We start from the raw sequence: 70858 nt of genomic DNA, 5'->3' as shown, positions 1-70858 counted from the left end.
TAGTTCCTCTAGTTCCTTTTTAGTTCCTCTTCACTTTCTGCCATAAGGGTGGTGTCATCTGCATATCTGAGGTTATTGATATTTCTCCCGGCAATCTTGATTCCAGCTTGTGCTTCTTCCAGTCCAGTGTTTCTCATGATGTACTCTGCATATAAGTTAAATAAGCAGGGTGACAATATACAGCCTTGATGTACTCCTTTTCCTGTTTGGAACCAGTCTGCTGTTCCATGTCCAGTTCTAACTGTTGCTTCCTGACCTGCATATAGGTTTCTCAGGAGGCAGGTCAGGTGGTCTGGTATTCCCATCTCTTGAAGAATTTTCCACAGTTTATTGTGATCCACACAGTCAAAGGCTTTGGCATAGTCAATAAAGCAGAAATAGATGCTTTTCTGGAACTCTCTTGCTTTTTCCATGATCCAGCAGATATTGGCAATTTGATCTCTAGTTCCTTTGCTTCCTCTCCTTTTCTAAAACTAGCTTGAACATCTGGAAGTTCACGGTTCACGTATTGCTGAAGCCTGGCTTGGAGAATTTTGAGCATTACTTCACTAGCGTGTGAGATGAGTGCAATTGTGCGGTAGTTTGAGCATTCTTTGGCATTGCCTTTCTTTGGGATTGGAATGAAAACTGCCCTTTTCCAGTCCTGTGGCCACTGCTGAGTTTTCCAAATTTGCTGGCATATTGAGTGCAGCACTTTCACAGCATTATCTTTCAGGATTTGGAATAGCTCAACTGGAATTCCATCACCTCCACTAGCTTTGTTCATAGTGATGCTTTCTAAGGCCCACTTGCCTTCACATTCCAGGATGTCTGGCTCTAGGTGAGTGATCACACCATCGTGATTATCTGGGTCATGAAGATCTTTTCTGTACAGTTCTTCTGTGTATTCTTGCCACCTCATCTTAATATCTTCTGCTTCTGTTAGGTCCATACCATTTCTGTCCTTTATCGAGCCCATCTTTGCATGAAATGTTCCCTTGGTATCTCTGATTTTCTTGAAGAGATCTCTAGGCTTTCCCATTCTGTTGTTTTCCTCTATTTCTTTGCATTGCTCGCTGAGGAAGGCTTTGTTATCTCTCCTTGCTATTCTTTGGAACTCTGCATTCAGATGCTTATATCTTTCGTTTTCTCCTTTGCTTTTCGCTTTTCTTTTCACAGTTATTTGTAAGGCCTCCCCAGACAGCCATTTTGCTTTTTTGCATTTCTTTTCCATGGGGATGGTCTTGATCCCTGTCTCCTGTACAATGTCACGAACCTCAGTCCATAGTTCATCAGGCACTCTATCTATGAGATCTAGCCCCTTAAATCTATTTCTCACTTCCACTGTATATCATAAGAGATTTGATTTAGGTCATACCTGAATGGTCTAGTGGTTTTCCCTACTTTCTTCAATTTAAGTCTGAATTTGGCAATAAGGGGTTCATGATCTGAGCCACAGTCAGCTCCCGGTCTTGGTTTTGCTAACTGTATAGAGCTTCTCCATCTTTGGAGATGTTATGGCTGCTGCTGCTGCTGCTGAGTCGCTTCAGTCGTGTCTGACTCTGTGCGACCCCGTAGACAGTAGCCCACCAGGCTCCCCTGTCCCTGGGATTCTCCAGGCAAGAACACTGGAGTGGGTTGCCATTTCCTTCTCCAATGTATGAAAGTGAGAAGTGAAAGTGAAGTCGCTCAGTCGTGTCTGACTCTTCGCGACCCCATGGACTGCAGCCCACCAGGCTCCTCCATCCATGGGATTTTCCAGCAAGAGTACTGGAGTGGGGTGCCATTGCCTTCTCTGACCTTATGGATACTGGAGCATAAATCCTGTAAACTTATGAGCTTCTGGAGACACTGTTGCCACTCTTCTTTATGCCCCCGGGCTTGAAACCCTGGGCGATTGCTTTTGGTCACACCTGAGTCTTCCTTGGACCACTTCACATTCTGGGAATTCCCATTGTTCTAGGAAACTTCAATTTAACAATCACTCTAAGGTTTAATTAACTGGTCTGTTGGCTTTTCTGATCCCTGGGTTTATTTTTCCTCCTTTACTTCTTGTGGGGTTGCAGGGTCACTTTCTCTATTTTTATTCCTTAGTTTTCTCTGCAGCCACAGAGTTCTAATCCAGGGCCAGCAAAGAAAGAGCTGGTGTCCAGGGTCTTTTGAGCCTGAGCCACTGCCTGTACTGCTTGCTTGGCCCTTGCAGTAAACCTTTCTCTGCTCTGAATCCTGACCTTTCAGTTTGTTTGACCTAGCGAGGCCAAACATGAACCTCCAGGTTCATGCACACAAACCTGGGTTTGGCAGCATAGGCACTTGTTCTGGGCTCCTGGAATCCAGCAGAGCCTGGAGGCGATTGAGGGTAGAAATGTGCTTGCTTCTCTCTGCTTTGGCACTTTCTGTGTTTTCAACAGACTTTCAACCAGTGTTCATATTTTAATCTCACATCCCCACAAGAACACGGCCCTACCAATTTCTTAGTCTTTTGATTGCTCTGCAATATAAATGAAGTTGTTTATCAACTTTCCCCACTCTGAATTTAGGACTAAGCTTTCTCCCATCTGCTAATTGTCTCATGATTTTCCCATTTGTTTTCCAATTTAAGTTTAGTGGGCTGTTGTCTCTTTTCCCATATTCTTGAGTGTTTAAGTCTTTTCAACAAGATTTTTACCATTATTTTAATGACTTTTCAAGAGATGGCAGAGGTTAACTACTAGCCTTCTAACTTTAACCAAAAATCAAGACTTAAATGATATAGGTCCCCATTTGAAGGAGGAGGGTGGGGTGAAGGAAAGGTGGGGCCACTGATACCCTTAGGAGCCTAAAAATCTATCTAGATCCACAAACTATTTAGCAGTTGCCTGAGTTGAAACCTCAGTTCCCACTAGTTAGCCTAAGGGATCACCCAGGGGGACTTCTGATCACTGTTCTCTCAAGGAATGCATTCAAATGCAAGCATTTTGAAGTAAATCATTTAATCTCTCTAATCTCTGTACCTTCCAATCTCTCCACAGTTTTTTTGCCTCTAGGAATCAGGGTCAAAGAAGGAAAGTGAAAGTGAAAGTGAAGTCACTCAGTAGTGTCCTACTCTTTTCGACCCCGTGGACTGTTGCCCACCAGGCTCCTCTGTCCATGGGATTCTCCAGGCAAGAATACTGGAGTGGGTTGCCATTTCCTTCTCTAGGGGATCTTCCCGATCCAGGGATTGAACCCAGGTCTCCTGCATTGCAGGCAGATGCTTTACCCTCTGAGCCACCAGGTAAGCCTAAGGCAACCCAAATTGGTGACTGCAGACATGAAATTAAAAGATGCTTGCTCCTTGGAAGAAAAGCTATGACCAATCTAGATAACCTATTAAAAAGCAGAGATATTACTTTACCGACAAAAGTCTGTCTAGTCAAAGCTATGGTTTTTCCAGTAGTCATGTATGGATGTGAGAGTTGGACCATAAAGAAAGCTGAGCGTCGAAGAATTGATGCTTTTGAACTGTGGTGTTGGAGAAGACTCTTGAGAGTTCCTTGGACTGCAAGGAGATCAAACCAGTCCATCCTAAAGGAAATCAGTCCTGAATATTCATTGGAAAGAGTCGGACATGACTGAGCCACTGAACTGAACTGATTGATTGGAAGGACTGATGCTGAAGCTCTAATACTTTGGCCACCTGACATGAAGAACTAATTCATTGGAAAAGACCTTGATGTTGGGAAAGATTCAAGGCAGGAGAAGGGGACAACAGAGGATAAGATGACTGGTTGGCATCACCAACTCAATGGACATGAGTTTGAGCAAGATCCAGGAGATGGTGGACAGAAGCCTGGTGTGCTGCAGTCCATGGGGTTGCAAAGAGTTGGACATGACTGAGCGGCTGAAGGACAACAAGAAAAATGTAGTAAGTACTCCTCAATCTGTACTTTGTTGAGAGTCTATCCCCTCAGTGATTCCTACTGTCTACAAGTATCCCTCTATCTTATCAAATACCTTTGGGCAGATTAATCTAAACTTATGTAAGAATGCACTCCCCGACTCTACTTTTTAACCTCAGCATCTCATTTTTTAGTTCATTTGATAGATTTTCCTTTCAGTGAGTCTAACAGGTTGAGCAGCTAATCCTGAATCAGAGCAAGAAAAACAGGAAGCATTCCACTGAAGGCCCCAGAGTTTCTGCTTTTCCCCTTCTTGGGCTGGACAGGGAGTTCAGTCCAAGCAGTTTTTGTTTGTTGCTTTTAATGTCTTTATTTCGGGCTGCGCTGGATCTTCCTTGCTGTGGGAGGGCTTTTCTCTGTCGTGGCGAGTGGGGTTTGCTCGCTAGTCGTGGTGCACCGGCTTCTCATTGCCATGGCTTCTCTCGTAGTGGAGCACGGGCTCCAGGCAAGCCGGGGACATTCCCAGACCAGGGATTAACTCATGTTCCCTGCATGTGCAGATGGATTATTAACCACTGGACCACCAGGGAAGTCCCCAGAGCAGTTTTGAGGTGTATTTAGAGTTAAATCTATTAGAATCATCTTTTTTTTTTTTTTTTTTTCCCAAACTTGTACAGTGAACAAAAAGATGGCTAAACACAGGGTCTGGGTTTTTTCATCAACTGAACTGAAGAGACATCAGGTTATAGAGAAAGATAGGTCATATTAAATGAAGGCTATTAAAGTTCAACAACGATTTAAGAGAACAAATTCTATTTTCTACTGCAAACATATTCTGTAGATTAAGGAAACACTGCAAAGTGTTTGTTTTGCAATAGAAGGGTGTTTAAATGTGAATGATCAGCTCAGGAAAAATAGTTAAGTAGCAGTGGACATATTAGGACAATTTTTGGTATTTCTTATTGAATGTAACAAGAGACAGAGCCTTATAAATTACAATTAAGTAAGACTTTTCCTCCGATGCTCTGGTCTGCTTATTCATAATATCACCAGACTGTACATATTTCTAGTTCTTGCCTTGTTACTGAAGAGGATGATGGTCAGCCTAATACTCTGAAAATTTCAAGTATTTAACATAATAGGTTTCTTGACTGCATCCCCTCTTCCAAAGCTTATTCAATGACACTACAGCCTATATAATTTCTTTTCTTTGGATCAACTGTAAGTATAAAAATTTAAAGTTACTTTTCAAAAGGATTTTGAAGGAAAAGAAAAATAGAAGCTTCTAGCAAGCAAAGGGCACAATGCCTTGACCACCTTCTCATTTCAGACTCAAAGGCCTTCCCAAACAGCTAGTGTAACTAGGTCAGGGAACACCAGCTAGTTATGCATCGCCTCAGCCTCTCTATGGGAGTCAGGAAGATGGCAGAGTGGTCCCCCTTTTTTTAAAGTCTTATTAATATAATAAAAAAGGCTTTCATCAGAAACAACTAATGATTAATATTTATCTGGCTAGTCACTGATTTTAGCTGGCCTTTCATTCAGAAATCAAAACTGGAAACCAAGATCTAATTTCCCTCTGCCATGGTCTGGCTAATGACTACAGATTTCATAGGTCTACAATCCATCTGAAACAGTGTATACCAAACAGAAAAGTTCAGATGAACTATATTGATTCATAGTATTTATTTTTATTTTTTAGGTAATTATTTTATTTAATATTCATTCATTTGGCCACATCAGGTCTTAGCGGTGGCATGTGGGATCTAGTTCCCTGACCAGGGATTGAACCTGGGGACCCCCTCCATTGGGAGTACAGAGTCTTAACCACTGGATTGCCAGGTAAGTCCCCACAGGTAATTATTTTAATCAGTATTAGAAAATACAACAAATTAAACCTGTGATTTAACTCAAGAAAAGTAAATATAAGTTGACTTATATAAAAAATAGGTAAATAATTCAGATGTTAGTCAAGTATGGTAAAAATTATGAAGCCTGAATAGTTGAAGAATGGCTGGAATTATTCCAAGGAAATGAAGTCTTTAAACTGCCACTTCACTTCTACGTCTACTGCACCCCAGCTTCAGATGCACAGATTGGACCTTAGGACCACCACTATCCAGCCCATGCTCTAGGCCCACTTTTAAATGTGGGCAAATTCACCATACAAAATTCACAAACATCAGCAGAAGTAACAATGCCAAAGCAGTGGTGGTATTGGATGGAGCAGTGAACAGGAGGAAAATGCTGAGCTTTGTTCCTTAATGTAGTAGGGTTAGGAGAAATTTTATTTTTAAAATGCCCTTTATTGTTTTTAAATTATTGCTTGTGCAACCAAAAAAGTAAGATAAAAAATTGCAAGTAGAACTCAGTTTGTTTTACAGTCCAGGTAGTTTAAAACAGGTTCTTATTAAAAGCACTCTTATGTAATGACTTACCTGGTTGTCTGGTGGCTAAGACTCCATGCTTTTAATGCACGGGGCCTGGCTTAGATCCCTGGTCAGGGAAGTAGATCCCACAGGTGCAAGTAAAGATCCTACATACTGCAGCTGTGCAGCAACTAAGACCTGGTGCAAATAAATAAAAATAAGTATTTTTTTAAAAAGCACCTTTATGTAAATCATCATTTTAGTAGATAAATGCAGGCCTACAAATCCAGAGGACAGAAATGGTCATATAAGCTAAAGGGGACAGACATCAGGATATATCCTTTTTGAATATGAATAGCAGGAGTAGTTTTAATCTTTAAAAGGAATTTTAAAGAGTAATTTAAACAGCATATCAACATTACAAATCACTATATAAAATAGATAATATTCTTTGATATTTGTAGTTCTACTATTTATTCTTATAGTTTTCACTCATTCATTCAAAAATACTTAAGTGCTTACTATATGTATAAGGAATTACTGCCAGCAGTGAAAAACAAACAAACACTTTCCATCACTGGTCATTGGTTTGTTTAAGCTAAGAATAAAAGAAGCAAAAAATAATAATAATAATTTTGCCATTTTTGGACTAAAATGCACAACTTCTTAGAAACTTTTCAACTTTATTCTAATAATGTCTTTACTGTCTCCTCTTGGTTCTTGTTTTATACACTATTCAACAAAGCTGATTGGTCATTGTGGCAGGCAGAATAATGTCTCCCATATATGTCTACATCCTAATCCCCCAAACCTGTGACTATGTTATCTTACATCGCAAAAGGGACTGTTCAGGTGTGATTAAGTTAAAGGTCCCAAGGTGGAGGGATTATTCTGGATTATCCAGGTGGACCCACTGGAACCACAAGTCCTTATATGAGGAAAGGAAGAAGGTCAGAATTAGAACAGATGTGACAATAATGGAAGCAGAGGGATGTGGCCAGGAGCCAAGGAATATGGGCAGCCTCTAAAAGGTGGAAAAGGAAAAAACAGATTTTTCCCTAAGACCTTCAAAAGGACCAGAGACAGCTCTGCTGACAACTTGATTTTAGGACTGCCAGGGAATTCTCACTGAGTTTACTTTTTGAAGAGTCACCATAAGTGGCAATGTACAAGGGTTTCAGTTTCTCCCAAGCCTTGCCAGCACTTGTTCTTTTCTGTGCTGTTGCTGTTTTTTTAAATCATGGCTATTCTAATGGCTGTGAAGTGTCATCTCCTGTGCTTTTGATTGCATTTCTCTAGTGATCAGCGATAATGAGCATTTTTTCACATGGTTATTAGATCTTAAATCTTTTGTTTTAGCTGGCTTTCTCTGACACTGCTCTGGCACCACCTCTCTATTGCCAGGAGGAGGTGAAAGTCCACGTTCCCTACTAGCCTCAGGGGACAGCTGAGGGAGGTGCCCCTTGTTACTGTTGGGCGGGGCTGGGAATTCCAGCTCCCGGGTGCTCTCCACCAGCACGGTGACAAGTGGCCTTGTTGCCACTGAGATGGCGAGCTTCCTGATGTTCTGAATTGCCACCACCCCAGTGAGGAGAAAACAGTGCCTTGGTTATTGCCTGCTGGGTACGGAAGTGTAGGCTTCCCTGAGATCTCTGTGACACCACGGTGGTGATGGGAATACCAAGGTGCCCCATGAGTCTTGTGGGGGTGGAATCATAGGCTTCCCCCTTGGCTTTTGCTGGTGTGGTTGTGAGTAGGACCACAGTTTAGTTTCTTCTCTGGTGTTTGGCTGGAATAGATTATTGTCTGAAGCTTTTCTGTCTTCCCAGGATGCCCCTTTTCTTCAGCTTCTGGCTAGAAGGAGCAGACTTTTGCTGGACCTTGTTTTTGATCTGTTGCCTGTTAGCTTATCTGGGTTGCCGACTTCTTCATTTCCAACTGGGAATCTATGACGCAAGAGGAAAACCCAGGGAACTTACCACGAAGTCCATCTCCAAGTTCCTAGTTTCTCTACCTCTCAGTGTTCTTGGGTTTGCTGTATACATAACATGCAGGGGTTTGAGTTGTACTAAGTGGGGGAAATAGGAAAAGCGTGTCTATTCTCTCTTCCTAGAAGAGACTAACTAATGTCCATGGCATATAACTTATTAACCAATCTAATTTTGGCAGGCATTTAAGTTGTCTCAAAATAATGAGGAAAGGAATGTGCACTGAGGGGAGTGGGGGTGGGGACGGGAAGACAGGTGGGCAAGAGGGACAGAGTTTTGGGTTCTTGTGCTATTACATGCCCAGCCTAAAACTCTTAACTGGAATTGTTGGGTCAAAGGATGTATGCAATCTAATTCTTCATACTGCTAAAATAGTCTCAAAAATATTACACTTAACTCCCAACAACATAAGAGTATGTTTTCTCACCAAGTATTATAAAGTTTTGTAATCTTTAATCACCTGATGGAAAATTGTTCTCTTGTTTGTATGTGCTATTTTACTTTCTCAATTGGATCCAAAGCAAGAATTGTGCCCCCTTTAATTTTCTTGGTGTCTGCAAGGACCCAGCACTATACCATACTAGTTATTTATTTGTTGTTAATGCTTTTAGCTGGGAGAAATATCAATAACCTCAGATATGCAGATGATCCCACCCTTATGGCAGAACGCAAAGAAGAATTAAAGGGTCTCTTGATGAAAATGAAAGAGGAGAGTGAAAAAGCTGGTTTAAACTTAACATTCAGAAAACTAAGATCAGGGCATCCAGTCCCATCACTTCGTGGCAAATAGACTGGAAACAATGGAAACAATGACAGACTATTTTCTTGGACTCCAAAATCACTGAAGATGGTTATGGCAGCCATGAAATTAAAAGACGCTTGCTCCTTGGAAGAAAAGCTATGACCAACCTAAACAGCATATGAAAGAGCAGAGACACTACTTTGCCAACAAAGGTCCATCTAGTCAAAGCTATGGTTTTTCCAGTAGTCATATATGAATATGAGAGTTGGACCATAAAGAAAGCTGAGTGCCAAAGAACTGATGCTTTTGAACTGTGGTGTTGGAGAAGACTCTTGAGAGTCCCTTGGACTGCAAGGAGATCCAACCAGTCCATCCTAAAGGAAATCGGTCCTGAATATTCATTGGAAGGACTGATGCTGAAGCTGGAACTCCAGTACTTTGGCCACCTGATGCAAAGAACTGACTCATTTGAAAAGACCCTGATGCTAGGAAAGACTGAGGCAGGAGGAGAAGGGGATGACAGAGGATGAGATGGTTGGATGGTATCACCGACTCAATGGACATGAGTTTGAGTAAGCTCTGGGAGTTGATGATGGACAGGGAAGCCCGGCATGCTGCAGTCCATGGGGTCACAGAGTCGGACACAACTGAGTGACTGAACTGAACTGAACTGAATGCTTTTAGCAGTTTAAATAAAGGTTTTGAGCTGATAATACAGAACTCTGACCAAGTTTTATTTCTTCAAATAAAACATAAATTTTCAAAAATTTTTAAAGGCAGGTTTCTGTCAAAGTGTTGTCTATCATTGTTTAGTTGTTGTGCCTGACTCTTGCAACCCCATGGACTGAGCCTGCTAGGCTCCTCTGTCCATGCGGTTTTTCCAGGAAAGAATACTGGAGTAGGCTGCCATTTCTTCCCCCTGGGGGTCTTCCTGACTTAGGGATCAAAGCCACATTTCCTGCTTGGCAGGAGGATTCGTTACTACTGAGTCACCTGGGAAACCGTGTTGTCTATAGACTAACCTGAATCAATATCGCACAGGGGTAATGTGTAATTCTAACACCTCCTAACCTGAAGGATTGGGGAAGATGCTTTGCCACCTATATGTAATATTCTTGGCAAAAATATTGAAGACGAATCTATAATGAGGGAATGATCAGAGAAATTCAAAGTGAGGGACATTCTAAAACAAAGAAACAAAACAAACTGGTCTGGAATCTTCAAAGATGTCAGTGTTATGACAGACAAGAAAAACACCCAAACCAGATTTACGAGGTCATAAGACACACAAGCACACAGTACACACACACACAATGTATCGGATCAGATCAGATCAGTCGCTCAGTCATGTCTGACTCTTTGCGACCCCATGAATCGCAGCATGCCAGGCCTCCCTGTCCATCACCAACTCCTGGAGTTCACTCAGACTCACGTCCATCAAGTTGGTGATGCCATCCAGTCATCTCATCCTCTGTCATCCCCTTCTCCTCCTGCCCCCAATCCCTCCCAGCATCAGAGTCTTTTCCAATGAGTCAACTCTTCCCATGAGGTGGCCAAAGTACTGGAGTTTCAGCTTTAGCATCATTCCTCCCAAAGAAATCCCAGGAATGATCTCCTTCAGAATGGACTGGTTGGATCTCCTTGCAGTCCAAGGGACTCTCAAGAGTCTTCTCCAACACCACAATTCAAAAGCATCAATTCTTTGGTGCTCAGCCTTCTTCACAGTCCAACTCTCACATCCATACATGACCACAGGAAAAACCATAGCCTTGACTAGACGAACCTTTGTTGGCAAAGTAATGTCTCTGCTTTTGAATATGCTATCTAGGTTGGTCATAACTTTCCTTTCAAGGAGTAAGTGTCTTTTAATTTCATGGCTGCAGTCACCATCTGCAGTGATTTTGGAGCCCAGAAAAATAAAGTCTGACACTGTTTCCACTGTTTCTCCATCTATTTGTCATGAAGTGATGGGACTGGATGCCATGATCTTCGTTTTCTGAATGTTGAACTTTAAGCCAACTTTTTCACTCTCCACTTTCACTTTCATCAAGAGGCTTTTTAGTTCCTCTTCACTTTCTGCCATAAGGGTGGTGTCATCTGCATATCTGAGGTTATTGAGATTTCTCCTGGCAATCTTGATTCCAGCTTGTGTTTCTTCCAGTTCAGCCTTTCTCATGATGTACTCTGCATATAAGTTAAATAAACAGGGTGACAATATACAGCCTTGACGAACTCCTTTTCCTGTTTGGAACCAGTCTGTTGTTCCATGTCCAGTTCTAACTGTTGCTTCCTGACCTGCATACAAATTTCTCAAGAGGCAGATCAGGTGGTCTGGTATTCCCATCTCTTTCAGAATTTTCCACAGTTTATTGTGATCCACACAGTCAAAGGCTTTGGCATAGTCAATAAAGCAGAAATAGATGCTTTTCTGGAACTCTCTTGCTTTTTCCATGATCCAGCGGATGTTGGCAATTTGATCTCTGGTTCCTCTGCCTTTTCTAAAACCAGCTTGAACATCAGGAAGTTCACGGTTCACGTATTGCTGAAGCCTGGCTTGGAGAATTTTGAGCATTACTTCACTAGCGTGTGAGATGAGTGCAATTGTGTGGTAGTTTGAGCATTCTTTGGCATTGCCTTTCTTTGGGATTGGAATGAAAACTGACCTTTTCCAGTCCTGTGGCCACTGCTGAGTTTTCCAAATTTGCTGGCATATTGAGTGCAGCATTTTCACAGCATCATCTTTCGGGATTTGGAATAGCTCAACTGGAATTCCATCACCTCCACTAGCTTTGTTCATAGTGATGCGTTCTAAGGCCCACTTGACTTCACATTCCAGGATGTCTGGCTCTAGGTCAGTGATCACACCTTCGTGATTATATATGTAATAGAATTTCTGATGAGAAAATCCTAGATTTTTGTTTTTAAGGTCACAAAGTAAATTGCTGGGACATTTGAGAAATGTTGAATATAGATAGTTTTATAATTATTACATCAATAGTAAATTTGGAAGTATAATGATACTTCTGTGCTTTTATGAAAAGAGTATCATTGTTTTTAGGATGTAGTGCTGAAGCATTAGAACTGAAGAGTCACTACTATGTCTGTGACTTTCAGAAGTTAAGAAAAAGTCATGGATAAATATGAGAGAAAACAAATGTAGTGAACTGTTAACAATAGGTGTGTCAAACATTTGGCATTTGTTGCATTTGCTTGCAACTTTTCTTTAGGTTTAGCATTTTCCAAAATAAAAAGCTGGCCCCACCTCAGATTAGATCTACTGGATCTGGGTTGGGAGGGTGGAGTCCCACGTAATCTGCATTTCAGATAGCTCTTCCTATTGATTTTTACATCAACACAACAACACAAGAGAAGACTCTTCCAACAACACAAGAGAAGACTCTATACATGGACATCACCAGATGGTCAACACCGATTTCAGATTGATTATATTCTTTGCAGCCAAAGATGGAGAAGCTCTATACAGTCAGCAAAAACAAGACCAGGAGCTGACTGTGGCTCAGACCATGAACTCCTTATTGCCAAATTCAGACTTAAATTGAAGAAAGTAGGGAAAACCACTAGACCATTCAGGTATGACCTAAATCAAATCCCTTATGATTATACAGTGGAAGTGAGAAATAGATTTAAGGGACTAGATCTGATAGAGTACCTGATGAACTATGGAATGAGGTTCATGACATTGTACAGGAGACAAGGATCAAGACCATCCCCATGGAAAAGAAATGCAAAAAAGCAAAATGGCTGTCTGGGGAGGCCTTACAAATAGCTGTGAAAAGAAGAGAAGCCAAAAGCAAAGGAGAAAAGGAAAGATATAAACATCTGAATGCAGAGTTCCAAAGAATAGCAAGAAGAGATAAGAAAGCCTTCCTCAGCGATCAATGCAAAGGAATAGAGGAAAACAACAGAATGGGAAAGACTAGGGATGTCTTCAAGAAAATCAGAGATACCAAAGGAACATTTCATGCAAAGATGGGCTCGATAAAGGACAGAAATGGTATGGACCTAACAGAAGCAGAAGATATTAAGAAGAGATGGCAAGATACACAGAAGAACTGTACCAAAAAGATCTTCATGACCCAGATAATCACGATGGTGTGATCACTAACCTAGAGCCAGACATCCTGGAATGTGAAGTCAAGTGGGCCTTAGAACGCATCACTATGAACAAAGCTAGTGGAGGTGATGGAATTCCAGTTGAGCTATTCCAAATCCTGAAAGATGATGCTGTGAAAATGCTGCACTCAATATGCCAGCAAATTTGGAGAACTCAGCAGTGGCCACAGGACTGGAAAAGGTCAGTTTTCATTCCAATCCCAAAGAAAGGCAATGCCAAAGAATGCTCAAACTACCGCACAATTGCACTCATCTCACACGCTAGTGAAGTAATGCTCAAAATTCTCCAAGCCAGGCTTCAGCAATATGTGAACCGTGAACTTCCTGATGTTCAAGCTGGTTTTAGAAAAGGCAGAGGAACCAGAGATTCAAATTGCCAACATCCGCTGGATCATGGAAAAAGCAAGAGAGTTCCAGAAAAGCATCTATTTCTGCTTTATTGACTATGCCAAAGCCTTTGACTGTGTGGATCACAATAAACTGTGGAAAATTCTGAAAGAGATGGGAATACCAGACCACTTGACCTGCCTGTTAAGTGAGTGCCACTGTCCAAATTGCTTCCGTGGACATTCCGCCATTCAAGCAGAATCTAGTCTCTTAATTTCCTCCAGTAACCGAATAATAAAGAGGCACTGTTCCTGTCCAGTTCAAGGCAATTCTTTCTAAACACTTATAGATGGATGTATTATCTTGTGTGTTTACTAAATAATACACAACATTAATAAGTAATAAATGAATTAAAGATCCAAAGTGAAAGTTATTCAGTTATGCCTGATTCTTTGTGACCCCCTGGATAGCCTGCCTGGCCCCTCTGTCCATGGACTTATCCAGGCAAGAATACTGGAGTGGGTAGCCATTCCCTTCTCCAAGGGATCTTACTGACCCAGGGATCAAACCCAACTCTCCTGTATTGTAGGCAGATGCTTTACCACCTGAGCCACCAGAGAAGCCAGTCCAAAAGATCCAAACACACCTTAACAAATTTTTGTGTATCAATAGTTTACCAAGACATTGCTTTAAATGCATAGCTGTTACTTAAAAATCAACTGAGGCCTTAAACCAATGTTAGATTGGCAAGAAGGCACACAATGTAGGTGTTGTTGAATGTCGTTGAATCATGAGAATACTTGGTCCTTTCTATAGGGTGACATCACCCGACATAAAACATATTCTTTTAATGTTTTGTTACTGTTTTTTCATGTTATACTGACAAACCCATACTAATTCCTTGATTCCTCTGCTGAACATTGACTTAAAATTGCTAGATAGATTTACAATTGTGGCTCACAAAGGGATAGAAGCCCAGTTTTAGTATATTTGCAGTACAAATAGCCTCCTACGTTCCAGCTTAGCAAAGAAGCAGTTTGTAGTTGACTTAGAGACGGCCATCTAATTTTAGATCTCGGGTAAGTAAAAAAGTTTAACAGTATGTTCTGTGTTGATATGCAAAACTTTGTTAAAGTGTCTTTTGTGTCTTTATCTCATTTTTTATTTATTAATGTTATTGAGTAAGCACTTGAAAATGTAGTAAACACAGCATTTATTTGAAATAGATTTTAGACTTGCAGGGTACGTGGGTCTGGATTTTTGTTGAATTTTATTTATTTATTTATTTATTATTTTTTTGTTGTTGTTGAATTTTAGATTAAGGAGCTTTCTTACCTTGAAACCCCTTGAGCAACTGTGACCTAAAACCAGAGTTTTAGTCCTTGATTATTTCCTGTTAAGATACTCTGGAAATCCTCCACAGCATTTAACAGTAGTGCTAAACCTAAGGAAATCACTCAACAATTAGGTGTTAATTGTTGACTGATTTCCCCCATGGTTGACTGATTCATGGTAAAGACTCAAGTGAGACTTAACTGTTGGCCACATTTCTAATTAAGTATTTTCTTCAGTTTCCTGGATCCCAGATTTTTAGTAGGTTTTGGATGAGCCAACAAGGACCTCTGACCTCCATTCTCAGAAAATGTCTGGCATTATTTCAAATCTGGATTTGAACATTATAAAGGGATGGATTGGGAGCGAAATCCCTGGACGGAGGGCCAAGTACACTTTGTCATCTGGGTATAACTTTTGGTCAGAATTTCCAGCATGATAACTTTATAAAAAATAATTGTTTTAAGGAAAAAAAAAAAGGGTATTTAGAACCAACTATGTTGAATATAATACACAAAGGTACAAAGTTGAGTCATTTTTTTCCTAGTTATCATACTTTAGGCCTTCCTTCTGAATTAATGAGAAAATATTTTCTTGAGTATTCGTGCTATCTTGCGGTATGAGTGGGACTGTATTTTAAAGTTAGATGACTAAACATACTATTCTCTTTGTTTTTATTAACGAGTCTGGCTTAGGGCTACAGTTGGAAAACCTCTAGAGCTTTACGAATCATGGAGCTTAATTAAACAGCAAGGATTATATTGCTCTCAGTTTCAATAAATCAACATTCATTATATACAAGCAGTTACAATTCAAAAAACCTTTAGGGGAAATTACATTTGTGTTGAACAGCCCCACAGGAAAAAAAAAAAAAAGACCAGAACCAAAACCTATGTATTTCCAAAGCAGCATGGAGCTGTATCTGCCGAGGAAGTATCCATTTAAATTCTGGCGTTTCAAGGAATATTACCCCTATATTTGCAAAAGTTTACAATGATTTTATCTGCCATTTCTCACGCCTGTTAAAATATTATAAGCATTGTATTAAAGAGAGAATGAGAAAAGACCAGAGGCAACATGAGAAGAATGGAGGTGGCTACCCCAGAGATACGTGCAGAGCACACTATTTCTTCTCGCCTTGCACAATACACGGTAAACGGGACCTTCCAGGACATGTTGGGTGGCCGACATTTTCCGAAGCAGTAATTTCACATAGTCAGGGTATGCAGGATGTTAAATGCTGCGGCGAAAGGCCAGGAGGCTCTTCATCTTCAAGTTAGGTATTGGTGGGAACAGGCGGAATAACCCGAGTCCCCTCCAGTGCAGCGAAGAGACTTGCCTGCCCCTCCGGCACGGAGCGCCGCGGGATTGGCGAGCTTGGCCCCACTAACCGGAGGGGAAGCCGGGGGAACCCAGAGCCCCGGACGCCCCAGCTTTCCATCTCTCGGTCCTGTCCAGAGCCCCAGCTGCCTCTGCTTCGGGGATGCGGAAACCCCGTAGGAACAGGGCGGGCCGGGAACGAGGTCTTCCCACCACTTGCTGCAATATTCTTCCGCTGCAGAGCAAAGAGTTCCAACCTTCCCCAAGGTCCTGGGATTCTCAGCAGCCCTGTAATATCGGCAAATAACCTAATTTGGGCTTTAACACCGATTTGCTTAGGATATTTTCTGAGATAAGCACTTTAGGGTCTCAATTTTGTGGCTGCCGAAGCGCGAAGGAAAATTCCTCCGCAGAAAACGGGTTCCGGCCGCGAGCCTATAAAAAACGGGTGGCGCGGCCCGGCTGTCTTTTCAGTCCGGCACTGAGTGGTTCTTCGGATCATGTCTGGTGGCTCCGCGGATTATAATAGGTATGGCGCTTCCTCGGTGGTGCTCTGTGGTATAGGTCCTAAGGCGCCAGTGGAGATTGTAATAGGTGGTCAGGAGGCAGGGAATTCTGGGTTTTAGGCATTGCCTTGGGGTACAGTACCCCAGTGTCCTTCGAGAAGCTTCCGTGGTGGGTAGGGCCTAGGTTGTGGGGTAAAAGTATGAAAACGGGGTGGTAAAAGAGTGTGTTTTCCCAAATACGCCTTGAAATCGCGGCCGTTTCCCCTGCCTCTGCGGAGCCCGGCGTTTAGTGGAAGCCGTGGCGCAGTCCGCAGTCGGTACAGTATAACTGTGGCCCGAAGCTTTATTCGCGGCCAGCCGCGCGGTTTGGGAGCGCTAGACGATAGGTGTGGGTAGGGGTAGGACGGCGGCGGCTAGAGGCCGGGCCGGGCCGGCCACACGTTCCCGGCGAACCGTTGGCAAGGCCTTGCCGGGCCTCGGCCCGCGTCAATCACCCCGGCTTGCGCAGTGTTAGGGGCGGAGCTCGGCGCGTGGAGCTCTCGCGAGATGGTCCGTGGCCGAGAGTGGAGCGCCCGGCGCTCTGGCCTGGGGGGAAGGGCCTGCGTCCGTAGGGTTTCCGGGCGTCCCTGGTTGCTAACCTTTGAGTGGGCGCGCAGTACGTCTTGTGCCCTGCGGCACCATCTTCCTTTGATCGTTTGGAAAGTTTACCCGTGCCGGGGAGGGCGACCGGGTGAGACCGGTTATGAAAGGGCTTTTATCGCCCTGAATGTGCAGTTTTGGGGTTATGGGGAAGGGATGTTCTCTAACTGCAGTATTTTTGTCAGCAGAGAACATGGCGGCCCAGAGGGAATGGACCCCGATGGTGTCATCGAGGTAAGAAATAGATATGGAATTTGAAACTTTGGAAAGGTGGGTTGGTTCATCCCATTTATTCCTTTATTTTTTTTTTAACTTGCAGAGCAACTGGAATGAGATTGTTGATAACTTTGATGATATGAACTTAAAGGAGTCTCTTCTTCGGGGCATCTATGCTTATGGTTTTGAGAAGCCATCAGCTATTCAGCAGAGAGCTATTATTCCATGTATTAAAGGTAAAAGAACGTGTTGACACTTATTAAAAACGAGTTAACTGTTCAACATAGACCTGGATCTTTTCCCCTCTAATATGGGAAAATTACCTTTTGGGAAACTAGCACTTACATGTATTCCTTAAAGTGAAATGATGGCAATCATCTTTCGGGACTGACCTGAAATGAAGAGAATACTCATTGCTGATCACTTTTATTGTTTGGGCATAATTCATGTTCCAAAGGGAATACATGGTGTGAACTAGAAGTAACGGTTTGATGTGGGATCGGTAAATATGTATCCTACTTTTTTTAGGGTATGATGTGATTGCTCAAGCTCAGTCAGGTACTGGCAAGACAGCCACATTTGCTATTTCCATCCTGCAACAGTTGGAGATTGAGTTCAAGGAGACCCAAGCACTAGTATTGGCCCCCACCAGAGAACTGGCTCAACAGGTATTGATAGTGTAGTTGAAAAAAACTGCTTGCGTGTTGCATAGGTTTCAGGTTTCACAACTGTGAAGAATTTAAAGCTTAGTATAAATTTGTCCTATAGAGCCCTCCTTTTAACTGTCCATGCATGCAGGGAGTTTTGTTGAAAGCTAGACAGGAACTGGGTGTGCAGGTATGGTTTGCAGGGTTGTGTAACAGATTGAGAAACTGGAGGTTTCTGTTCAGGGTGGACTAGACCCGTTTTCATTTTTAACTTTGAATGCAGTTGTGCAACATGAAAACTGCAGTGATATAATCTCCTTCGACAGTCTCAGTAGTTTGTGATACATCTGTTGCATGCTGCGTTTTCAAAGCTCACTGCTCTATTGGCTTTGAAGTAAAGCCTTGCTAATATACCTGTAGGCTTTATTAAGGCCAAGATTATTAAGTCGCAGTATCCTTCCGGGATAAATACTAACTTCCAGCTAAATCTGCTACTTTTTTATCCCTACTTAAACTTTGCTACACAGTGACGGATAGTGCAGGAAGTATTTTATCTAGCTGATACCTGGGGCATTAGGATTCAAAGTTTGAGGCACAAGATGTTATCACAGAAGTCTATTTTGAGGTAGTTAGATTGGTCTGCATTTTAAGCTTGGAAGTAGTTAAGTGCTGTGCATGCATTAAAGCTATTTGCAGACCAGATATTTGCCATTATGCTTTTGAAGTTTAGTCACAAGCCTGTAATTCTGCAGGATAATAATTAAGGCTTTTGGCTTTCAGATCCAAAAGGTAATTCTGGCACTTGGAGATTATATGGGAGCAACTTGTCATGCCTGCATTGGTGGAACAAATGTTCGAAATGAAATGCAGAAACTGCAGGCTGAAGCACCACATATTGTTGTTGGAACACCAGGGAGAGTGTTTGATATGTTAAACAGAAGATATCTCTGTAAGTATTGCTGATGAGTAAAGTTTTTACTATAATAAAGCAAATAGTATGCCTGAGAATTTAGATATGATGGCATGACTGTATTTTTTAACAGCTCCAAAATGGATCAAAATGTTCGTTTTGGATGAAGCAGATGAAATGCTGAGCCGAGGGTTTAAGGATCAAATCTATGAGATTTTCCAAAAATTAAATACTAGTATTCAGGTGAGCTTTGTTTCAGTCTCCTAAAATTGCGGGAGATTAAACACAGGCACTATTACAGTTGAAGTGTTCTGTGTCATTCCCCCTACTTAACAGCGACTGATGCATAACTTACTTTAGTCTGGCATAATTCCATGTTCAGAGGTGCTTGACTTTAAAATGTTTTCCCTTGAGTATTGTGGAAGTTGTGCTAACTACGTGTGACAAATCTTTTTAAGGTGGTGTTGCTTTCTGCCACAATGCCAACGGATGTGTTGGAAGTGACCAAAAAATTCATGAGAGATCCAATTCGAATTTTGGTGAAAAAGGAAGAATTGACCCTTGAAGGAATCAAACAGTTTTATATTAATGTTGAAAGAGAGGTAATTTTTGTAATTGTTAAAATTAAAAAGTTAGGTTTCTACCTTCTTGTATAAGCACTGTGCTAAAATTACAGAAACCAAGATAGCCTTGGTTTTTGTAATAATGCTAGCAGAGTATTACACAAGAAGAAGAGGAACTGCACTAGATTGTAAAGACTGGGGTGGACCTCTTTCTTAATGTCCAGTGTCCTTTGTCTTAAGATTTGGTGCAATATGTCATTAGACCAATCTAATAAATGAGTTTTTAAAGAATGTAAGTTGGAAAGTTCGTGACTGTTACTTTCTCTTTGAAATACTGTAGGAATGGAAGTTGGATACACTTTGTGACTTGTACGAGACACTGACAATTACACAGGCTGTTATTTTTCTCAATACAAGGCGCAAGGTGGACTGGCTCACAGAGAAAATGCATGCCAGGGACTTCACAGTTTCTGCCCTGGTAAGAGGTATTCTAACCTAGTACTGGTAATGGAAGCCTCTACTAAAGCAGGATTTAGACTACAATATAGCTGCTAAGTGCTGTGTTGTCGTTCCCCCTGCTAAAAATAAAGTTGTTTCTTTACTATACCTGTCTGCTATGCTCCAGTAGTAGCCAGGGACGCTTGGTCTCATACATGTTGATAAAGTTTTAAGTTACATCAAATCAGATTGGTGATTCTTGAATTAATAGGTTTGTTACTTTGCAGCATGGTGACATGGACCAGAAAGAAAGAGATGTTATCATGAGGGAATTTCGATCAGGGTCAAGCCGTGTTCTGATCACTACTGACCTGTTGGTAAGTCTCTTAATGCTCTTTTTAATCCACCAAAAGTTTGTTATTGGGGGAAGGTTTTTTAATGGCCTTTACCAACTTCAGGCTATTTGGGAAAATAAAGACGGCCACGCTCCACAGTGAGCTATACTACTTAGTATATAGTTCATTACTATTTTGTGGCCTACATCACACGGACTGTAGCCCACCAGGCTCGTCTGCCCATGGAATTTCTCTAGCAAGAATATAGGAGTGGGTTGCCATTTCCTTCCCCAGGGGACCTCAGGAATTGAACCCACATCTCCTTCATTCACTGCAGGCAGATTTTTACTGCTGAGCCACCAGGGAAGCCCCTATATTACATAGAATTTGAACATCATTATCACTGTATTTCAGGCTCGTGGAATTGATGTGCAACAAGTGTCATTGGTTATAAACTATGATCTACCTACCAATCGTGAAAATTATATTCACAGGTGAGTAGATGGCATCTTGACTTACTAATGTATTGGTGTAACTCATTGCTTTTCTACTGACTAAATTGTCTGAAAGGTAACTTCAAATCAGGGAATTAAGTATTAAGACATAGTAACTTGGTGTAGGATATAATCAAAACTGTACTTGGGAAGATTGTGCACAGTGGGAAAACAGTTGTGAATGTTGCCCAAATCGTGGACTCTACAGTATACAGATCAGGTTGTTTTAGATCTGTTGGTCTTACTTTTGAGCTTTATTTTTAGTGACGCTCTTGTGTCCATGTGATTTCTTGGTGATTCCTCTATAGTTGGGATTTTCTTGGTGTTGTCTGGTAGCAATTTGAGCAGTCCCTGGTTTAGTTATAGTGGCTTTATCCCTAAGTAAATTGAATTGTACTTTGTTATATGATGTAAAAAAAGACTTTTTAAAAAATACAGGAGTCGATAGCAGCAGTTGATGACGAGATGGCACTCAGAAACGGCGTTGACGTAATTTAGGACGTGGAATCATAAGCGAAACAGCACACTGTTTGAATAAAGAGCGAGTCGGTATTTATACTTGTTTTTTTTTTGTCATGATTATTTGATATTTTAACATGCTCCAGCTAAGGCATTTTGTATATCAGCCCGTTAGGTGGTTTGTATTGTCTGGTTTCTATCAGGAAGGTTAGAGAGATGTTTTGGAGGTAAACACGTTTGAGTAATTTGAGTTACAACGTGTGAAACTGAGCAAAAAAGCAGTGATAAGTTTGGGTTACCATACCAAATACTTGTTTTCCCACTGGAAAAAGTTGTTAAGTTTCAGACAATAGTTAACCTTAAAGCATTTGTATTTGCAGTTTACAGTTCCAGGAGTGCGTCGAAATGGATTACATAACTTTTGTTTTATCCCTGGTGTTTTACATCTGTCCCAGGCTGACATCTGCTCTTGGCTGGCCCACTTTGGTATGGGCTTTAAATTCACTACCCCAAACACAATACTGTCATCTGCTTTAAAAAAAAAAAAAAAAGTAATGCTCAAAACACCTGATGAAATCTCATTTTGCAGCCAGACAAGCCTTGAATCCTTTTGGCACTAACTGCAGAGGAAGATTTTTTTCTCTAGATATTGATGAGCAGCTAGTGCTCCAATTAGAAGCACGAACTATAACCTTGATAAGTAAACAGCAGCTGATGGTTAACAAGTGGATCATCATGTTCAGTAGTTCATGCAGCATGTGAGAAGTAATGTATTCTAATGACTGATTTCTTTTCCTCACACAGAATTGGCAGAGGGGGTCGATTTGGGAGGAAAGGTGTGGCTATAAACTTTGTTACTGAAGAAGACAAGAGGATTCTTCGTGACATTGAGACTTTCTACAATACTACAGTGGAGGAAATGCCAATGAATGTGGCCGACCTTATTTAATTCCTGGGATGAGATAGTTTTGAATGCAGTGCTCGCTGTTGCTGAATAGGCGATCACAACGTGCATTGTGCTTCTTTCGTTGGGAATATTTGAATCTTGTCTCAATGCTCATAACGGATCAGAAATACAGATTTTGATAGCAAAGCGACATTAGTCGTGAGCTCTTGTGAGGAAAGTCATTGGCTTTATCCTCTTTAGAGTTAGACTGTTGGGGTGGGTATAAAAGATGGGGTCTGTAAAATCTTTCTTTCTTAGAAATTTATTTCCTAGTTCTGTAGAAATGGTTGTATTAGATGTTCTCTATCATTTAATAATATACTTGTGGACTAAAAGATATAAGTGCTGTATAAAATCAGCCAATTATGTTAAACTAGCATATCTGCCTTTATTGTGTTTGTCATTAGCCTGAATAGAAAGGCCTTTAAAATTGATTTTTTTTTAAGCATTTGAATGCATTTTGTTTGGTATTATATTTATTCAATAAAGTATTTAATTAGTGCTAAGTGTGAACTGGACCCTGTTGCTAAGCCCCAGCAAGCAATCATCCTAGGTAGGGTTAAACCCCCAGTAAAATTGCCATATTGCACATGTCTTAATGAAGTTTGAATGTTAAATAAATTGTATATTCACTTTAAAGGTGCTTTGGTTATTTTTATTATGAATTGTTTATGAAATACATACGGAACATAGTTTTAGCAATTCTGAGTTAACTGCTGCATCACAGTGGCACAGAGGCTGATCAGCTGCAGATGTTCATCAGCACCATCTGCTAAGCATTTATCAACTTCCTACAAGAAAATGAAACATTGTAAGTAAAACTGCCCTTTTGTGGGTGTGGTGTGTATGTTGTGCTGAAATGTAGAAAATGCCTACTTACAGCAAGTTTTTCTGTAATAATAGACTTCTGTTTATCAGAAAGGTTATCATTTTCTACCACTACATCATGGAGTTGATTTACAAGTTGAGTTGCTGCATGACCCTCATTTATCAAGTCCTATAACCAAAACGTATATATTTTAGCATTATTATCCCTTCCCCCTTCCCCAAGGCTAATCAAGTCACTTTACCTTTACCACAGCTTCTAGTTTGTCGAAAGAGCCACTCTGACAGGCAGCAAATACTCCATCAACTGTCTTAGCTGGTACTACCTAAAAGAATTAGTTTCTGGGTGAAGACAGTTGACTTCTCTACCAGTCTTGTACCCACTCCCTGTTAAATGCTTCAGGCAGCACATGTTTTGTAGTCTGGATAGGTAGGTCCAGCCTTGATTATGCATGCCAATGCATAAAGATCAGGCACTGCCATGTAACCAGAGGAAGGCATTTACAAAATCCTTTCTCCAAGATGTCAATACAGAGCTAGTCGATCAGTTGAGCTAAGTTTGAGAGAGGACTATCTGAAAACAAGGGTGTGGCACAAGAGAATTCCTTTAGTCACTTACCCCTTGGATAGGACCCACCCTTTAAAATTTAACTGCCACATCCCTGCCTGCATTCTGATACTCCCCAGCTACTACTACAAGCTACAGACTAAACATGATAGTATTTGGAGGTGACACCACTGGGAGGTGATTATAGTCATGAGTGTAGCCCTCGCAAATTGAATTTATGCCCTTAGAAAATATTCCTTTACCATAGAAGGATGCAGGGAGGTATCAACGGGTCTGAATTAGGAAGTATGTCCTCAACACTGGCTCTGTGGGCACTTTAATTCCCAGCCTTTAGAACTGAGAATTCTGTTTATATACCAGTCTATGGCATTTGTTGAAGCAGCTTGAATAGACAGCACATAATAAGCACTCTTATTTGCTGAAGTAAATTTAAGTCACAAAAAAGTCAAATAATTTTAGGATACCCAGTGCTCTTACCCCAGCAATATCTGTGATCACTTTTTCTGTGACTTCCTTTCCACCAGTTAGTCGAGTAGCACTTTGAAGAAATGTAATGGCTTTTCTTAAGTCTCCTTCTGACACTTGAACAAGATAAGCTATTCCCTAAAAAGAAAAAAGTTGTTCTTAATCTGTAATGGCCAATTAAGGATGAATTTAATAAAGAATGTCAATCCTGTAGTGGCAGGATTCATGGAGACAGCCTTGATTACATAAATTATGGTTAAATTCTCCTACAATGAATAAGGGGTGTATATATTCTATTACTACCAGAATTGCATCATACCTAATTAATTCTTGCACAGAAGTGTTAGTAATGACTAGGCAGAGGTTTGCTGTTGAAGAATTTGTAGTCTGTATGAAATCTGCCTCAGCTTTGAGTCTGCAATATTGACAGACAATAAATTTCTAATAGCAACAGTAAGGCTGAACCTGTAATTCCTAGACATTCCAGCTGTTCATTTACCTTTGGCTGAGCAACTGGCATCAGAAATTGAAGCAATACAAAATTGACTCTTTCAGAAAGGGCCTCTTCATAGGCATTCATCAAAGGCATTACTAATTTACAGTAGCTGTAACAGTAATAGTAATTACCTCATTGCTAATTTTGACATGTTCTTTATCAGCGATGTCTAGTAACCGCTGCTGCTGAATTTTATCTGACAGAGGTTTGAAGCGGAATTTAGAACATCTAGAGGTCAGAGGTTCAATTATTCTGTAAAATATTGGGAAAAAACAAGTCATTGTCTACAAAAACTCCCCCAAAGAACTTTATTAAGAACAAGATTTGATAAAGGGGAAACTAAAGGTAACCTTGAAACATTTTTTTCCTCTGGGGCTATCAAAGTAAGGCTCCCTGGTATCTATCTTGAGGGCAATATACATACCGGCTGACATAGTTACAGATGAGACAGAATCGGGTGGTTTTAGACTCTTTCTCCATGGTACGTCTTAAAGCTGCCTGAGCAGCTGAGGTCATAGAATCTGCTTCATCCAGAATCACAATTTTAAAAGGAGGACATGGCTTTCCACTGATTCAGAGAAATACACAGGAGTTAATTCACACATCATTATCACAATCTACTTTAGAATGTTCTCATCACTCCAAAAGGAAACCTGTGCCCATCAGGAGTCATTTCTCTTCTCTCCCATCTTTTCCAGCCATAGGCAATCAGGAATCTCTACCTTCTGTTTCCACAGGTTTGCCTATTCTGGACATTGAACACAAATGGAATCATACTGTCAACATAATATGCTGTCTTTTGTGACTGGCTTCTTTCGCTTAATGTAATGTTTTTTAAGGTTCAACCATGTTGTAACTCATTATTTCAATTCCTTTTATTGCCAAATGGATGAACATACTACCTTTCATTAGTCCATTCTTTAGTTGATGAATATTGGGTTTTCCCCATGTTCTGACTGTTGTGAAAGCTGCAGCTATAAACATTTGTGTACATGTGTATATATTTTCATATCCTGTCAGTACATATTGTAGGGCTGGAATTGCTGGGTCATATTTAACTTTTAGAGGAACTGCCAACTGTTTTCAAAGTGGCTGTGCCATTTTACATTACAACCAGCAATGTATAAGAGTTCTGATTTCTCCACATCCTTGGTAATACCAGTTTTCTTCTGTCTTTTTGATTATAGCCATTCTGCTGCTGCTGCTGTAAGTCACTTCGGTTGTGTCCGACTCTGTGCGACCCCATAGACGGCAGCCCACCAGGCTCTGCCATCCCTGGGATTCTCCAGGCAAGAACACTGGAGTGGGTTGCCATTTCCTTCTCCAATGCATGAAAGTGAAAAGTGAAAGTGAAGTCACTCAGTCATGTCTGACTCTTCGTGACCCCATGGACTGCAGCCTACCAGGCTCCTCCGTCCATGGGAGTTTCCAGGCAAGAGTACTGGAGTGGGGTGCCATTGCCTTCTCCATATAGCCATTCTACATGGGTGTAAATGGTATTTCAACATGGTTTTGATTTGCATTTCTCCCATCTAGTCAAGGCTATGGTTTTTCCAGTAGTCATGTATGGATGTGAGAGTTGGACTGTGAAGAAAGCTGAGCGCCAAAGAACTGATGCTTTTGGACTGTGGTGTTGGAGAAGACTCTTGAGAGTCCCTTGGACTACAAGGAGATCCAACCAGTCCATTCTACAGGAGATCAGCCCTGGGTATTCCTTGGAAGGAATGATGCTAAAGCTGAAACTCCAGTACTTTGGCCACCTCATGCGAAGAGTTGACTCATTGGAAAAGACTCTGATGCTGGGAGGGATTGGGGGCAGGAGGAAAAGGGGACGACAAAGTATGAGATGGCTGGATGGCATCACTGACTCAATGGATGTGAGTTTGAGTGAACTCCGGGAGATGGTGATGGACAGGGAGGCCTGGCGTGCTGTGATTCATGGGGTCGCATAGAGTCGGACATGACTGAGCGACTGAACTGAACTGAATGGCTCATGATGTTGATGAGCATGTTTAGATATGCTTATTGACCATTTGTTTATCATCCTTGGGCTTCCTTGGTGGCTCAGTGGTAAAGAACCCGTTGGCTAATGCAGAAGACTCAGGTTCAATCCCTGGGTTGGGAAGATCCCTTGGAGGAGGAAATGGCAATCCACTCCAATATTCTTACCTGGGAAACCTTATGGATAGAGGAGCCTGGTGGGCTACAGTCCATGGGGTTTCAAAAGAGTTGGACACGACTTAGCAATTCAACAACAGCAACATCTTCCTTGGAGTAATGCCTATTCACATCCTTTGCCCATTTTTCAATTGGGTTGTCTTTTTATTACTGAGTTGTAGGAATTCTTTATTCTTGATCTAAGTCCCTTATCAAGTATATGATATATATATATATTGTCAATCCAAGGTAGATATCAAAAACTGTCATTCACTTTCTATAAATTCTCAAGTGTGCTCTCATATAAAATTAAATATATGCCAGGTACCAAAAATTCAACCTTTGAACTTTGCCACCTAAGGAGTATATGCAGTTGACTAAACATCCCTATTGAATTATTATTAAAAATCAGGATTTTTATTTTGAGTGTACCACCAAACCATATTTGACTAATGAATACTCCTTAGACAAAATATCAACTAAAAACCCCTGATAGCTAAATAACTTAAAATTAGTTACTAATGGAAAGGTCATTTCTAATTTTAAATAATTAATATGATCTAATATGAAAGAAGTTGAAATTTTGGCAGAAATGTATTTTAAACAAATAAAAGGACACAGTATAAAAAAGGGAAGGTGAGCTTACTTACTCTGAACGGCTTCCTGACACAGTTAATTGGGCAAAATTCTTAACTTTCTCTCTAACTACTTGTATTCCACGTTCATCAGAAGCATTTAACTCAAGAACTCTTAATCGAAAAAGTTCAGGCCTATGTCAAAATAAAAAAAAGAGAAACATCATAGAGCACATAAGTAAACCAGGTTTAAACCATATTTTAACATCTGTACATTTTTCAATAGTTTAAAATACACCTAGTTAACAATATGGATATAAGGCACACAGTCCTGTATTTTCTCTTTTGCAAAGTCATACAGTTAACATTCTAGCTTTTTTCTGATACATTAAAAAAAAAAGGTAGATGATACCACATACTGTGCTAAATTTTAAATCAATTTTCCACTTTGTACTGTTCATAAACATCTTGCCATGTCATGATAAACACTGTAAAAACCATTTTAATAGCTATGACTTTCTAACCTAAGACTGGTAACATCCTTCCATTGTTAAACATTTAGTTTTAAATACGTTACAATTTAAAATGAAGGTGCAATGTAGCATATTTTGAATTCTTTCCAAAAAGTATCTTGCTATAAGGAAAACTACTGGATCAAAATATGAAGTTTATTTACTTTTTAGTTCTTTTTAAAAAAGATTATTAAAAGTAGCTCTTCGTAGGAAAATCTGAGAATTTAGAAGAAAATAAAAACACCTGGCATATCCTGCTAAACCATTGTTTTGAATACTTCCTTCTAGTTATTTTTCTATGTGTGTGTGTATATATACACACACATAACATACATACATATATATATATATATATAAAACTTACTCTAGAACAACTAATAGTAAACTATACTTAACAGCTTCTTTATGACTGCATTGCTAAGGATGGTTCAGACTGGATCTGAGTTGTGGAATTAATCAAAAAAGCTCCTTTAAAATTTTCTTGAGAAAACAAATGTTGCTGTCAAAATACTAGGTTCAGAGCAGGTTCCCCTTTTGTCTTCCTTGACATCTCAACAGAACTAATTATCCTTACATATTTGGTGGTTTCAGAGGCATCTAATTATTTTCATGTGTAGGATTTCAAATGTACCCTTTAGGCCATATGCCTGATATTAAAATCCTGGATAAATTAAAGATAGCTGCTGCTATGTTGGTGCATGTTGCATGGATACCAGATAGAGGCTGAAATATATCTTTTAACTTTAGATACAGGGCTCCGGGCCCCCCTACTATAACAGCTGGCTAAGCTAAACACAGTCAGTCTAGGAAGAGGACTCTAAGAAGGTGGCTCACAGAGATTTTCTGCTGTACCTGGAATCATACTGCATCAACTATGACACTCTGCTTACACTCAGGATACTTGAGGGCATGAAGCTGGCCCAGCCACTCTAGAGGCAGGCCCTGGGAAGTCCAGAGCAAGAAAGAACTCAAGAAGGGGCGGTCCACATCAGTAGCATCAAAACAGCAAATTCTATGACACAGACATGAACATGACCATTAAGAGTAATGAAATTATCATCATGACTGCAGATAGGGTCCTCTAGTCTCCAAAATGACAATGAGTTTTAAAGTGATGAAAAAAAATCACGAGGCTCCTTATACATTCAAACGCTTGAACAACAACCCAACAACAAACTCACAGAAAAACAAGTGCAAAGTTTTAGAGAAAGAAAAGCAGTACCAGAGGTTCTTAGTGTCAAGTCTTAAAAGAGAAAGAGAGAGATTTCAACTTACCCGAAGAGTTCCCTAGCTGCTGCCAAAATAGTTGATGTTTTTCCAGTTCCAGGTGGCCCGTAAAACAAGAGATTAGGGAGCTGCAGAAGTTAAGATTTTATTTTTTAAAAAATTATATTCTGATGCACCCAGGTTAAAAGTGACTGAAAATGTCTATGGAAGAGTACAATGACTTCCTTAATAGGGCATGTATGTCTGAAAACAAAGATTTCTTAATATAACTGGTATTACAGTAATAATAGTACTAAATCCTGCTTTTTCACAAACACTATCATTTTTCCTCAAGATGTCTTTCTAGTATCTTAAACTGAATCAATACTTAAAATTGTTCTATATCTAATCTAATACTTAGGTGGGATTTTCAAAGCTGGAATTAAAAACCTCCTATTTCTGAATGAAATCCTGAGCTTCTATCAGTTCCTTATCTCACATCTGAACTCATGACCGGACAAGATTTTATATTTTATAAAGATGTCAGTTGGTTCAAAAGGGACACTGACCAAATTGGATTTGGCCAATATCAAGGAAAAAGGAATGAAAATGGCATACTGGGGCTTTCCATGAGCTAAAGTTCCAAGAATAGAAACATTAAAAATAAAAAGCATCTATTGTCACACAGTAGTCCACATCATGATTATGTACCCCGCCTATAGGGATGCCTGCATATATTTCATCAGTAGAAGATAGGATAAGATTAAATAACTAGTTCTTTTAAACCTTAAATCTAGCTGGCTTGGCTCCTATCAAACAGTCAACTCATCTGTGGTACAGATTAACAAATGTACTAAATTCTAACAAGTACTGTTATGAAACTGTATACTTAAAAAATTTTTTTGATTTTATATTGGAATATAATTGGTAGTTTCAGGTGTACAGCAGAGTGATTCAGTTATATATAGGCATGTGTCTTTTTTTTTCAAATTCTTTCCCCATTTAGGTTATTACAGAATATTAAGCAGAGTTCCCTGTGCTATACAGTAGGTCCTTGTTGGCTTTCTATTTTAGATATAGCAGTGTGTACATGTCAATCCCAAACTCCCCATCTACCTACTAACCCTTCCCCTCTCTAGGAAGGATATGTTTGTTTACTAAGTCTGTGACTCTGTTTCTGTTTTGTAAGTAAGTTCATTTGTATCTTTTTTTTTTAAATTGCTGTACATAAGCTGTATCATATGATATTTGTCTTTCTCTGTGAAACTACAGTCTTCAGTATGTCCTTTCCTGTACGGCAATCACTGCACATAGGAAACTAAGCAGTGAGGTTTATTTGCTTCCACTCTTGCCCCGTCCTCCCTCTTCCCATCCATTCATTCCTCACTCAAATCAGATGCCACGCTACTTGCTACTTAAAGCTATTCACCATGTTCAAACTCTACTGAGAAAAGCAAAACACATCCCCAAATCAACTTGCTTACTATAACCTACAAGGATGTCCATGATTTTCTCACCACCTCTCTCTCCTAGATTCCAACTCACAATGGCCTCCAACAGCTAACAACTTTCTGGCTTGCACATATACTTCCCCATGAGCTGAAGTCTGACTCCGTTCTTCTGTTTATCAACTCCTCCCATACTACAAGTCAGACGCCTTCCCTGACCACCCAATCTAAGGAGGGTCTCTTCTGTTATTCTCCCATTGGTCTCTGTTGTACTTGATGTAATTTGCAATTATTTATTGTTATTTATTTAGCTGTTGGGTTTAACTTAAAATACCTGTTTACCTCACTATATGGAAAGCTTGAATCTTATTTGTTCTACTCACATCTATGTTCTCAGTATCTCCTGCAGTACTCAGTATGTGCCAAGTAAATAAACCAATACATAAATATACTAAAAAACTATTACTGTTACACTGGTAACATACAGTTTAAGATACAAACTATGAGATTCCCTATTTAAAAACAAAAACAAAATCTCCCAGCCATCTTCATTTTTAAGACTTCATTTTTACTTTGCTCCAACTACTTCAGTAGTTGTAATGATTCATCCAGTCAACTACTACATACAATACTTTAAATTCTTTAAAATACAGTAAAATTATTAAGCCTTACATTATGTAATAGTCTGATAATATATACATAAAGAGCATTCAAGGACTGTACATGCAATATCAGTTCTAAAAATTGATTTCTGAAAAAAAGTCTCTTATAATTCTACTTTAATATTCTTTAGTGTAAATGAAGGAATGAATTATTTTGCTTTAGTCTTTTTTTAAAAAAAATTATTTGTATTGGAATATAGCTGATTAACAATGTTGTGACAGTTTCAGATGGACAGGTAAGGGACTCAATCATACGTATACAATTATCCATTCTCTCCCAAACTCCCCTCCCATCCAGGCTGCCATATAATATTAAGCAGAATTCCCTGTGCTATACAGGTTATCCATTTTAATTTCCTTTACAAAATTACTTCAACTCTAAGTTTCAAAAAACTTAAATCTGAAAAGAAACACAAATTATTGAACAAGCGGTTAAAGAAGAAAATTCTTAATTCAGCCTTGTAAATTAGATGCCATGAAGTCAAGAACTGGATCATAATCCCACTTCATTTTTTTAAGGAGTTGATGAATCACAGCAATTAAAAAACATCATGTCCTGCAATCTGTGTAAATATTAGCATGCAATTTAAATTGTATGCCATTATAAAATTAAAAGCTAAAGGTATGTGGATCAAATTAAGACAAATAATAGTGAAGAAGATTCAACAGTTTTATAAATATAACTTCTTTCAAATATATACTGTTGCAGTGTAATTCTAGGAAGAGAACAATGGCATCAAAACCCAAAGAATCTCTAATTCAAAACAGCCAGGTTGAGAGGAAGAAAATTTTCGGAATACAGCAAAACCACATCACACTATCCTCTGCAACCGTTTCCCTTCCTCCACTAAGCTCTTGTAACACTTTGCCTTATACAATTTTAAACTCCTAATTCTTCACATGGGTTTATCTTATCTCTGAATTAATCAAAAATGCAACTCACTCAAGGACATTTTATCCTATGTCACAGCAGGTGACATGATGCTGTAAACTCACTCAAGAACATTTTATCCTATATCACAGCAGGTGACATGATGCTGTAAACAGAACACTTTTTTTTTTTTGGTATTGTATTGAGAGTTCAAATCCTAAAATTAGGTGAGCAATCATAGTTTCAAAGAATCTTTTACTCTTCCTCATAGTACCTATTGTTGTTGTTCAGTCACTGTTGTTTTTGACTCTTTGCAAACCATGGACTGTAGCATGCCAAACTTCCCTGTCCTTCACTGTCTCCTGGAGTTTGCTCAAACTCATGCCCATTGAGTTGGTGATGCCAAGCAACCATCTCATCCTCTGTCACTCCCTTCTCCTCTTGCCCTCAATCTTTCCCAGCATCAGGGTCTTTTCCAATGAGGCTTTTCACATCAGATGGCCAAAATATTGGAGCTTCAGTTTCAGCATCAGTCCTTCCAATGAATATTCAGGGTTGATTTCCTCTAGGACAGTAGCTATCATTATCTATAATTCTCTCATTTATTGTGCTTACATGTTTATTCTATCTCCCCACCAAAATGAAAGCTCATGAGCAAAGGGACCCAGTCTATCTTGCTTAATGATCTCCACTTGTGTACCATATAACCATGCCACCATAGGATAGAAGAGATGCTCAATAAAGATTTGTTGAACTACTCCTCCACTGTACAAATAGTAATAAAGGGCCTACTATGTATATACAGAATAGTATTTAAAAGGGACTGGAAGCTATAAAGGAAGGAAGAGAGTGAATGAATTCTCAAATCTCCCAATGACTTTAGGACTCCAGACAGCATATGCTACTCACATCAGCTCCTTCTAAAGACTTTTTAAGGACTGCAACCACTTCTTCCTGGAAAGCAACTTCATCCACACATTTTGGTCGACTGTGGGCGGGAAAAAAAAAAACTTATTTAGTATATTACAGTAGCCACAGAAGTCTTTCCTTTTGCTAAAATACCAATGATAATTCTCTCATATCAGTAATGAAATGAGAAACTTTCATAACTGGATATGGAAACCCTATCTGTATTCACTTCAAGCAAATACATATTGAGGAATGAAATGAAGTGACTCCTCACTGTTCCAGATGCACTGTTTGCATCTGTTGTGCTTACAAAAATTATGCAATATGATTTTATTTTATAACATCACAAATGCCAACTGGTTCAAAATGTAAAGTTAACACTTGCCTAGTAAGTAACATGTTTCCTTGCACCTAAGCTGAAAAGAGAGACCTATTTAGCAACCTCAAAATAGATAACAATTATGGCTAATACAGTTACATATATGTTACTTTGTTAATTGGTTAAAACCAATTTCTTTTATCACCTAAGTGCACAAAAAATGCATACCTATTCACATACCTATTCACTTGAGCACTAACAAAATAAGCTTAATCAGTATGAAGTATAACTTTTGTCTTACATAACTAATGATGTTAACCTAAGTTATCCAACACTAAGTTTAGGCTTTAGTGCTTAGTTAACTAATCAAAAGCTCTTTTCTATTTATACTTTTCTAAGTAATCAGGCCAACGCCAGAAAGAATTTATGTCAGATGTTACCTTAGAAAACCAGTATGTATTATAAACCAGGGTTTCATATTCAAATACCTGCAGAGTCCAGGCAGATAACAAGAGTGAAAAATGCAAGTTTAAGACAAGAGACACTAGTAGGGACGGTGGTGAAGTGAGGAGCATACTACCTTTCCAGAATGAGTAGCATTCCATTTAAGTGTTTTCAGGTGAGAACCTGAATATAGTGCTGCCTAATCTCTTGAGAAGCTGAAAATCTAGATTTTAACCTTTGTGTAATTTATTTAATGAAAAGATTATAGACTTTTATGTGAAATTTCCAACTTTTAAAACCATTATTGATGCCAAACAAAACTTATGAAGGCCTTACTTTGCTTATAAGTAATCTGCAATTCTTTGGTAATAACTGAGGGTACACTAGGGGTTACAACTACTTGTTATAATATCATTTAACTGACTGAAATTTAATAGCCCCATCAGTGTTGTTTTTGCCAAAAATGTATAAACAAAAACTCAACAATTTCCAGTTACCAGTAATGAAAAGAGGAACAGATTATGTGGACTTAAGCAAAACTCCTAAGAGCTTATGGTCAGCTTATAGAAACTTTGTTTTCTTCACTGCTGTATCTCAGCCCCCAAAACTATAGACCTCAGTAACAGAGAAGGCTGTAGTTCATGCAGAAAATAAGTGAATTGAGCTAGAGTATTCTAAGGTACATTTCAGTTCCAAGGTTCTATGACTTATACAATTGGGTGATTTTCTTTGAAAGATGATTTTTTTTTTTTGAAAAATAGTATTTGTTTATTTGGCTGTGCCAGGGCTTAGCCGCAGCATACGGGATCTTTGATTTTGGCTTTGGCATGTGAACTCTTAGGATCTAGTTCCCCCACCAGGGATAGAACCTGGGCCCTCTGTATTGGGAGGACGGAGTCTGAGCCACTGGACCACTAGGGAAGTCCTAATTGGCAACCCTGCCTCTTGAGAAACCTATATGCAGGTCAGGAAGCAACAGTTAGAACTGGACATGGAACAACAGACTGGTTCCAAATAGGAAAAGGAGTACGTCAAGGCTGTATATTGTCACCCTGCTTAATTTAACTTATATGCAGAGTACATCATGAGAAACGCTGGGCTGGAAGAAGCACAAGCTGGAATCAAGATTGCCAGGAGAAGTATCAATAACCTCAGATATGCAGATGACACCACCCTTATGGCAGAAAATGAAGAGGAACTAAAAAGCCTCTTGATGAAAGTGAAAGAGGAGAGTGAAAAAGTTGGTTTAAAGCTCAACAATCAAAAAACTAAGATCATGGCATCTGGTCCCATCATTTCATGGCAAATAGATGGGGAAAACAGTGGAAACAGTGTAAGACTTTATTTTTTGGGCTCCAAAATCACTGCAGATGGTGACTGCAGCCATGAAGTTAAAAGACACTTACTCCTTGGAAGGAAAGTTATGACCAACCTAGATAGCATATTCAAAAGCAGAGATATTACTTTGCCAACAAAGGTCTGTCTAGTCAAGGCTATGGTTTTTCCAGTAGTCATGTATGGATGTGAGAGTTGGACTGTGAAGAAAGCTGAGCACCGAAGAATTGATGCTTTTGAACTGTGGTTGGAGAAGACTCTTCAAGGGTCCCCTGGACTGCAAGGAGATCCAACCAGTCCATTCTAAAGGAGACCAGTCCTGGGATTTCTTTGGAAGGAATGATGCTAAAGCTGAAACTCCGGTACTTTGGCCACCTCATGCGAAGAGTTGACTCACTGGAAAAGACTCTGATGCTGGGAGGGATTGGGGACAGGAGGAGAAGGGGACGACAGAGGATGAGATGGCTGGATGGCATCACTGACTCGATGGACGTGAGTTTGAGTGAACTGCGGGAGTTGATGATGGACAGGGGGGCCTGGCGTTCATGGGGTTGCAAAGAGTCGGACACAACTGAGCAACTGAACTGAACTAAAGCAAGGCAAGGATTTCCCTCATGGCTCAGATGGTAAAGCACCTGCCTACAATACGGGAGACCTGGGTTCTATCCCTGGGTCCGGAAGATCTCCTAGAGAAGGAAATGGCAACCCCCTCCAGTATTCTTGCCTGGAAAATCCCATGGACAGAGGAGCCTGGTAGGCTACAGTGCACGGGGTCACAGAGTCAAGACACGACTGAGCGACTTCACTTCACCAGCAAGGCAAATCATCCTCCTCTTAAGTTAAACAGAAAAAGTGACTCAAAACTGGTCTGAGAGTAATTTATTATTTCAACAAAAATACGTGTTCTTACTATTTTTCCACCCACGGAACAGGTTTGGCTTTCTTGTTCTCTCCAGTACTTCTGACAGTGGCAGTTACTCCTCGATCCTTAGTCGGCGGTGGTTTAGTGCTGATAGATGCGCCTTTTAGAAATGCCTGCATGGTTACTTCACCCTGACCAGGTCTAAGACAGAAAGGGAAAAGCTCTTTTGAAACCATTATGAAGAAGTATAGCCTGAAAGCACACTTAACCCCGTATAGACATTCAATAAATACTACGCGAAGGGCATCACTCCGTGACCTAGCATCCTCTGAATGCATTCTACTGAGCACTAGTGGGACATCAACAAGCCAAAGTGCTAAAGGAACTTAAAATCTACTTACAGTGAGTGAGTTATAGAAAAAAGGACTTCTAACTTTTTGTTAAGTATGATGGCCAAACTGTACAGGGGTCTCAACAGTCATCGGCCTAGCTCTTGCTCAGACCCTAGAATGGACTCAAAAATTAGGAGGAGTACCAGGACCACAAATGAAAACCCTCTGCTTCTCATGGGCCTAAAGCTCCACTCAAGAGCCTATTTTACTGGCAGAGCCTGTGCTTGCTTTCACAAGCTTTTGTGGGGAGGAAACTGGGGGAGAGGAGACACTGATGTTAAAATGTAAATAGCTGTTTTTCTGATTGAATGCTCATGTGAAGAAATCGAAACAACGCAGAAAAGCATGAGGAATTTAAAAAATTCAAAATCTCACCCAGAAGATAAGTATTATCATTCAAGTAAACATTCACCCAAGCAGCACAAGGCTGTTTTTAGGGACAGTTTGCCTGAAAATCCCCAGCATTAGTGGCAATTTTATTTATTTATTTTTTGGAAGTGCAATTTTTTTTCACTGTTGTGTTTCCAGGGTCTGGCACAGGATAGATGCTCTATAAGATTTGGTGACTGAATTACCATTTATCAGACTCAGTTTCCCCTTCTGTAAAAGAACCTAAAGACCCATTTCATAAGGCAACTGAGTTAAAAGAACTATGCAAACACACAGCTCTGTGCTTAGCATAGGAGTATATAATCAATGAATAAAATAAACTGTTAATATCTGTAAACTAAGGTTTTTACCGTTGTTGGATTAGTCCATCCCTGCCACAGGCTGTAATATCATCCAAAGCAGGGCTTTGAAGGGTAAGACTGAGCTACCCGTACACCAAGGGGTGAGGAAGGGGTGGAAGACATCACAGGGGCATCGAGGGAGCAAGAATGGAGAAAGGAGAAGGTAATCCTCGCAATTTCTCCGGCTGGTCACCTGTTCTCCCCGGTTCCCCGCGCGTGTTCACCGGCAGTGCCTGGGCCTTTCAGTCGCTCGTATCGAGAGCGAGGACGCCGCCGGCTCGTTCCTGAGATTTCCGGGACAAGGAAAGGGCGAGATGGTCACGAAGTCTTAGCTCCGTCCCCCAAGCTGAGACTCTCAGGCCCAGGAACCCCCGAGCGCAGAGCGGGGACACTTAACAGATGCCGCCTTCAGCAAGCAGCCTGAGTTCCCGCCGGCGAAGGGCAGGGCGGGAATACGCCGCACGGCACGTCACTTCCGGTCCGCCGCCCGCGCACAGCCTTAAGGGAGCCGCATCCTCCTAGTCTGCAGTGTTCAAACTGATGACACGCGAGTTTTCGGGTACGCTGTGGGTGGGATGGGAATGAATGCAGTGGTGTAAGTAAAGCTCCACCCTGCTCTCGCGCACCCCTCCAACTCGCGGCTGCAGGCAAGTGAACTTGAGCACGGCCTTCTGGAGGAGACGCTGGTGCCGCGAATCCGCGTGCTCAGCGGCTGGGGTCAGGGAGGGCTCCGAGAGCAGACCCGCCAGGGTGGTTGGGGAGGTGAGTACGGGGCCTCGAATCCCGCAGGTCCACTCTCTTTGTGGGGACGAGCCTGCGGAAGCTGTACCGCACTGTTAATTCTTTGGCAGTCATGGGGAGTGTCACTGACATTTTTGCGGCGACACAATTCGGCCTGCAACCTGTTTTACCCTAAAGGACGAGAATAGGGGAGGATGGAGTCTCTCCTTCGCCAGAAGAGGGCGCCCTGGAGATCCCTGTCCTCTCCCTTCTGCTTGGTCGTCGCGTGGCTCACCGTGAGCGGAGACTGGAGATGCTTTTCCTTGCCATTTTGGGTGCATGTGGCTTATTATCTCTATTAGTGTCTGCCCCTTGGTGAGCGGGACAACATTGCCGTGCAGCTATGGTCAGCTAATCCTGGAGCCCTGCCCAGAAATCTGGTGGTGCGCCACCAGGGTACAGGCAATGTGTCCTCTAGGCAGGTGTTTGAGGCCACCCTTTTTATCTTTGCCCATTGGTTGTTTTAGCTTTGAATTTTTTCTAAATGTTACTGAAATTTAACCCGTTTGAAATACTACTTTAGTTTCAGGCCTTTTTCTAATTACTCTAACTCGCAGGATTGATCTAGGTCTTCTCCAGATGAATATTTTCTTAAGCATAAACTTATCACGCGTTTTTAACTTTACATGTTTTTTCATTTGTCTTTCAACAAATGCTTATGGCGTGTCCTTAGGCTGAGGGGTGCTGGGGATGCGACAGAGAACAAGCTGGATCCTGCCCTCAGGTAGCTTTACAGGTAGTCTAGGACAGTGACAGTGCATTGTGTTGTGCAGAGGAAGTAGGGGGCCCTGAGTACATACATCCAGGCCTGACCTAATCAAGGGGTTAACCACAGTAAGGGTGCTTTGTGCTACTTTGTAACTCTCACAGGCAGGGCCTGATATAATCTCTCAGTTCAGTCATGGCTGAGTCCTGTAGGACGCCCCTGCGACCCCATGAATCGCAGCACGCCAGGCCTCCCTGTCCATCATCAACTCCCGCAGTTCACTCAAACTCATGTCCTTCGAGTTGGTGATGCCATCCAGCCATCTCATCCTCTGTCGTCCCCTTCTCCTCCTGCCCCCAATGCCTTCCAGCATCAGGGTTTTTTCCAATGAGTCAACTCTTCGCATGAGGTGGTCAAAGTATTGGCGTTTCAGCCTCAGCATCAGTCCTTCCAATGAACACCCAGGACTGGTTTCCTTTAGGATGGACTGGTGGATCTCCTTGCAGTCCAAGGGACTCTCAAGAGTCTTCTCCAACACCACAGCTCAAAAGCATCAATTCTTTGGCACTAAGCTTTCTTCACAGTCCAACGCTCACATCCATACATGACCACTGGAAAAACCATAGCCTTGACTAGACGGACCTTTGTTGGTAAAGTAATATCTCTGCTTTTGAATATGCTGTCTAGGTTGGTCATAACTTTCCTTCCAAGAAGTAAGCGTCTTTTAATTTCATGGCTGCAGTCACCATCTGCAGTGATTTTGGAGCCTCCAAAAATAAAGTCTGCCACTGTTTCCACTGTTTCCCCATCTATTTCCCATGAAGTGATGGGACCAGATGCCATGATCTTAGTTTTCTGAATGTTGAGTTTTAAGCCAACTTTTTCACTCTCCTCTTTCATTTTCATCAAGAGGCTTTTTAGTTCCTCTTCACTGTCTGCCATAAGGGTGGTGTCATCTGCATATCTGAGGTTATTATTTCTCCTGGCAATCTTGATTCCAGCTTGTGCTTCTTCCAGACAGTATAAAAAGCACACAGGTTACCTATCTGGTCACTGGTTTACATTGTCAAAACCATCAAAATGTACACTTAATGTTTGTACATTTTTATTTTATGTAAATTATACCTAAATAAAGTTGATAAAGATCTGATGTTGACTCCCAAATACCTCACCACCAACCCGTCAGAAGAATGTCCACAGGCTGATCATGCCCTACTCCTTGAATACTGGAAGACTCCTCACTAACCCCTTCGTGGCAGGACACGTAGTCTTGATTAGTCCACCGTGGCCCCCTTTGCCTTTCTGCACTGGTGCACAGAGGCTGAATTTTGGCGACATGAGTAGTGATTTCCTCAGTCCTTGCCCAAAGTGATTTATTCGTGCAGCTATAAGGGAAAGGACATGAAAACCTTTCAAGGACTATTGGATACAAGGTGTGAGTTGAGGTACTCAATCTAGGGACCCAAAGCATCCTCATATAACTCCTTTGTTGAAATGGATGGATAGGTGTCAGGTAATAAATGGAGTTTGGACCCAGCTCTGGCTCTTGGTAGGTCACTGGCTCCACAAACTCACCGGCTGGTCATTTCCCTGGTTCTCAAAGGACTAACTGGAGCAGCCATGCTTAGGTACTGGCAATAACCACACTGGTTCCTTGTCCTGTGTGGGGAGGGCTAGTAGAGAAAACCAACTAGACTGAAACCACCTTACACTCCCCAGCCAAGATGGTAACTAAAAAACAATACTATATGACGTATATGGCAAATAATGGTGCTCCCCCAAACTGAAATAAGTAGGAATAGTGGTCTTTATCACATGCCTTTTCCATCTATCAGTATGGTCCCTATTAAAACTAGATTTATCTTGGAGGATAGCAGTGGGTTACCATAGGCTCAACCAAGCAGTAGCCTCCCAATTACAGATGTGAGCTGTCTTTGCTAGATCAGATTAAGATGGTCTTAGATACACAGTATACAACCATCATTCTGATAAACGTATTTGTTTCCATCCTTATCAGAGGAGCAAAGCAGCTCTGCACATAGGACAGGACACAGTATACACTCCCAGTGTCAGCCCGAAGCTATGCTAAATCTGCCCTTTGCCATTGTGTCCCACTCTCTGCAACCCCATGGCCCTTTGCAATAATACAGTCTTTCATTTATTTATTTCTGGCTCTGCTAGGTCTGTGTTGCTGCCTGGGCTTTTCTCTAGCTGTGGAGAGTGGAGGCTACTCTAGTGCAGTTGCAGCCTTCTCATTGAAGCGACTTTCTTGTCTGGAGCACAGGCTCTAGGGCACTCGGGCTTTAGTAGTTGTGGTTCCCGGGCTCTAGAGCACAGGCTCAGCATGGGCTCAGTTACTCCTCAGCATGTGGGATCTTCCTGGACCAGGCATGGAACCTGAGTCTTGCACTGACAGGTGCATTTTTTACCACTGAGCTGCCAGTTAAGCCCCCATAATATAGTTTTAAGAACATGGGCCATTTGGACATTCTGCAGAAGATCACATCACTTATTATATTAAATGATCAAATGAGTAAGAAGTGACAAATACATGGAAGACTAAAACACATGGATTCTAGAGGGCAGAATAAAGGCTAGATGAAAATTCAGGGGGTTACCACATCAGTGAAGTTTTTAGAAATCCAGTGGCTTGGGGCATGCCCTCCCATCTCCACTGCATTAGGACAAATTATTATCTGACATCTCCCACAACTAGGAAGAAAGCACGATGCGTGGCAGGCCTTTTGGATTCTGGAGGCAGCACATTCCATATTTAGAAATACTGCTCTCATTTATTTCCTTGGTGACAAGGTACACTTACAGCAGGAACGGGTTGTGTAGCAGATCGAGGCTGAGGTACAGGCATCCCTTGCTCGTGGGCAGTGCAGCCAGTGGGCTCCACATAGACACTATGGGACTAGAGTTGTCTGTGGTGAGAAAAGATGCCATGTGGAGGGGAGCAGGATTGCAGCACAAGCCCCTGGGGCTTGGCCATAGGTGCAAATCTATGCCATCTGCATCAGAGAAGCATTCAGAAAAGAGACCCTCCTGTGCTAATGGGCCCTGGCAGAGATTACACACCTAACCTGGGATGTAAAGTGACTGAGTATCCAGATTTACCACCAGGACCTGAGTTCTGTCACATTCACCCAGCCTTAGGGCTGGGAGGGGTCAGCAGCATTCCATCATCAGGTGGGGGTAGGTCTGGGAACAGCCATGAGTCAGGAATATAAGCAAGCTGCATGAGTAGCTGGCCCTGTTCCTGTGTCAACTATTCTTTGTACCAGTGCCTCTGTCCTAGCTCATATGAATGTGGATTAGCTTTCTATTGTTGCCTAACTATATTATAAACTTAGCAGCCTACATTAGTAGATACTAATTATTTCATAGTTTCTGTGGGTCAGAGCTTGAGCATGACTTAGCTGGGCCCTCTTCAGCTTCTCACAAAACTGATTGAGACATGGACAGGTTGTTATTATCTGAGGATCAACCACGGGGTGATTCAGTCCCAGCTGCATGTACTTATTTGTCAGAATCCAGTTCCTTGCCCACTGCCACCTGGAGGGGCTTGGTTTCTGATTGGCCGTTGGAGAGATGGCCCCTTTAGGTCCTGTCACCTGTTCCTTCCATGTGGCAGCTCATAACATAGTCACTTGCTCCTTCAAAGCAAATGAGTCCTGAGGAATGCCTTGCAAGATGGGCCTTACCATATTTTTTTTTTAAGATTTATTTACGGATGGCTCCACTGGTTCTTCGTTGCTGCGTGTGGGGTTTCTCTCGTTGCAGTGAGCAGGGGCTGCTCTCTTGCTGTGGTGCATGGGCTTCTCACTGTAGTGGTTTCTTTTGTTGTGGAACATGGGCTCTAGGCATGTGGGCTTCGGTAGTCGTGGTGCACCGACTCTCTTGTCGCTTGGCACGTGGGATCGTCCCAGATCAAGGGCCAAACCTGTGTCCCCTGCATTGGCAGGCAGATTTATGACCAGTGAGCCACCAGGGAAGCCTGGGGGCCTTGCCATCTCATGTCATGTATTATGTATGGATTCTCATGTACATCCCTTTGCCTTTGCTTTATTTCACTGATGAGAAGCAAGTTGCAGAACTTGCCCACACTGAAGAGATTGCCTGAGAGGGGGAACACCAGGATGCAGGGCTCATGGGGGCCACTCTACAACCTGCCTGCCTCGGACTGCATGGAGGATTCCAATGACAAGCTGACAGAGGAGGGTAAAGGCTAAGCTTGGTTTGTGGACAGGTCTCCTGGTATGTGAGTACAGACAAAAATGGACCACAGCTGCTCTGCAGCCTCACTCGGAGTGGCTCCTAGAGACTGCAGGAAGGAGTATCCCCCTCTAATGACAGCAACAGGCAGTGTAGATGGTCATCCACTTTGTGAAGAAAGGGAAGAGGCCTGGGCAAGGATGCCCAGAGACTCTTGGTAGTGGTCATACTTGCTGGTTGGCCAGAGACTTGAAAGGAGAAAGGCAGGGTAATTGGGGATGAAGGTGTCTGGGGTAGGGGTGTGTGGCACGTGAACCAAAGCAGTGGGCATGGAGTGTGAACATCTTTGTAACATCTGTCAACACCCAGTAGCGAGCATCTCCCCCGGGAGAGGTTCAGTTCAGTTCAGTCGCTAAGTTGTATCCAACTCTTTGCGACCCCATGGACTGCAGCACGCCAGGCTTCCCCCTCCATCGCCAACTCCCAGAGCTTGCTCAAACTCACACCCATCCAGTCGGTGATGCCATCCAACCATCTCATCCTCTGTCATCCCCTTCTCCCGCCTTCAATCTTTCCCAGCATCAGGGTCTTTTCCAATGAGTCAGTTCTTCACATAGAGTGGCCAAAGTATTGGAGTTTCAGCTTTGGCATCTGTCCTTCCAATGAATATTCAGGACTGATTTCCTTCAGGATGGACTGGTTTGACCTCCTTGCAGCCCCTGGGAAAGGCACTATCAACCAAACAGAACGACTCTTCCAGGTGTGCTCAGCCAGCCCCTGCCCTTGGCCATCCTATAGCTGGCGCAGCAATATCATGAACAGAGGCCGTGGTGCCAGAGACGGAGGCTACGCGTGAGTCCAATAGCATGGGCCATTCTAGCTGCACTGTTCAAAGTCCAACCTGCTGTTTACAGAAACCAGTGAGCATTCCTCTCCCCTCAGGCACCATCTCTCAAGGAGACCTACCACCCTTTTCCTCATAAAGACAGAAAATATCACAGAAACAAATTCCTACTCTCTAGATTGTCCTGAATATCTTTTATCCCCAGAGTAATGTTTCTCAGGACCTTCAGAATCACTTGGGCTTGTCACTAGTGAAGATTTCCAAACCAACCAACCTACTGAATCTCTAGATTTGGTGCCTGGGAATCTGTGGAATATGGAGGGCTTAGTCAGTGGCCTTAACACAATTCAGTATCCTAATTAAAATTTCCCCAGAAAACTGTTGTTAAGAGATGGGGAAAGAAAATATAAACTTAGGAGTGTCAAATTGAAAAATCACTTCACCATCTTAGTAGGACAAACCCATTTTTCAGTTGCCAATTCAGAAACACAGGGTCCCTGTGAGCCTGGAACTGTGCTCCAGGTTGTGATGGGCATGAAGAACATAAAGTTCAGATAAGAAGGAAGAAGTCTGCACACATAAAACCTCAGAATTGGAAGGCAGCCCCAGAGGAGTGGTCCTGGCCTCTTCCCTCTTCAGACAGGCAAACAGAGGGTCAGTTTCACACAAGTTTCCAGCAGCAGAACAAGGTCCCCTGAGACTGGCTTACCAAGAAGTTCTGATGAAATGTCACTGCAAATGATGCCAACAGCAAGGGTTCTAGGAATTCAGAGAGGCCTCCACACCCCGTGGCTGAGTGAGCAGGAGCAGGGCCTTGGGCTGGTCCCTGAGAGGAGATGAGACTCCAGACAGAACGCAGATTCCAGGGCATCAGGCATCAGGGGCGGGGGATTCCAAAGGTGGTCAGATCAGGAACATCAGGACCTCAGCCCTGTCCAGCACTTTACACAGCACTACATCTGTGGTGTTATCACCCCAGTTCATTCCTCCACTACCCTGCCCCCCTCCATTTAACCACAGGGAACTGCTGGGCATGATAACTCCATGCTCTGGGTGAGGCATCCGGGACCCCGGAGACAAGGCAACAGGAAGGGCACTGCAAGCCACTGAGGAATGGGAGACAGGGCCTTTGGAGAGAGCCAGGCAGGAGGGGCCCTGTACCCAGAGGGAGTTACAGTCGGAGAGGCTGTGGGCTGGAAGGAGAAGAGTGTGACCCTTGCATGGGACACAGCAGCACAGGTCAAGGAGGGCAGCAGGCACTGTGGTTTGGGACAACTTCTACATATACTTCCCTTGTGGCTTGACCGGGAGGCCTGGGGACACCAGAAGAAGTTCAGGCTCACCGGGGAGGGGCTCTGGCTGCGGGCGGCTTTGCATGGGCACCATGGTGCCCGGTATAAGGTCCTTCCCTGTCCTGGCAGGGACCTGAGCCTAAGGCAGGAAATCCAAGCCACAGGCCCATCGTAGCACCTGGACAACTTCTGCCCATCACATGGGTAACGAAGGTTGACCCAGGAACCTTTGAAAATTACTGAGTTGCCTCCAAGGGAGCACATTCACTGATGACCTGGAGCCAGGCTTGAGAGGTTCTTGGGTAGAGTGGAAGGAAATGAGGTTGAGGGAGAGGGAGGTAAGCCTGCAGTAGCAGGCTGAGGAGTTCGGCTTTAACACAGGTGAAGACAGTGGGTGGGGAAGGGCGTGGGTGGAGGGGCTGGGCGGGGGGTGGGGCACTGGGACAACATGCTGGAACCACACGTGAACATGGGGTGTGATCACCGACCCAGGGATATGTAAGTCTGCCCCACCAACACACACAGTTTGGGATCATCTATATTCTCTTTTGGTGCACATAGGGAAGAATAGAGAATGGTGGACCCACTGGTATTGCTTAGTTCAGTATTAACAGAGCCAACTGTCACAACTTAGATGGGCCTAGAATCAAGGCCTGCAGGGAACACAGCAGGTGGGCTGAGAGGTGGGAGAGGGTGCCAGGACCAAGTGAGCCGACTGCAAAATGTCTTCGGAATGTATGAGAGCAAGAAAAGCTGAAATACATACTTTCATATACATTTAAGTACATGGGTACAATGTTTTATGTGTATGGTGGCCTTATTCCTTTAATATTTGCTTACCCAAGTGTGTGTGTGTAAAATAAAACAAGCTTCAATCTGAGTGCTGATTTTTTTTCTTTTAGTCTGAAATCAGTTTCTACATGAAACATGCAAAAAATATCTGGCTTGAGTAAATTTTATTTTTATCTTTAAAAGAAGTATATTTTGAAAGTTCATGTTGATGACTGATTATCTTAGCTCACTGGAAGGTACTTTTGATTTTTATGAGAACAGTATGAATCTCCTCTCAGTGATTATTAGTAACTCTGATTTCTCTTGGTTCTAGACTGGTTTGAAAAGGAAATACACACTTCAGAGATCTACTGGTCTAAATGTATAGGTGTAAACTCTGGTTCACACAGCAAAACTCTGCAAAAGGTCCTGATCCAGCCTAGTAACCTATGCTAGTCCCGAGAGCCCTCCTTTCCTGAAATCTAAGCCCAGCTCTGCTCCTTTGAACAAGTTACCTAATCTCAATGTGTCTTAAATTCTTAATCTTTAAAAAATTTTTTAAAATTAATTTATTTTTTAATTGAGGGATAATTACGTTACAGAATTGTGTTGGTTTCTGCCAAACATCAACATGAATCAGCCAGAGGTATACATATGTCCCTCCCTCTTGATCTTCCCTCCCATCTAGGTTATCACAGAGCCCAGTTTGAGTTCCCAGTTTTACAAATGGAGGTTACACCTTGCAGTCTCCCTGTGGGGATTCAGCGAGATGGAGCTCCTAGCACAGCGCCTGGCTCAGGGGCTTACATTCACATTAGCGCAATGGTGCTATCCAATATTTCAAAGTCAGGGGAGAAAGTTCTGGGGCTTCTTTACTGCAGCTCTAGCCACGCCCCCCCCCCAAAATAACTCATTGTTGTTCAGTTGCCCAGTCCTGTCTGACTCGGCGATCCTATGGACTGTAGGCTGCCGGGCTCCTCTGTCTGTGGAATTCTCCAGGCAAGGAAGGATACTGGGTTGCCATTTCCTTCTCCAATGACTCTGTTGATACACTAGAAATTATCCTAAATTTTGTATATACAATGCTTACCTCTCTTTTTCATTAGACAAAAGAAAATTTTGGAACCAAAACAAAATACAAAAATACAGTTTAACCATTTAAAATCTGTGCAGGAAGAGCTGCTGCCCAACCAGCAGGATCCAGAGTGGTTCCATTCTGCCATCTAGTGGACAGAGGGAAAAGAGACATTTAGAACAAAATAATTGCTGTTAAAGTTTATCAACATCTGAAATTTACGGAAAGAGTTCTCTTTTTTAAAAAAAACTATAAAACATTATTAAAGGTTTATATCCTGCCAGAGTCATGTTGAAATTTTATAGGTATTTGGCTTGTCATTACATTTATCTCATTTACCTCAGGGGGCTTCCCGGGTGGCTCACCTGGTAAAGAATCCACCTGCAATGTGGGAGACCTGGGTTCAATCCCTGGGTTGGGAAGATCTCCTGGAGAAGGAAATGGCAACCCACTCCAGTATTCTTGCCTGGAAAATCCCATGGACGGAGGAACCTGGTTAGGCTACAGTCCATGGGGTCTCAAAGAGTCGGACACAACTGAGCAACTTCACTCACTCACTTCACCCATGAAATAAGTCCATATTTAGTCCCTATTTTAGAGATTAGGGAAGAGAGGAATAGAGAGGTAAAGGAACTTGCCCCAAATTATACAGCTAAGAAGTAGAAGAATAAAAAATGTGTTCTCTGAATAGTATAATTAAACTCTCCTCTGCACTTTTAATAAGTTCATTTAACTTTTAAAATGCACAATAACAATCCAGTGTTCTAAACTTTTAGCACTACAACTAAATTCGTCAAAAAGTTTATATTTACATGCTATGAGTCCTGATGTTCAAGCTGGTTTTAGAAAAGGCAGAGGAACTAGAGATCAAATTGCCAACATCCGCTGGATCATGGAAAAAGCAAGAGAGTTCCAGAAAAACATCTATTTCTGCTTTATTGACTATGCCATAAGCCTTTGACTGTGTGGATCACAATAAACTGTGGAAAATTCTGAAAGGGATGGGAATACCAGAACACCTGATCTGCCTCTTGAGAAATTTGTATGCAGGTCAGGAAGCAACAGTTAGAACTGGACATGGAACAACAGACTGGTTCCAAATAGGAAAAGAAGTACGTCAAGGCTGTATATTGTCACCCTGTTTATTTAACTTATATGCAGAGTACATTATGAGAAACTCTGGACTGGAAGAAACACAAGCTGGAATCAAGATTGCAGGGAGAAATATCAATAACCTCAGATATGCAGATGACACCACCCTTATGGCAGAAAGTGAAGAGGAACTCAAAAGCCTCTTGATGAAAGTGAAAGTGGAGAGTGAAAAAGCTGGCTTAAAGCTCAACATTCAGAAAACGAAGATCATGGCATCCGGTCCCACCACTTCATGGGAAATAGATGGGGAAACAGTGGAAACAGTCAGACTTTATTTTTCTGGGCTCCAAAATCACTACAGATGGTGACTGCAGCCATGAAATTAAAAGACACTTACTCCTTGGAAGGAAAGTTATGACCAACCTAGATAGCATATTCAAAAGCAGAGACATTACTTTGCCAACAAAGTTTCGTCTAGTCAAGGCTATGGTTTTTCCTGTGGTCATGTATGGATGTGAGAGTTGGACTGTGAAGAAGGCTGAGTGCCGAAGAATTGATGCTTTTGAACGGTGGTGTTGGAGAAGACTCTTGCGAGTCCCTTGGACTGCAAGGAGATCCAACCAGTCCATTCTGAAGGAGATCAGCCCTGGGATTTCTTTGGAAGGAATGATGCTAAAGCTGAAACTCCAGTACTTTGGCCACCTCATGCGAAGAGTTGACTCATTGGAAAAGACTCTGATGCTGGGACGGATTGCGGGCAGGAGGAGAAGGGGACGACGGAGGATGAGATGGCTGGATGGCATCACTGACTCGATGGACATGAGTCTGAGTGAACTCCGGGAGTTGGTGATGGACAGGGAAGCCTGGCGTGGTGCGATTCATGGGGTCGCAAAGAGTCGGACACGACTGAGCGACTGATCTGATCTGATCTGATGAGTTCTGAAGATTGTCTGTGGAAGAAGAGAATGCTCTCAAGTTCTTATTGTGAATTTTTCTGGCCCACCTCTCCCATTTATAAGATCCATTTCAGCAAAGCCCTCTGCATTTATTCTGTCACACAGACTGGGAGCAGCCCAGGGCCTCTGGGTTATGTCTTCCCCTCAGTACTGGGTGAAATCAGTGAGGCAATAATTCCATTAATGTAAAAAAAGTCCACCAACATAAAATGTTGGTGTAACCAAGATGGATATTTGTCAGGGCCTGTGTGTTTGAATTAGTTTTTTTGCTGGTGTATGAATGCACACATTTTCTGTTTTTATTTCTAAAGTCATTTCTTTAGGTGTTCATGAGGATTTCCATTTTGACTGGGATGAAGACGCTGGAAGCCCCCAAAGTTAGTGACAGCAGCTTACCTGAAGTGACCAATGATGTTCTGAGACTCTTTTTCACTCTGGTTACTAGGATTAGCAGGTGCTATTTGTTGAGCTTCTTTGATGAGTCAGGGACCATTCTTGATAGATATACATAATGCTAATCTGTCCACTAAACCTTTAAAGTAGATATTGCTATCTTCACTGTGGATGAAAACTGATGCTTGTGACCATCCCCGCCCCCCACCCTCCCATGAGCAAATCCTGACTGTGCCCAGGGCTTCACTACAGTGAATAATCACTGATCGGCTGGTTGGCCCTTTCAAGTCAGTTTACTTCCCCTGGAAAATGAGAAGCTTTGACTAAGAGATCTTCTCTAAGATTTTGCCTGATTCTAAGAATTCCTCTGCAAGGAGCTGTGGGGTTTCAGAAGTGAAAAGATTTTGTCCCTGCCACCAAGTAGCCCAGGGCCCCATGAAGCGCTGAGGCCACGCACAGAGTGGGATGTAGTGTAAGAGCAGATGGTTTTGAAAGGACATCACGGCAGGCATCTGTGGGACCTTCCACCACCTCCCACTGAACCCCTTTCTCTACTCTGTCCTTGTCTTCTTTCTCTGTTCTTTCTTTCATGTGTCCTTACCGTGTCTTTCTAACTCCTATTTCTTTTCTTTCTCCCTCTGCCTTGCCCTAGAAAGGTGTTTTTCTAACAGTGGGTTTTAACCCATTAGTAGGCCACAAAATCAACTCAGTGGGTCTGGACCAGCATTAATAAAAATGAATTAACACAATACAAACTATTAAAGGGTATCAATCACAGTGAAGGTAATATCATGTGAAACATGTCAGTGTGTCTGTCTGCATGTGTGTGTACACTGTGTCAAGATACAAACTTTACATATTTTATGACATTAGGAAAACCCTGCTCTAGACTAGAACGGGAGCTCTTACCCTCACCTGTGGTACCAGGAGCCAAGGAGCCCGTGTCCCCAGCAGGGAGGTGGCATCTGGGTCTTGACATTGCTCGGAGGATTGGTCATTAGCTCAGGCAAATCCTTACGTGGAGGCAAGGGATGGCCCAGATGACCCTATAATAATGCAGTCAGTGCGGGGCCAAGTGTGTGAGGGCCCCTGGGCTCAAGTGAAACCCCCACCCCTCATGCATCCTGTAGGGCTGGCAGCAGAGATGGGTAAGGAGCCCCAGCAGGTCATCATGTCACCCCAGGAGCTGCTTACCCTGAGGAATGGCTGGAACTTGTCCTCAGGACTTTCAGTTCCCATATTTCCCCCCATGTTCTATCACTGGAACATGGGCAGCCAGCCTCCCCAGAGCTGGAATTAAACCAGGCTCTGCCCTTGCATCAAGGCCCAGCCCCATCCTCAGCGGGTACCTCTAGGATCCCTGGCACCCGACATTGTCTGGGGCACTCAGGCTACGGCCCTGGAGATGCAGCTCTTCAGGTCTTACAGGGGTGGTCAAGAACACAGCTTCTCTGCTCCTCCCTAATAACCTTCCAGCAAGACCACCATCCTGTCCTCCACTGTCTGCCTCTGGTCTAGGGCACCCAGGCTGGATGACTGCCCTAAAGAAGCGTCTCTGGGGGTTCCTGTGGATGCCCCAAAGTCACATCAGGAGGAGGGCAGTGGGAGGCACCTTGCAGAGCCAGGTTCTCCTCTGCTCACCCCACCACCTCCCAGGAGCCAGAATTAAACCAGGCTATGCCCTTGCATCGGGCCGGGTTTCTGGAGGCTTCCCCGCTGCTCCCCGTGTTGCTAGCACAGCCTCCACTGCCCTGCTCTGGGAAGGACCCCGGGCCCCAGAACACAGTTTGGGGGACCTCCAGACTGTAGGCTGGGAGCTCCCACTTGCTGGCTGCCTGCTCCCAGAGGTGCTGTGCCCCACCCCACCCCATCCCAACTTCAGGCTCCTTCCACTCCCTCTCCTCTGCCAGTCCCCTGCCCAGAAGAGGGCCTTGCCCCAAAGCCCTCCCCCCGAATTCTCACCTGAACTAAAAACTCTTTCCTGCACTCAGATTCCTGAGGGATCTGGAACTCAGCTGATGCTCAACCTGGGGCTCTCTCTGCAGATGCTCGCCTCCCTTACCTGATCTGGGAGCCTGCACCATGTATGTAATGTGGGGTGGATTCCAGCTGCAGTGACTACACGCCAAGGGAACTAGACCAAGTGATAATTCCTCTCTCATCTCAGCTTCTCAGCTGTAAAATGTGGCCAAGGTGCTTAGAGCTGTGTGAGACTTCACTTTTGACAAACAGCTGACATCCTAGTAGGCACACAGTAAGCTCGTATTTGGTGGGGTGGCTGTCTTCACTGTGTCTTTAACAACAACAGCCCTGGAACAGGACAGGTGCACAGTGGTGTGGCTAGTTGGTTAATTAGCTAGTTCTTTGACAAGAGAGGCAAGGTGTATTCCTCCCTCTGATTGTCCCACTGAGGGGAGAGCAGTGACTCTTGGCAGCAGAGGCTGCCAAGGAGATGGGAAAAGGGCAGTCATCAGGGAAGAGATGGAGGGAAGGAGGGCGGGAAGGAGGGACAGCAGGAACATCATCAAGCGCAAAAAGACAGTTTTTTCCTGAGGACAGGGAGGTAGGGCTATGAGCACCACGTGGACACTTCTCTGTGAAAGAATTCTGAGTTGGAAAAGGGAAAATGGAGATCACAGACCCCCACCAGCCAAGGTGAAGCTGTCTGGTTTTCCAGCAGAGAGTGTGCGGGCGCAGGAAGGGGACCTGAGGCTGAGAACTGACACTCATTCCAGACCCCGAGCCGCCCCGGCCCGCCTGCATGGGGGGAGCCGCTCCTTTGGGTGCGAAAGCCGGCCTGCACTGGAGCAGAAGCGGCAACGAGACTGCAGATCCACAGTCCTGCGCGGGGGCGACCGGACCGTCTTCCCCGAGCCTGAGGACCGAGCGGTCCAGTTCAATGCGCGGCGCAGTCCTCCTAGGAGGCTCAGCCCAGCCTGGGAGGAACCCGAACTGGCACCCGGGGGGCAGCAGACCAGCCCGAGGGACAGTTTTCTTTCTTTTCTTTTTTCTTTATTTCTATTTAGTTCTTTGATGTAGTTGTTGTTTAGTGGCTCAGTCGTGTCCAACTCTTTTGCGACTCCATGGACCGTAGCCCCGGAGAAGGCAATGGCACCCCACTCCAGTTACTCTTGCCTGGAAACTCCCATGGACCGAGGAGCCTGGTAGGCTGCGGTCCATGGGGTCGCTAAGAGTCGGACACGACTGAGCGACTTCACTTTCACGCAGTGGAGAAGGAAATGACAACCCACTCCAGTGTTCTTGCCTGGAGAATCCCAGGGATTGGGGAGCCTGGAGAATCCCAGGGACTGGGGAGCCTGGTGGGCTGCCAGATTCTACGGGGTCGCAGGGAGTCGGACAGGACTAAAGTGCCTTAGCAGCAGCAGCGGCAGGACTGTAGCCCGCCAGGCTCCTCTGCCCATGGGATTCTCCAGGTAAGAATACTGGAGTGGGTTGCCATGCCTTTCTCCAGCAGGGATCAAACCCGGTATCTCCTGCATTGACAGGCCGGTTCTTTACCACTGAGTCACCTAGGAAGCCCATTTAGTTCTTTAGCTTTCTAGTTATTTGATTTTGTAGTTTTCATCTTATTTTCAAACTTACTTTTTTTCAGAGGTCATTTTCAGTTACTTATTCTCAGTTATCTTTGAATTAGCTTTGATAATTATTAATACTTAAAATTATTAATTTTTAGACTTAGTGTCTGAGTTATTTTTGTTTCTCTTCATTTATTGTAATTTTGAGTTTTGTTTAGTTTTTTAAATCTATTTTTATTTACTTTTGACATGTAATTTTGTTTTATGTTTGAATGATTTAATTTTTTGTTTTTTATTTTTGAATTATTTATTTTCAAATAAAATTAATTTTATTAGACTTAATTTCAGTTTTTTTAAATTTTCTCAAAAATTTTGTCATATGTTTTCACCTATTTAGTTTTAAGTTATCTTCAGAGCTATTAATTGTCAATTTCTTAACTTTTTAAATTAAAATTCTTTCTGTTCTTTATTTTTACTTAATTGATTTTAAAATTTATTTATTTAAAAAATTATTTAGCTTTAGAGTTACTGTCAGAGTCCAATTGATAGAGACTCCATACTGGCTATAACAGAAAAAATTTAATACATTTAATATAAAGAATTTTTACTCAGCTATTGGAAAATGAAAAAGGCAAAACAAAAAATAATGGAGTATAGTAGAAAATTTAACTGCAAGAAGCAGCCACCAGCCCAAAGTCTCAGGGAAAACAGGGAAGAGGTTGGTGGCTCCACATGGCTGGGGGTAGCCCTCTGAGGAGGTAGCACTGCCCAGTTGAACAGGGGCCCCAGGGACTCGGAGACAGGCCTGGGAACTGGATTCAGAGCTCTGGGGTAGGGGCACTGCCAGCTGGTGCTGGAGGATGGAGTATGATGAGGCTGGTTAGTGAGGTGTTGGGGAAAATGGTAAACCTCAGGTCCTGGAACTGTCTAGGGCTCTCGGGGTGGAGGCCAGTTGCTAGGGCAATACTGAAGGGAACCCAGGCACCCAAGGAGGAACCCAGCCTTCTCCCCTCCGCCTGCCTCCGCTCCTCAGCACTGTTGTCAGAGGCTGACTTGGGAGCAGCTGGCAAAGGCGGTGAATGGCCCCAACCACAAAGCAGAGAGCAGAGGGTAGGTGAAGAGCTGAGCGATCATGGCTTCTAACCAGCATCCTGAACTCTGGAGTTGTTTAGTTTTAGAGGTAGTTTTGGATTTAGTAATCAATAGTTTGGGAATTGTTAGGGTGTTTTGATTTTCTCTTTTCACTGGATGAGGGATCTGGCTGAGTCTTCAGTCGCCTGATTTGTTCCTGGAATGGATTGGCTCAGGAGGCAACTGGGGGGTGTCTCCCATGAGACTCAGGAACATCACTGTAGAATTCAAGAAAATAGAAATAGTGTGTTCACAAAGAAGCCCTTTGACTGTGGCCAAAAACGGGCAGAAACTAAGGGACAGACTGTCAGAGAGGGGCTCCTAGGCACAGTTGTTCAGCAGAGTGTTTGAAATTTTTCAGAATGTTAAGCTATGATTTTGAATTCACCCTCTCATGCTCCCTTTCCTAACAACAAAGTATCTGTCTCAGTAGAGTGTGTTTCAAATTGGTTGGATACAATATTTATTATTTGCACACTAAAACAAAGTTCTGACCCAAATAAAATTTGGGAAATTTTATTTCCTTCTATTTGCATTATTTCCCAACCCACATTGTTCCATTTTGACCATAAGAATATTTATTTATTTAAGTATGTATTCATGCATTTAATTCAATGCCTATTTCCTGGGTACCCCCATCTTAAGAAAGGAGCTGGCAACCAGGAGAGACCAGGGAGGGATGAAGACGAGTGAGAAACTCTCAGTCTGGTTGGGGGAGATAGATGTGGAAACAGATCATCGTGACATGGTGTGACAAATACTGTGGGGGCACAGAACCTTGCTACTTCCTCTTCCTGATGCAGTCAGGGAAGGGGTGAGCTGGGTCTTCTGGAGCAAGCATTTTCTCCAAGTGGAGAGGAAAGAGAAGGACATCTGTGCACAGGCACAGAGGAGCAATGTATACACAGCTGGAAGGATGTATTGGCCGAGACCATTGGGTCATAGGGTTCAGAAAGGCACTGCCATTAAAGGCTGGCCCTGGTGCTCAACAGACATGGCCTCCTTTGGTCCCCACAGCCAGTGTGCATGAAGTTGGAAGCAACACCAGCAGTCAGTGCTCTTCCTGACATGACTGTTCCAACCACGGTTTAGAAGACCATCTGACTTGCCATGTCTGGAATTCTCCAGCCCCTTCCTGGCTGTGTCCCTGATCCTTTCACTCCTTCCTACTTAACCCTTGGAGGTGAGTCCTTCCCCCTCCACCTTCTGATTGCTGCTTTGTAAACTGCAGGGAAGAAGGATGGTTAGGCCAGCCAGCTGTGAAGTTGGAGAGGAAGCAGAGCAGAGCAAAGGAACTCTGCAGCTGGATTTCTCAGGGGAGTTCTGCAGACCAAGGTGATGGGAGTGGGATCTTGGCAAACCAATCCTAACATCCTCCACCTGCATTCAGAAACCCTTGAAAGGTTGCGCAGATTCCTTCCCTAAAGGGAGGGGGAAAAACCTGTTTTAGATCCAATTCAAGTTTGTGGGTCAACAGATTGGGGTTTTTCTAAGCAGTCGGAGCCCATTGCTGCATTAACAACATTGGACACGTATAAGCTACCAAGTCAATCTACCAGGCGAAAAGAAAGTGTAATCTAGCATAATCTACAATGGCATATTTTCACATTTTTTATAACATACATTCACATAGTCAGTCTTGAACATACAGATTTCCCAGCGGACTTCTCTGCTTTCGTCTCTCCAATTATCTTGTCAATCACACTAATACATTTCTCAATAAGAATATGTAAGAACTACATTTGGACAGAGGAATCCTCAAGATTCTGACTACTAGCCTCAGAAAACACATTGCTTGCATGCATGCATGCTCGGTCTCTCAGTTGTGTCTGACTCTTTCTGACACCACGGACTGTAGCCCGCCAAGCTCCTCTTGTCCATGGGATTTCCCAGGCATGAATACTGGAGTGGGTTGCCGTTTCATCCTCCAGGGGATCTTCCTGACCCAGGCATCAAACCTGCATCTCCTGTGTCTCTTGCACTGGCAGGCAGATTCTTTGCCACTGAGCCACCTGGGAAGCCCAAACACATCACTTGGATTCCCTTAAATACTTTCAACCATCTGTTGGCTAGTTGCCCACTATGGAAGCAGCCCGAAACTCTTATTCTTTTGGACCTCAGCCATTTTATAAATCTACAAAAACGGCCACACTTGATGGCACTGGAAGAATGCAAAGTGCTCAAACCTCCCAGTCCTTTCAGGAAGACCCTCTCCACAAATCTGTCCCAGACCGGCTGCCAGAGGAGCCGTTTCAATCCCATCACCACTGCTGAGGTCCCCAGGATGCTGCCCTAAGGTGCTCTGGAACAGGGCCTCCCACTGATCCCCATGGGCCCTGCGTACTCTTCTTCAGGGGCTTATACACAGTAGCCTCCCAGGTCACCCAGGCTACTGAATGAATTGGTTGCAGAACATTTTTCAAGCCCTTTGAAAGTAAGACCAAACACAACAACAAAAAAGATACTCCTCTGTGGGTAAAACTTCTGTCATCTTTCCATTTGATTAGGTAAGAAAGATTACAGGACAATGAGATCAAAATCTCCTAAACCTTTTTTTCCCCTAAAGCTGTTGAAAAAATTATTCATATTCTTTATGATTTTATAATGTTGCCTGTTGTCCCTAGAGATAACATGCTCTGACTAAAGTAGTTAGACTAAAGGCAGCCTTGATTCTGGAAAATTTGGTAGTGTTCTGAATTCCTACTAACACTTATGCAATATTTAGAGGAAATAGAAATCATCTAAGTCAGCATTTTCCAGATGTGTTTTTCAGAAACAGTAAGAGAATACAAGACATCAGCAGTTTTTTCCCTCAAGTTGCAATACACAAGAGAAAAGGAAATGTTTATCCAGGTGCAGAGAAGTCCTATAGAAGGGAAACCTGTATACTTTTAGTACACCCTTTATTTCCCAGACTCTTTGCAAACAGTTTTCTTTGTGCGATATCATAGGCCAAGTAGAATAGTAAGCTGCTGCAACAACAACCCAACAGTATAATGACTTGATAGGTTTATTTCTATCTCAGGTAACAGTCCAGGGCAGGTAGGAAGACTATTCTGTTCCACATGGTCATTCAGGACTCCCAGGTTTCTTTCCTCTGGTTTTTCCACCATCCCCTAGAACATCATCTTTGCCTGTATGATCAAAACTGGGTCATGGGCCTCTAGTTAATAATACGTGTTCTGTACTTGGAAGTTGCTGAGAGTAGGTCTTAAACATTTTCACCAGGCACACAAAAAAATAGTTAACTCTGGTGAATGAGGTGTTAATTATCTTGATAACCATTTCACAGTGCATACATATATCAAATCATCAGATTGTATACTTTAAATATATATGATCATATTTTTCAATAATTCCTGAATAAACTTGGGGGGAAAGTGATAGGTAATTCTAAAAAAAAAAAACCCTCAAAAAACTGGGTGACAGGCATATCTGCACCCCTGTTCACTGTTAGGGAAGAAATTGAAGAATCACAGATGTAATATTTTAAGATTCAGCCAGGAGTAGCTGAGTCTCTAATATTCTATGGGTGAAAATTTTGTCATAGGCTAACTCCTAGCTTTAAGGGGTGGTAGGAATTATAGTAGGAGTCGGACACAACTGAGCGACTTCACTTTATTTTTTCACTTTCATGCATTGGAGAAGGAAATGGAAACCACTCCAATGCTCTTGCTGGAGAATCCTAGGGACGGGGGAGCCTGGTGGGCTGCCGTTTATGGGGTCACACAGAGTCGGACACGACTGAAGCGACTTAGCAGCAGCAGCAGCAGGAATTATAGTCCCTAATAATGGAGGCCATTTCCCAGCTACTAGGCTATTAATACATAGCATGGTCATCCAACCAGCCTGTAGTGAAGCAGAGACTGGAATTCAGGTTTCCCAACTCCAGGTCCAGAGGCCTCGTTGCCACAGTAGCAATTCTGGACTCAGCCAACGTATATGGAGTCCTCTTGTATGCCGAGTTCCATGTCAGAATATGGGGTTGGAAAGTTTTTTTAAATACAGTCTCCCAATTACATGTTTACTCAAATATCAAGCTTTATAAGTAGATAAACTTTCAGATATGACCTTAATACTTATGTCTTAGAGCTTTGCATCATGCTATTTTCATTGGCCAAGAAGATACTTTCTCCTGATGAAGAATAAACACACACAATGATCAGTACAGAGAATCCTGAAATATCCCCTCCATGCATTTGAAAACTGACTATATGAAAAAAAAAATTTAACATTAGAATGTAAAAGACAAATATGTATTAAAATGGGTGCTGGGTACATTCAGATCAGCTCAGATCAGATCAGTCGCTCAGTCGTGTCTGACTCTTTGCGACCCCATGAATTGCAGCACGCCAGGCCTCCCCATCCATCACCAACTCCCAGAGTTCACTCAGACTCACATCCATCGAGTCGGTGATGCCTTCCAGCCATCTCATCCTCTGTCGTCCCCTTCTCCTCCTGCCCCCAATCCCTCCCAGCATCAGAGTCTTTTCCAATGAGTCAACTCTTCGCATGAGGTGGCCAAAGTACTGGAGTTTCAGCTTTAGCATCATTCCTTCCAAAGAAATCCCAGGGCTGATCTCCTTCAGAATGGACTGGTTGGATCTCCTTGCAGTCCAAGGGACTCTCAAGAGTCTTCTCCAACACCACAGTTCAAAAGCATCAATTCTTCGGCACTCAGCCTTCTTCACAGTCCAACTCTCACATCCATACATGACCACAGGAAAAACCATAGCCTTGACTAGACGAACCTTTGTTGGCAAAGTGATGTCTCTGCTTTTGAATATGCTATCTAGGTTGGTCATAACTTTCCTTCCAAGGAGTAAGTGTCTTTTAATTTCATGGCTGCAGTCACCATCTGTAGTGATTTTGGAGCCCAGAAAAATAAAGTCTGACTGTTTCCACTGTTTCCCCATCTATTTCCCATGAAGTGGTGGGACCGGATGCCATGATCTTCGTTTTCTGAATGTTGAGCTTTAAGCCAGCTTTTTCACTCTCCACTTTCACTTTCATCAAGAGGCTTTTGAGTTCCTCTTCACTTTCTGCCATAAGGGTGGTGTCATCTGCATATCTGAGGTTATTGATATTTCTCCCTGCAATCTTGATTCCAGCTTGCGTTTCTTCCAGCCCAGCGTTTCTCATGATGTACTCTGCATATAAGTTAAATAAACAGGGTGACAATATACAGCCTTGACATACTCCTTTTCCTATTTGGAACCAGTCTGTTGTTCCATGTCCAGTTCTAACTGTTGCTTCCTGACCTGCATACAAATTTCTCAAGAAGCAGATCAGGTGTTCTGGTATTCCCATCTCTTGAAGAATTTTCCACAGTTTCTTGTGATCCACACAGTCAAAGGCTTTGGCATAGTCAATAAAGCAGAAATAGATGTTTTTCTGGAACTCTCTTGCTTTTTCTATGATCCAGCAGATGTTGGCAATTTGATCTCTGGTTCCTCTGCCTTTTCTAAAACCAGCTTAAACATCAGGAAGTTCACGGTTCATGTATTGCTGAAGCCTGGCTTGGAGAATTTTGAGCATTACTTTACTAGCGTGTGAGATGAGTGCGATTGTGCGGTAGTTTGAGCATTCTTTGGCATTGCCTTTCTTTGGGATTGGAATGAAAACTGACCTTTTCCAGTTCTGTGGCCACTGCTGAGTTTTCCAAATGTGCTGGCATATCGAGTGCAGCACTTTCACAGCATCATCATTCAGGATTTGAAATAGCTCAACTGGAATTCCATCACCTCCACTAGCTTTGTTCGTAGTGATACGTTCTAAGGCCCACTTGACTTCACATTCCAGGATGTCTGGCTCTAGGTCAGTGATCATACCATCGTGATTATCAGGGTCATGAAGATCTTTTTTGTACAGTTTTTCTGTATATTCTTGCCATGTATTCTTAATATCTTCTGCTTCTGTTAGGTCCATACCATTTCTGTCCTTTATCAAGCTCATCTTTGCATGAAATGTTCCTTTGGTATCTCTGATTTTCTTGAAGAGATCCCGAGTCTTTCCCATTCTGTTGTTTTCCTCTATTTCTTTGCATTGATCACTGAAGAAGTCTTTCTTATCTCTTCTTGCTATTCTTTGGAACTCTGCATTCAGATGTTTATATCTTTCCTTTTCTCCTTTGCTTTTCGTTTCTCTTCTTTTCACAGCTATTTGTAAGGCCTCCCCAGACAGCCATTTTGCTTTTTTGCATTTGTTTTCTATGGGAATGGTCTTGATCCTGTGTCCTGTACAATATCACGAACCTCATTCCATAGTTCATCAGGCACTCTAGCTATCAGATCTAAAAAGCTAGATTTTACCTTATTTTTTAAAACATGAGTTGCTAATGCAGTACTCTAAAGCTGAGCATCAGTTTTTCTTTCAGATGAAGCAAGATAACCCATATGACCCTGCTCAGCCTGGAAAGCCCGCACTTATGTACTCGTAAATAATGGACCAATTAGAGACTGCCAGATGTACTTGAAAGTCAATCAGAAAGTTTCCCCCACTCTCGAAAATCTCACCCTGCCAGAACTAGAAACTCTCACCCTAAAAGAACTCTCACCAAAGACTGTCTTAGGACTTCATCCTCCTTTCAACTAATAGAGAATTTTGGTGTGAGGAGTGGTCCAAGGATACAGGCTCTCAAACATATGAACCGAGGGTTGCTTATTTGAACTGGCCTCCTTGCTGGTAAAAGTGGGTTGCTGTTAGTCCAAAGAATGAATGACAAAACAAGAGTCTTATATTTGTATCTGAGTTTGCCTTGGATGAAGTGCAATTGTAGTCAAGTCTTTGGAAGAGATCAAGGAATGAAAACTTTCTTTGGTCATTTCTAGGAATTGGGGGATGGAGTGGGAGGAAGGCCACAGGGTGTGTTTCTTCTGTGTCTTGATTATACTGACTTATTTTAATTAAGATTATTTTTTAAAAAATCACAATTAAGCAAAAATATATACAGTACTTAAACATACTTATGGGAGGGAGAGATCACATGACCTGCTATTTTCAATACCCTAGTCCCCATGCTGACAGGGGACTGAATGGTAGCCATGACACACCCTGGAGGAAAGGCTCACATGTATTTGATTATTTTACTTTAGATAGTAACAGTTCAATCCTGGGAAAAAGACTAGCCTCGAGGCATCTCTGACTGAATGTTTCTCAGTCTCAGTCTCTAAACCAGTATGCCACAGAACTGTGTCTTTCCACATGTTGGCCCTTGTGTAGTGAATGGCAGATTTCCCTGAGGCCTCAAAAGATAGGCTTGCACAATGTTCCTGTCTGACAGCCAGGTAAGCACAGTAGCCGTGCGATTTGGGGGCTAAAGTCATTCCATGTTGTGCAATCATTTAACCTTGCTGTAAACAGCTGTATTCCCATAAGATTGGAAGAAAGTATTTTTTATGCCAAACTCAAAGCTACCCTGAAGTAAGTGCATGAATCTTAGTATCTTATAGGATACTATAAGAGGAGTGAGAGCAGGTCCTGGAAAGCATACGGGTTTTGAAGCCAGATAGACTGAGTTCCAGTCTCGGATCTGTCCAAGACTGTACAAATCTGGACAAATCGCTTAAACTCACTGAACTGCAGACACTTGATTTGTAAACTAGGAGACAGAGTTATCTCCAAGGGGAAGATTAAATAGAATCACTCCCTGATTTTCCATTCAGCATTTATCATTGCCACCTTATACTAGGTCTTATTCTCGGAGTTTGAGGGTAAAACATTGAACAGGCAAGGCAGCTGCTTTCATGAAGTCTACAGTCTAGTATGGAGAGACAGATAGTAATACAACCCCAAAATAAATCAGAGATGCCACAATAAAAATAAAATACTGGAGTAATTGAGCGTTGCTGCAGGTTTTCTATGTTTTCTCCTCAGTCCTGCTTCTCTAGTAAACTAGAACCTCATTTTCATAAGCCTCTTACCTAAGCCAGTAGGCCTTTGGGGAGAGACACTCATGACTCTAATCTCAAAGGCCTGATCTGACTCCTCTTGAAATATTTGCATATTAGTAGGAGGCTAGGCTTTAGATCAGGGCTTCCTTGGTGATTCAGCAGGTAAAGAATCTGCCATGGATCAAACGTGGGTTCGATCCCTGGGTCAGGAAGATCCCCTGGAGGAGGACATGGCAACCCACTCCAGTATTCTTGCCTGGAGAATTCCATGGACAGAGGGAACCTGGCCGGCTATAGACCATGGGGTTTCAAAGAATTGGACGTGATTGAAGTGACTGAGCACAACACAGCACAAGACTTAGATCAGACTTTTACTTTACTTTGCTGGGGGCTTTTAGGCTCTGTGTGGTCAGCAGAGGTGGTACTTAGGGGCAGGCAAATACTTGCCCACCCTCTGCCTGAGGACATTCTGTTTCTGAATGTCTGCAGAAATTATTGCTGGGATCCTGAGCCCTTGCTGGGGTCGGAATTTAATGTATCAGAATTTGTGGCTTGCAGGAAGTGGCGCTGATCCTGTCCTTCAAAAACAGAATGTGGCTTTGCCAAGACAGAGTTCGAGGTGATGAACACTGCCACTTTAAGCCTTCTAGGAATACCTGTGTGCCTTAGCACCACTCCAGGATGCTCCCAACCCAGGGGAGGGTTCCCCAGTAGGTGGGTACAGGCTTAGGTGCTGGCAAAATGGGGACTCACACACATGTGAAAAGTTAGTTTTCAAAAGCTTACCCAGAATTTTGGAACCAGAAAATCCATGAAAGATGGTAATCTCTCCTGTATGTGCTAAATTGCTTCAGTTGTGTCGTACTCTTCGCGACCCTATGAACTGTAGCCCACCAGGCTCTTCTGTCTGTGGGATTCTACTGGCAAGAATAATGGGGTGAATTGCCATGCCCTCCTCCTGGAGATCTTCCTGACCCAGGGATTGAGCCCACATCTCTTGTGTCTTCTGTATTGGCATAAAGTGGTTCTTTACCACTTGTACCACCTGAGAAGCCCAATCTCTCCTAGTTATATATTTTCTGATATATTGAATTTGAATCACATACAGGTGGGAGCTTCAAAATCATTTGGAACCCAAGGCCTTTAATAATCTTAATCTGGCTCTGCCTCACACCACCCCAGAATTGTTCCCTCACCTCAGTCCTCAAAATTAACATGCAAAATCTTTCCCCAGTCTGAGGTTCAGGCCAGAGAGGAAAGGATGTATTGTATTTCTGGCTATACTGCGGTTCCCTGTCATGTAGAGTGAGTGGGAGCTGATGGTGGTAACTGGTGCCCCAGACCACCAGGCAATTCATTTTACATAAAGAAATATTTTGTTTTCCTGCTTCTGATCTTGACCCTTGGTCCCGTCTTCTGTCGCTGTTGTAAGAGGCAAAAATAAAGGCCAAAGCCTGGAGACATAAGTGTGATGACTGCAGCTCTACTTGGCATCCCAAGCCCGAATTGGGTTGTACCAGGTTCCCTGGGGTGGCAACCCAAGGGAGTTGCCAGGGGCACATGTCTACCCATTGGTCTCTGGCTCTCACTGTGCTGGCCAATGGGAAGGGACGGCGGGGAGGCGGGGACTGCTTGCCCCCATGAGTACCGGGCTGCTGAGGCTGTGCCATCGCCTCCTACTTCCACCCTGACTGAAGTCTGTGGCTCTGATTCCACACCTGAGGGTAAGGACAACTGATTCAAGTTCTAGGCTGGAGGTGAAGGGTCCTTAATATGGAGCCTTTGGCTGGGCTGTGCCCAGGCTGCCCTGTTAGCAGGGTGGGGAGGGATACAGGCAAAACCCTGGTCGGGGCAGCACTGGTGGAGGCCGACAAGCCTTGGGCTTCTGCCTCGATTTTCCCAGAGCTCCAAGAGAAAAGGGACTGTTGCCTCTTGTCAAAATGTCTGGGGCCATCCTGAATTTGGTCCAGTTCACTCTGTGGTAAAGATGCTTAACCAAAGAGAAGGTTGGGGTCAGTGAAGTGGGAGGGATGGTCCAGCAATAAAGTTCAATTATATGAGAGAAGAAGATGATACATCACTTCTCAGCTGACCAAGTAGGGCAGAGAAAGAAGCACATGAAGAAGCAGCTTGGGGAACGCCTGAGCTCTGACCTCAGACTGAGTTTGGAGTCCAACTCTGCCACTGGAGTCTACTCAGCAGTATTTATTGAGCAGATTTTACAGGCCAGACCCTGGGTGCGGTTTGTGAGATACAAAGATCATTATCTATAGATTTTGGGGGGTGTCTGTATACACATGGCTATCTACACCATTGTGGGGATATCTCACAGGATGATGAAGAAGTTCGAAAGAGGTAAGGTGAGCAAGCAGCCTGGTATCTACTGGGAACTTATGAAAAATCTTTTTTGTAGTAGACACCTTCTGACAGAAATCATGATCTGTCCGGCCTTTACCAAGCCCAGTCCCGCCTGCTCTGGGGAGGGCTGCACTTGAGGCATCCTGGATGTTTCTGGCCATAGATGCAGAGGCTGGAGTGGAAGGGACTTTAGAGGTCAGGCTGGCCTTGTGTGTCTGAGGATGCAGGTCCCTGGTCTGGGGAGACTCTGGTGTTCAGATCAAGCCCCAGGATGGGTGCAACCACCTCACTCCTGGGGATTCCTGTTCTTAGGGGTAAGGTCAGCTCTTCCCAACAAGGTTGGGAACAGGGGGGACTTGATGCCGGCAGAGTATGTGCAAAGGAGCATGAGGGTGTCAGCTTTGTTCTTGAACATGAGCAGTGGGAAGGGAGCCTGAAGCTTAATTGGCTGTTCTTGTTGCCTCCCTCCCTTCATTCTTGAGGATTTGTAAAGAGGGACAGAGGACTGGCTTCTGGTGGTTGTGGGGACAGACTTCCTTCTTACTCCCTGTCAGGCTGGGGGGCCAGGGGCTGCAGAGATTGGCTGAGGTTGGGAGGTAAAAGCTTTGGACACTAGAATGTTTAATTAGGAATTCCTTCATGTGGAGAGAGACTGGTCCCAGAGGTGTGTGTGTGTGTTTGTGAAAGAGAGAGAGAGAGATGAGTGTGTATGTGTGTATGAGTGCGTGTGTGTGTGTGTGGGGGGGGTGGGGTGGGGGCTGGGCATGAGGATGCTGAGTGAAAGCTTTCAGGTCACCCTCCTGGGTGCCAGGCAGGGCCTAACTGATTTCTGGCTCTGCCATCTATCATTAGATTGTGCCAGGTAAAATTGCCAATATTCTATCATTTTTTGACCTTTAAATACAGCAATATCATTTAATTCAGCCTAAGAGTTGCATGCTCTTAAGCCAGCATCTTGGTCTCTTCAAACCTCTGATTCCTCTGTAGAGTGGAGTCAAAGACAGCACTAATGAGGAGGATTAAATGAAATATAGTTTAAAACTGCCTTATGCAATTTATACTGCAAAGTACTCTTACCAACTTCAAAGTGTTCACATGTTCCTCATCTTACATGAACTCATTCAGCAGATTAAGGAACTGAGTCTGAGAAGCCTTTTTTGAGGCAGTCGTAATGTGATGGCATCTCTCGGGGATCTTCTCCTTAATCTCTCAGTTTCCCCATCTCTGAAGTTGGGGATATTTTCTTAGCTTCATGGAGTAAAGATTGAAACAAATAACAAATGGCATAGTGATGGAAGGTGCTACTGTGGGAGCTGGTTTCTATGAAAGTGAAAGAAAGTGAAGTCGCTCAGTCATGTCCAACTCTCTGCGACCCCATGGGCTATAGCCTACTACGCTCCTCCGTCCATGGGATTTTCCAGGCAAGAGTACTGGAATGGGTTGCCATTTCCTTCTCCAGAGGATCTTCCCGACCCAGGGATCGTACCTGGGTCTCCCACATTGTAGGCAGACACTTTACTGTCTGAGCCACCAGGGAAATCCTATGAGGATCTAACAATGCACCCCTTCCTCCCCCTTAGCCTCCCATTTGTACAAGCAGGGCAGGGGTGAGATGGTTTCTGGGGTCCCTTTCAGTTTTGTTGGACTCTGCGATCTGTGCTTTAATGCCCTTTCCTGTTGGAGGAGTTGGCATTGGCTTTGGTGACCTCTCTCCCCCATCTTACTCTGTCTCCTATCAGTCCCAGAGGAGACTCCATGCATTTCACAAGATTCTGCTGCTGTTGCTGAAATTCCAGCAGGTCAAAGTGGAATTTCTCATACTCTTAAATGAAAATGAGGGACTGTAATATGGACCTTTAAGATCCAGAGAGCATCACGGCCCATCCCCTTGTATAATTTTGAAAGCAAGCTTATCCATACCTGTACACAGTGCGCCATGAAAGCTAGTGCGGTAGAAAGAACCCAGGCTTTGGATTTCAACATGCACCTCTCCACACTTCCACTGGGTTGGCAAAAAGTTCATTTAGATTTATGGAAAAACTCGAATGAAATTTTTGGCCAATACTTCTTATCGTTGAGCGGAGGTTACTAAATTTCTCTGGTCCTCAGCTTTCTCTTGGAACTGAGTCCTGACCCCCTGGAGTAGTTGTGAGGGTGAAATGAGATTAAAGGGGAGTGGATGTACAAAGGGTGGTCTGCAGCAAGTGCTTCATAAATATTTGCTTGCATCTCTTTACTTATATCCCTGGAGGAGGGTATGGTAACCCACTCCAGTATTCTTGCCTGGAGAATCCCATGGACAGAGGAGCCTGGCAGGCTACAGTCCATAGGTGGCAAAGAGTTGGACACGACTACTTATTTGTGTGGAACATTTTACAAGTTTATAAAATAATTCTTCATACTTTAAGTGAACCTGTTCTCACAACAGTATTGTGAAATAGTCTATTAATAGGTAAGGATAAACTCATTAATAAATCAGCTTTGCTTGCGTAGAACATGAAGTCTGGGAGGTGGGTTGGGAAGGTAAGTCACCCAGTCAGTTAATGATGGAGCTCAGATTAGAAGCCAGGTCACTGGATCATGACCTGGGGTTTCTTCACACTATTCCCCCTTCTATCCCCCATCCAATGGAGTGGAATATTAGCAGGCAAATGTGTGACCTTGATGCTGTTTTCCTTATTTGGACTATGCCTAAGTGTCCAGTATTATGCTTCAGAAGATCACAGTTTGATTTCCAGCTCTGCTGTTCAACATCTCTGGGATCTTGAACAAGTCACTTAACTTCCTGGAAACCCACTTTTCTCATCTCTAGAATGGGTATAGTCATTGATAACATTTATTGAGCAGTTACATGTGCCAGGCACTGTTCTATATACTTTATGTGGATTGTACCTTTTATTTTATTCTTTTCTTAGGTTAAAAATTTTTTTTATTTCGCTGTGCCAGGTCTTAGTTGAGGTATGTGGGTTCTAGTTCCCTGACCAGGGATCAAACCCAGACCCCCTGCATTGGGAACACGGAGTCTGAGCCACTGGACCACCAGGGAAGTCCCAGATTGTGCTTTTTAATCCTCCAACAAGCATATGCCTGAAACATGTTACAAGGAAGAACAAATTATTTTCACCCACGCACTGAGGTCAGAGAACATGTGCTCTCTATTTTACCTCATCCTGTCTCTCAAAATGGTTGTGAAAATTAAGTGAGATACTAAGTGAAATGAGGACTTTAGAAGTGACATTCTACAAAGACAAAGAATTATAAGTGGTATTAGGATTAGCTTCATGACCCATGTAAATGATTTCTTTATAGGTGCAATTGAGCCTTAGAACTTAGTCTTAGATTACAGTTTTATTTAGTTATGTTTTCCCCTTTAGAAAGAGAGGTCTTTCAAGATCAAAATGTAATAATTGCTATATTTAAATAGGGAGCACACACAGTTTTAAAATAAATTGAAAGTTCAGCATCTCTGCACTGACTTTCAGTTGCTATCAATTGATGATTTTTCCATCCAGAACTTTAGACGATAACCTTCTTCTTTAGTCAGAATCTGTTCTTCGAAGCAGAAACATCCTAGGATTGTGTGCCCATCTGCCCTCCCTCCCTCCTTCTATTACCTCCATCACCTGTCACTGTCATGGAATCCAGACTCATTGCCCCTATGAGAGGAGAGATTGTTCCTTAACACTTCCCTCGAGCTGGGAAAATAGAATCTTGATTTTTAAAAGAAGAAGAGGAACCAGAGAATCCAGGAGACCTGATCTTTCAGTCCTTTCAATGATCTGGAGGAAGCCCCCAGTGACCCTGCATCTGTGGGGCCCTCTGTAGCTGCCTCCACCAGTTCTCGTTGTCTGGATTCTCTCCTCCTGTTTCTCTGTGGAAAAGAACTCAGCCTTCCTCATTTCTGGAGAAAGCAAGCACAGAGCCTCTTGGTAGTCTTCTTAGGAGTTTTACTGCTAACTCCGTAGAGGAAAAGGATGGAGGTGACAAGTGGGAAGGTTGGACAACATATAAAGTCTTAAAAGTCTTAGAACAAGTATTTTCTTTAAACACAAAAGGGACTTGACTGATCTCTTCTTGGCTTTGCAGCTAACTCCTCTTTTCTCATCTTGGCCTAAATTGGGCTTCCCTGGTTGTTCAGCAGGTGAAGAATCCACAGGAGACCTGAGTTTGATCCCTGGGTTATGGAAGATCTCCTGGAGGAGGGCATGACAACCTATTCCATTATTCATGGACAGAGGAGCTTGGAGGGGTTTATGGGGTTTCAAAGTCAGACATGACTGAAGGGACAAAGCACAAGCCTAAACTATCTCATTTTCATTTATTTCCGACAGTTATTGAGAACAATAACTTTGAATCCTCCAAATCCAGTAGAGGGGGACAAAGGTACAGGTTGATGATAAGAGAGCCTTGGCTAGGGACTCAGCCACCAGGCGGCAGCCTCTGTCTCTATCGGCACCTAGTGGTTGTGTTGCTTGTCTCTCCTCTCAGCCTGCAGGCCTCACTCTCAATTCTTGCTTTACTTATAAGATGATATTAGAACTTGATATTTGATAAATGATGCAGTAGATCAATAGAGAGAAAAAGTATTAAACAAATGTCTTTTAAACAGCTAGTCATCAAATAGGAAAAAATCACTTGATTATCTTACATTACAGCTTACCCAACACAAAATATCAGAAATGGATTAAGGAGTGAAATTTAAAATACACCAAACAATAAAAGAGAAGGAAATAAAGTACTTACCAAATCCTAGTATGGATAAAGACTGTTTAACTCTTAGAAGCCAAAAAAAAAAAAAAAAAAAAGAAATCAACTGAGCTGTTTATATAAAAACTAAAACTTAAAAAAACCCCCAAAACTAAAACTTCTGTCACATAAGAAACAGGATAAGCAAAACAGAAAATAATCTTTACACTATAGGTAAATCATAGGACACATGACTAAGAGCTGGTATAAAGAGCTCACAAAAACTAATTCAAAAAGCACATTGTATCCCTAATGAATTAACTGATAAAGAACACTAACGGAGATATCAAAAATGAAATTAAATTAGGAAATAAGCATTTAATAAAATGTACAACTCACTAATTATCAAAGCAGTGAGGTTCCATTTCTTTTGCTCACTAAACTAAGATCAACAAAACTGTTTGCAATGATTATATTCAAAGTCGGGGAGTGCAGTTAAGACAGGCTTTTTGTATACACACTGATGCACTGCTGTGGAACAGCATGACAAACTATACTTTGGGAATATGTATCAGGAGCCTTAAAAATGTTCATATCTTTTGGTCCAAAATTTTTACTTCTGGGATTATGTCCTAGCATAATATTAGTTTGGGGATAAGCTATGTGCCAAAGATTTTGTTAGATTTAAAAATGTTTCAAAATGAAAGTATGAAATGTTTCAAAATTAAAGTATGTTCATGCTTCAATAAAATGGAAATGTTGACATAGACTCTGGTTATATCCACTTGATGGACTAGTACCCGCATTTAAAATGATGATTACAAAAATTAGAAAATTGCAAAGCAAAAATTAGAGAATAAAATTTCTAGGAAAATATTATTTCCATTATATTTAAAAATAAGCAGATAGATTCTTGGGAATGGGGATTAGTTTATTTTCTGTAGTTTCCAAATTATTTATCTTACTATTTTTAATGAACACACATGTTTGTGTGTATGAAAGTTGAGCATACATATATATAAGTTTATGTATAACTATATATATGAATAAACTTAACAATAGAATGGAAAAGACTAGAGATCTCTTCAAGAAAATTAGAGATACCAAGGGAACATTTCATGCAAAGATGCGCACAATAAAGGACAGAAATGGTATGGACCTAATAGAAGCAGAAGATATTAAGAGGTGGCAAGAATACACAGAAGAACTATACAAAATAGATCTCATGACCCAGATAACCATGATAGTGTGATCACTCACCTAGAGCCAGACATCCTAGAGTCCGAAGACAAGTGGGCTTTAGGCAGCATAACTATGAACAAAGCTAGTGGAGGTGATGGAATTCCAGCTGAGATATTTCAAGTCCTAAAAGATGATGCTGTTAAAGTGCACTCAATATGCCAGCAAATTTGAAAAACTCAGCAGTGGCCACAGGACTGGAAGAGGTCAGTTTTTATTTCAATCTAAAGAAAGGCAATGCCAAAGAATGTTCAAACTACCACACAATTGCACTCATCTTACAAGCCAGCAAAGTAATGCTCTAAATTCTCCAAGCCAGGCTTCAACAGTACGTGAACTGTGAACTTCCATATGTACAAGCTAGATCTAGAAAAGGCAGAGGAATCAGAAATCAAATTGCCAACATCCGTTTGATCATTGAAAAAGCAAGAGAGTTCCAGAAAAACATCTACTTCTGCTTTATTGACTACACCAAAGCCTTTGACTGTGTGGATCACAATAAACTGTGGAAAATTCTTAAAGAGATGGGAATACCAGACCACCTTACCTGCCTCGTGAGAAATCTGTATACAAGTCAAGAAGTAACAAAACTGGACATGGAGCAACAGACTGGTTCCAAATCAGGAAAGGAGTACATCAAGGCTGTATATTGTCACCCTGTTTATTTAACTTATATGCAGAGTACATCATGTGAAATGCCGGGCTGGATGAACACAAGCTGGAATCAAGATTACCAGGAGAAATGTCAATAACCTCAGATACGCAGAAGACGCCACCCTGGCAGAAAGCAAGGAGGAACTAAAGAGCCTCTTGATGAAAGTGAAAGAGGAGAGTGAAAAAGGAGGCTTAAAACTCAACATTCAGAAAACTAAGATCATGGCATCTGGTCTCATCACTTCATGTCAAAT

General features: G+C 42.6%; 3 protein-coding genes and 4 non-coding genes across 12 annotated transcripts in view; 6 read left to right on the top strand and 1 right to left on the bottom strand.

Annotated features, from left to right (window-relative positions):
• The first annotated feature begins 16467 nt into the window (after positions 1–16467).
• On the top strand, positions 16468–22843 carry EIF4A2 (eukaryotic translation initiation factor 4A2). Of its 4 annotated transcripts, none has more exons than XR_003109693.3 (12): positions 16480–16580; positions 17382–17430; positions 17516–17648; positions 17941–18080; positions 18840–19008; positions 19103–19212; positions 19428–19571; positions 19873–20010; positions 20258–20347; positions 20720–20799; positions 21238–21344; positions 22063–22178. XR_003109693.3 is itself a non-coding variant. In XM_006058609.4 (11 exons), the coding sequence occupies exons 1-11, from the start codon at positions 16552–16554 to the stop codon at positions 22205–22207; spliced, it is 1224 nt and encodes a 407-aa protein (XP_006058671.1). In that variant the 5' UTR covers positions 16468–16551; the 3' UTR covers positions 22208–22843. The 4 variants fall into 4 exon arrangements, 2 of the variants coding, with proteins under 2 accessions (XP_006058671.1, XP_006058670.1); XR_003109692.3 differs by having other exon boundaries at positions 21238–21348; XM_006058609.4 differs by lacking the exon at positions 21238–21344 and having other exon boundaries at positions 16468–16580; positions 17385–17430; positions 22063–22843.
• Positions 17770–17838, top strand: LOC112587496. The gene has a single exon (XR_003112009.1). It is a non-coding gene; the product is annotated as a small nucleolar RNA SNORD2 (small nucleolar RNA).
• On the top strand, positions 19612–19788 carry LOC112587487. The gene has a single exon (XR_003111995.1). It is a non-coding gene; the product is annotated as a small nucleolar RNA SNORA81 (small nucleolar RNA).
• Positions 20056–20187, top strand: LOC112587423. Its single transcript, XR_003111910.1, has one exon. It is a non-coding gene; the product is annotated as a small nucleolar RNA SNORA63 (small nucleolar RNA).
• LOC112587439 lies at positions 20374–20514 on the top strand. Its single transcript, XR_003111937.1, has one exon. It is a non-coding gene; the product is annotated as a small nucleolar RNA SNORA4 (small nucleolar RNA).
• Positions 22838–37437, bottom strand: RFC4 (replication factor C subunit 4). Of its 3 annotated transcripts, none has more exons than XM_006058611.4 (11): positions 37175–37436; positions 35907–36059; positions 32899–32977; positions 29078–29157; positions 27366–27485; positions 24983–25126; positions 24690–24810; positions 24075–24200; positions 23275–23355; positions 23085–23201; positions 22838–22995 (listed from the first exon to the last, which is right to left on the bottom strand). In XM_006058611.4, the coding sequence occupies exons 2-11, from the start codon at positions 36035–36037 to the stop codon at positions 22900–22902; spliced, it is 1095 nt and encodes a 364-aa protein (XP_006058673.2). In that variant the 5' UTR covers positions 36038–36059; positions 37175–37436; the 3' UTR covers positions 22838–22899. The 3 variants fall into 3 exon arrangements, with proteins under 3 accessions (XP_006058673.2, XP_006058674.2, XP_006058675.1); XM_006058612.4 differs by lacking the exon at positions 37175–37436 and adding an exon at positions 36991–37158; XM_006058613.4 differs by lacking the exon at positions 23275–23355 and having other exon boundaries at positions 37175–37437.
• Positions 37438–63271: 25834 nt separating this feature from the next.
• ADIPOQ (adiponectin, C1Q and collagen domain containing) overlaps positions 63272–70858 on the top strand; it is a 14361-nt gene continuing 6774 nt past the window's right edge. Inside the window, exon 1 of the mRNA XM_006058607.4 lies at positions 63272–63391. The gene's annotated coding sequence lies outside the window, so the exon portion shown is untranslated. The remainder of the gene's footprint in view (positions 63392–70858) is intronic.

The sequence above is a fragment of the Bubalus bubalis genome, chromosome 1 (genome assembly GCF_019923935.1).
Source record: "Bubalus bubalis isolate 160015118507 breed Murrah chromosome 1, NDDB_SH_1, whole genome shotgun sequence".
Classification (NCBI taxonomy): Eukaryota; Metazoa; Chordata; class Mammalia; order Artiodactyla; family Bovidae; genus Bubalus; species Bubalus bubalis.
The sequence above is the reverse complement of the archived record's forward strand: the minus strand, read 5'-3'. Positions and strand labels throughout refer to the sequence as shown.

What these genes read in the sequence shown, in the direction of transcription:
- EIF4A2 (XM_006058608.4), top strand. Translation starts at nt 16,552, where the DNA reads ATGTCTGGTGGCTCCGCGGATTATAATAG. An exon ending in GGCTCCGCGGATTATAATAG is followed by an intron (nt 16,581 to 17,381) that starts GTATGGCGCTTC and finishes TATTTTTGTCAG; the next exon opens with CAGAGAACATGGCGGCCCAG. An exon ending in CCAGAGAACTGGCTCAACAG is followed by an intron (nt 18,081 to 18,839) that starts GTATTGATAGTG and finishes TTTGGCTTTCAG; the next exon opens with ATCCAAAAGGTAATTCTGGC.
- RFC4 (XM_006058611.4), bottom strand. Translation starts at nt 36,037, where the DNA reads ATGCAGGCATTTCTAAAAGGCGCATCTATCAGCACTAAACCACCGCCG. An exon ending in GCAGCTAGGGAACTCTTCGG is followed by an intron (nt 27,486 to 29,077) that starts GTAAGTTGAAAT and finishes ATTTTGACATAG; the next exon opens with GCCTGAACTTTTTCGATTAA. An exon ending in ATCTGTAACTATGTCAGCCG is followed by an intron (nt 24,811 to 24,982) that starts GTATGTATATTG and finishes AATATTTTACAG; the next exon opens with AATAATTGAACCTCTGACCT.